Source organism: Cynocephalus volans, chromosome 8 (genome assembly GCF_027409185.1).
Source record: "Cynocephalus volans isolate mCynVol1 chromosome 8, mCynVol1.pri, whole genome shotgun sequence".
Classification (NCBI taxonomy): Eukaryota; Metazoa; Chordata; class Mammalia; order Dermoptera; family Cynocephalidae; genus Cynocephalus; species Cynocephalus volans.
In genome coordinates this window covers 99,785,383-99,857,471 of record NC_084467.1, presented here as the reverse complement: position 1 = coordinate 99,857,471, position 72,089 = coordinate 99,785,383, and the positions used below count along the sequence as shown (strand labels likewise).

Below are 72,089 nucleotides of genomic sequence, written 5' to 3'. Positions count from 1 at the left end.
AAGTGGTAAACCTTGGCAGCATCCTTGTGATGCCAACTCTGCTGGTGTGCAGAGTGCAAGAGCTGTGTAAGTATTGCTACTTTCACCTAGATTTCAAAGGCTGCCTCGGAGACCGTTGGGGCCCAGGCAGAGAACTGCCACAGGGGCAGGGCTGCCACAGAGCATCCCCACTAGGGCAATGAAGAGCCACCAGCAAGCAGTGCCAGCCTAGGAGAACCACAGGTACATAACTCCAATCCCTGAGAGCTGCAGCATGGACTGTGCCCAGTGAAGCCATAGGGATGGAGCTTCCCAGGGCCTTGGAGGCCCAATCCCCACCCCAGTGAGTCTGGAAGGCAGGACATGGAGTCAAAGAAGATCATTCTCAAGTTTCAAGATTTAATGTTGTTTGCCTTGTTGGGTTTTGGACTTACTTGGGACCTGTTACCACTTTCTTCTTGCCTATTGCTCCCATTTGGGACAGAAATGTCTACCCTATGTCTGTCCACCACTGTATTTTGGAAGCACATAACTTGTTTGATTTTACAGGCTCACAGCTGGAGAGGAATTTGCCTCAGGATAAATTGTACCCTGAGTCTCACGCATATCTAATTTAGATGAGACTTTGGCTTAGACTTTAAAGTCAGTGCTAGAATAAGTTAAGCCTTTTAGGGCTACTGGGATGGGATGAATATATTGTATATGTGAGAAGGACGTAAATCTGGAAGACCAGGGGTGGAATGCTATGGTTTTAATGTTCGTGTCTGCTCCAAAATGCATGTTGAAAGTAATCTCCAATGCAACAGTATTAAGAGGTAGGGCCTTCAGGAGGTGGTTAGGCCATGAGGACTCCACCCTCATGAATGGACTAATGCCTCACAAGAGGGTGTTATGGGGCAAGTTTGCCCCTTTTGTCCCTTCCTCCATGTGAGGACACAGTGTTCATCACCTCCACAGGATGCAGCATCAAGTTGCTGTCTTGGAAGCAGAGAATAGCCCTCACCAGACACAGAACCTACTAGCACCTTGATCCTGGACTTCCCAACCTCCAGAACTGTGAGAAATAAATTTCTACTATTTGTATATTATTCAGTCTCAGTTATTTTGTTACAGCAGCACAAATAGACTAAGAGGCTCAGTGACCAGGATGACTCAGAGTACATCATGTAGCTGGACCATGTATAACATGTAACCTTTGGGGTTGCTGTGACAGGGTAAAAGAGGGTTAGAGGGAGCACTCTGTTTCTGTTGCTTATAACAAAATACATCTCATTTTTATAAGAAAATCAAATTTATTGCTTATAGTTTTGGAGGCTAGGAAATCCAAAGTCCAGGGAACACACCTGGTGAAGGTCTCAGTGGTGGTGACAGTGACCCAGGGGTCTCACATGGCAAAAAATGGTGGAGCAGAGAGAGGGAGAATTCCTCATGCACTCTCCTTTTAAAGCTTTCAGAACGTGCCCCTGACCACCATTATTAGTCCATTCACTATAGCATGGTCCTATAATCTAATCACCTCTTCAAGGCCCCACCTTTCAATTACCATAATAGAATTTCCCACCCTCAACAGTTATAGTGAGAATTAAGCTTCTAATATATGAACTTTGGGGCCACAATTCAATCAATCCACAGCAAGCATATTAGCTTATACCTTCCTCAGTTTCAAAATTATACATGTCACTTCCTTCATAGGCCATTAGTCATCTGTAGCCACATGATGCCAATCTAACTGCAAGTGAGGTGAGAAAAGCAGGAGAGCAGCAGAATATTTGATGAGTAGTCTATGTCACAGTAGTCCTATATTTATTTCCTTGAGGGCAAGAATCTGTTTTATTTAGTGATAGTCCCAAACATTTAGAAGAGTGCCTGACATATAGTGCTCACTAATAATTGTTGAATCAATCAATCAATGAATTAACACATGGCATCTGAAGCTGGTTTTCCTCCTTTCAAGTATGAATCTACTCTGAAAAGTTTGTAGATAGAGTTAGATACTCAAATTCAGGTTAATATTTCAGAAACAACTAGATTTAACAAGAAGGTATTTTGCTAAGGATTTATTTGACATTGGCAAACTCATTCACAACTGTAATTACAGATTACATAAAATCTTTTCTATGGAGCTTAATGATTCTTTTTATTGACTAAAATAAGAGAAAATACAATACTCAACTTGAGCTTTTATTTTATTTCTAAAAAATTTTTTTGTGGCTGGTGGGTACAGGGATCCAAACCCGTGACCTGGGTGTTATAAGGCTGCACTCTAATGAACTGACTTAGAGTTAGCAAAGTTAGCTTGGATTTATTTATTTTTAATACTCAACTTTAAAAGGCAGCCTGGATTTTGGGTTTTATTTGAAAATGAACAGACTGCAGTCTTCTTAGAAATGGTTGGTTAGGGAGTTGGGAACATTTGGCCATGAGGAGAAGAATTTAGACTGTAGTGATATGAAAAGGCAAGGAGTAGTGAGGCATGGGGGACAATTCAATAAGTAGCAGTTCTTCTGTCTCTAATTCAACACCTGTTCTCAGTTTGACCTGCATGATTAGGAAGGTACAAAGAGTTCAAAACTGGGTTTTCATAAAGGAATCATAGTGATCGTAAAACGTAATTCATTATTCATTCATTCTTTCACCAAATGTTTAGTACACACAAAATACTTGTGAAGCACAATGGTTGGTGCTGGAGATTCAAGGTACAGAAGACAGATAAGATTTCTACCTTAATGGAACTTATACTCTAATAAGGAAGACAGACACTTGACAACTATTAGAATAATAAGCGCAACATGGGTTGCAAAAAGGGAAGTACTAGGTGCTATGGAGTGACAAACTGGGGGACTACTCCTGGTTTTAAGCAGTAGGAAAGTAGGGTCAGAAAAGATCTCCTCTAAAAATAAAAGTTTCAACTGAACCTAAAGGATAAGGAAGATTTTGCACTGGAAAAGTGAAGGGAAGAGAATTGCAGATGGAGGGAATAGTTTTGTCCTTACAACCCACTATGAAGTCACACAGGATTGCATGCTTGATCGTACAGCTGGAGAAGTTGTAGAAGAAAGTGACTTGTTCAAGGGACATTGTTTAACAAGGAGCTTAATTAGTACCATAAGCCATGTTCCTAACCTTTCCTGACACAGTGTCTGAGCCAGTCACTCCTGTAGCTCATCAGGCACATCAACCGACCACGAACTGGAAGACGTAACAGATATCAATTTTCAGCCTGTTTCACAGGGTGCAGGATGAGAACTAAAGAGCCCTAAATGGCTCTCATGCAGGAAGAGGGTGGTGTGTAGTGGCAGAGGGGGAAGCTTTCTCTGTGAAAGCCAAGCGCTAAAAGCAGCTGCTTGTGACATTTCCATCAGCAGTCCTCCCTCCCTCATTGTGTATGAGGCACACATCAGATGTTCTGGTTTATGATTTCAGCTTCAGAGTACATATCCTTTGAGATCCAAGCTCACTTATCTCTACCAGAGGTGTGGTGCCTGCTCATTAATTGGGCTCTAAAGCCCATCTGAGAGTGATAACTAACCAAATGCTGAGAATATTGGTACCCCTATCTCTTACCCTCAAGGAGATCTGGAAACTTGTTGATTGGTTTAGTCTCAGGCCCTAAGTTTCTAGTGTCTGTACTTTCTAGAAAGTGACAAAGTACAGGCCACCAAAAAGATTCTGCAGAGATGCCAGAACCATGTCAGAACACAAGGTCACACATGGCTACTGTCTTCTGTTTATATCAGCCTAGAAGACAATCTATTCTCTTGACATGTAGAGGCTAACACTTGGAGGTCCCAAGTAAGCATCACTTTATCCTTTAGGTAGATCAGACCTAGGGATGGCCAAGTCTTTGCCTTTTCTTATTGTGTTTAACTCCTCAGGTACATTAAAGTAGAAAAATCTGTTATTTACAGGGCAGATAACAGAGGAAAGCCCTTATAGGCTTTTATTTCTGTGATTCAAGAGCACATATCTTGATTTGACTGAGATGTCAGCAAGTGAAAAGATATGGTTGCATACTGACTAATCCCCAAAACTTTAAAAGTTCCTGATATTCTGGTCATTAAAAAATATATCACTTTAGAGATTACTGTTAAGCATTGCCGTTGAAGTCTGTTAACCTTCTTCCAAAAATGCTAGGTCATCATACGCTGGTTTCTCTTCAGATCGCATAAATCTTTCGCCTTTTACAAAAATGTTAGGTCATATAATCTCTCAGACTACTCCCCCAAATCATTTCATGGTTATGAAAACCACTGAAAAATAAATGTAAAATGGTTTTCTCTTTAAATAATAAAATTACAATAACAATAACAATAATTTGCTCTAATTTAAATGACAGCAGTGTTTGAGCACCAAAGCTGCTTGCTTTATCATTAGGAGGCCACATTCGAATGAGTTTCCTGTCAGGAATCTTTTTATAGCCAGATATTAGACCCAATTTTGGACGATTTGAATGATGGGTTAGCTTTGGAAGGAGCATACTAAAGTTAAGAGTGAAGTTGTATCAGGACTCCGTAGTCTACATTATTTCTCAACTTCCATGAGTATATGTCTGGGGTAATAAAACTACTTCTCTGCTTATGACAAAGTAAACTCTGGTAAAATTCATTCATTTAGTCTACAAATATTCAAAGAAAATCTGCTATATTCATTGTACCAATGAGTAATACATGATTCCTGTCTTATAATACATAATTTAGTAGGGACTATTATACAATAGACTGAGCTCTAAGGTCAGAGATTGGGTCTGTTTTGGTTGCCATTTTATTTTATTTATTTATTTTTGTGGCTGGCTAGTACAAGAATAGAACCCCGGACCTTGGTGTTATCAGCACTACTCTCTAACCAACTGTCAATTGCCATTTTATAACCAGGGATAACACAGAGTCAATGTCAGGGTGGGAGATCAGTAAATATTGGTTGAATGTCTAAATGTATGAACAAAAACATAAATGATGTTACCTTTCTAATACAAGGAGGCATCAGATTTTTTAACAACCACATTTTATTTGTTGATCAAAATTACATCAAACATTTCTAACATCAGCCATCAATAACTCAGATTCTAGTCAGGTCTGTGGGAAGTTAATTTTAATTTTTTACTTCTTGTAATAAGTCTGTGGCCTTCAGGTAGTTAACAGCACTGGCTGCAGAAGAAAAAAAAAGAGGATGTTAAAAAGTGAGGGATATTTAAATCAGCATCATGAAGTTGTATTTAGAGGTTTTATTTCAAATGGGCTATTCTGAAGATAACTACAAAGTGTGTGTGTGGCTTGTTTTTTTTTTTTCCTTTTTGGCAAATGCCAATTCAAAAATAGGAAGAAAAGCTATTTACCATGTTATTTAAGACACAGTTTTTCTATCCTAAAATTTTTCCATCCTTTTTTCAGAGTTTAAAGAACATGGTTGACAGCTACTGCATTATACATAAGTAGAAAGGAAGAAAGAGAAGTTCTAAAGATTCTAGAAACTAGAAAATCCAATTATTGTTTGGATTTTAAACACTACCTATGTGGCCTTGGATAAATTTGAACTTTTTCATTTGTAAAGTAAAGGGAATTGGATTAAATTATTTTTCTTCTTTTTTTTTTTTTTGGCAGCTGACCAGTACAGGGACCTGAACCCTGGTGTTATAAGGCCATGCTCTAACCAGCTGAGTATTAGATTATTTCTAACCCATTGATGGAGTTTGGATGTGTTGTCCCCTCCAAAACACATGTGGAAATTTGATCTCCAATGTGGCAGTGTTGGAAACTGATTGAGTCATGGGGGTGGATCCCTTATGAATAGATTAATGCTCTCCCTGGACGCAGAGGGAGGGAGTAATGAGTGAGTTCTCCCTCTATTAGTTCCTGCGAGAGCTTGTTGTTTAAAGGACCCTGGCACCTCCTCTCTCTCTCTCTTGCTTCCTCTCTCTTGCTTCCTGTCATAACGTTATCTGCTTGTACCCACTGGCAGCCTGTCACTTTCTGCCATGAGTAGAAGCTGCCTGAGGCCCATGCCAGATGCAACTGTCCCAGAATCGTAAGCCAAATAAATCTCTCTTCTTATAAATTACCCAGTCTCAGGTATTTCTGTTATAGCAACACAAAACAGACTAAAACAGAAAATTGGGACCGAGAGTGGGGTGTTGCTAAACAGATACCTGAAAATGTGGATGCATCTTTGGAGCTGGGTAATGGGCAAAGGTTGGAGGAGTTTGGAGGACTTAGAACAAGAGAAAAAGATGAGGGAAAATTTGGAATGTCTTAGAGACTTATGTGGTGGTGAGCAGAATGCTGATAGAAATATGGACAGTAAAGGCCATGTGGATGATGAGGTCTCAGACAGAAGTGAGGAACTTATTGGGAATTGGACAAAAGATAAGCCTTGCTACACCATAGCAAGAAACCTGGCTGCACTGTGTCCATGCCCTTGGAACTTTGTGGAAGTTGGAACTTAATAGTTGTGAACCAGAGCATTTGGCAAAAGAAATTCCAAAGCAGCAAAGCATTAAGAACACTGCATGGCTACTTCTAACAGCCTACTTTGAGTTATGGCAGCAAAGGCATAACGTAAAGCCAGAATTTAAAATGGAAGCAGAGCATAAAGTTTTGGAAAATGTGCAGCCTGCCCATGCAGTAGAGAAGGGCAGAGCAGGAGAAAATGCAAGGGTGAAGCTGATAAACTGTTTGCTAAAGACGTTATCTTGGTGGTGAGGCAGCCAGATGCTAAGAACCAGGACAAATGGAAAAAATGCCCTAAAGGCATTTGAGAAGTCTGGAAGGGTGCCCCACCCATCACAGGCCCTGAGGCCTAGGACTGAGTTATCCTGGAGGACAGACCTGGGGTGCAACTGCCCTCGGGATCCTGCTCCCTGCATCCCAGCTGCTCCGGCTGGAGCAGCCCCAAGTGTGGCTTGTGCAGCAGCCCTGTAGAGTAGAGGCCTGAAACCTCAGTGGCGTCCACGTTGTGTTGTTTGCAGTCCAGCAGGACATGTGAGCAGTCGAGGTATGGCAGCCTCCACCCAGATTCCAAAAGGGTGTGTGGAAAAGCCTGGGGGCCCAGGTAGAGACCTGCCGAGGCCATCTACTAGACCAATGCCAAGCAGGAAAGTGGGGTCAGAGCCCCCACAGAGACCTCCCACCAGGGAAATGTTTAGTAGAGCCAAGGCAACAGGGCTACCACCAGGACCCCAGAACTTTGGGGCTACTGGTAACGTGCAACACCAGCCTGGAAAAGCTGCAGGCACTAGCGCTGCCCACTGGGCTGTGCCTGGCAGAGCTGTGGAATCGAGGTTGCCCAAGGCTTTGGGGGCCCAGATGCCCAATTGTGCCCAGGATGCAGGACTTGGAGTCAAAGAACATTATTTTGGAGCTTTAAGACATAATGTCTGCCCTGCTGGGTTTCGGACTTGTTTGGGGCCTGTTTTTCCTTTCTTCTGGCCTATTCCTCCTTTTTGGAATGGGAATGTATACCCAATGCCTGTTCCACCATTGTATCTTGGCAGTAGATAAATTTGGTTTTGACTTTTACAGGTTCACAGCTGGAAGGACTTTTGCTTTTGGTCTTAGAGGAGACTTTGGACTTTGGACTTTTAAGTTGGTGCTGGAACAAGCTAAGACTTTTGGGATTGTTGGGATACATGTTTTGCATGTAAGAGGAACATGAGTTTGGGGGGCCAGGGGCAGAATGATGGAGTTTGGATGTGTTGTCCCTTCAAAAACTCATGTGGAAATTTGATCCCCAATGTGGCACTATTAGAAACTGATTGAGTCATGGGGGCAAATCCCTTATGAATGGATTAATGCTCTCCCTGGGTGGGGGGAGAGAGTAATGAGTGAGTTCTCACTCTATTAGTTCCTGCCAGAGCTTGTTGTTTAAAGGACGCTGGCACCACCTGTCTCTCTCTCTCTTGCTTCCGCTCTCTTGCTTCCTGTCGCCATGTGATCTGCTTGTACCCATTGGCTGCCTGCCACTTTCCGCCATGAATAGAAGCAGCCTGAGGCCCATGCCAGATGCAACTGTCCCAGAATCGTAAGCCAAATAAACCTCTTTTCTTTATAAATTACCCAGTCTCAGGTATTTCTGTTATAGCAACACAAAATGGACTAAAATACCCATCCTCCAGTTTGAAAATTCTATAATTTCATCTGACAAGCAAACTCTCCCTGTTTTCATCCTTGTTGTTATGTGCAGAATGCTCAATCATTTCCAGTTTTTGGTTTTTTTTAAAAGATGACCTGTAAGGGGATCTTAATCCTTGACTTGGTGTTGTCAACACCACACTCTCCCAAGTGAGCTAACCGACCATACCCATATAGGGATCCGAACCCATGGCCTTGGTGTTATCAGCACCACACTCTCCCAAGTGAGCCACAGGCCGGCCCCCATTTCCAGTTTTTAAAAAAATCACTTATGGAGCTGAACCCGTGGCTCACTCGGGAAAGTGCGGTGCTGGGAGTGCCGAGGCCGCAGGTTCGGATCCTATATAGGGATGGCCCGTGAGCTCACTGGCTGAGTGCAGTGCTGGTGACACCAAGCCAAGGGTTCCAATCCCCTTACCAGTCACAAAAAAAAAAAAAAAATCACAACAGATGCTTAAAATAAAAGTTACCTCTCTATAGAATGTCTGCCTTTCTTTTTTCAGGTAGTCATGGTGCCAATTAAAAATTATTTTAAATAATCCAGGTAAAGATATAAAGAAGAAAATAAATACCACCTTATAATCCTACCACTGAAAGCTAGACATCCTTAACATTTTGAGTTATAATTTTCTATTACTTTTGTGCTCATATTTTCATGCATAATTCCTTAAAAAATAAAATTATGATCACTTAGTACTTAGTGTTTTGAAACCTGCATTCTTTATTTAACAATACATCATAAACATTTCCCCATATTCTCGTAAAGCATGACATTTTTCATGGCTGCATTTGTAATTCATCACTTGGAAATACTACATATTAATTCATCTATTATTGTTTGCCATGTAGGTTATTTATAGTCTCTCTTTATTATAAATAACACTGCAGTGAACAAACTTGTGCAAGAATATCTGATTATTTCCTAAGGATAATTTCCCATAGCTAGAATTACTCCTACTAGCAATATATGAGAGTACTGGTTTCCAGATACCCTTGAGGCACTGGGTTTTATAATTTAAGGAAATTGTTGCCAATATACCACGTGAAAAACCTTTGAGGTACTAGGCTTTATAACTTAGAGAAACTACTGTTGATATGCATGTCTAATTATCATTGAACATTTTTCTGTATTTTGTTTTGGTCATTTGCAATTCTGTCTTTTGTTGTTGTTAAACGTCTATTCCTTTCCTTTGCCTATTTTTCCATTTGTTCAACTCTTTTCTTTTGGAGACACCTCAAATGCCTCATTATTTTTGATGGGATATATTTTACAAGGTGCCCTGCAGATTCAGTGAGATTCAAAGTTATTTTTGAAGATAAAAATTGCCATAATTATGGACCCAGACTAAAACTTCAATTAATGTCTTTTTTTTTTTTTTTTTACAGTTTTCCTCTGGCCTATCCATGAATCATTTTATGATTTTGTTTTGTTTTTCAAATCTAAAACTTACCAGTAAATCATTTTAGGGCTCCATTTTGGAGTACCTTTTCCATAGATATTTTAGTAATAAAATATTTTGAATAAAATATTAATACTTGGTTAATTCTATGCATTGAAACATTTGTAGATCTTAAACACTGGTGGGCCAATACTGGATAAATCGGAAGAACATTAGCACATTGCAGGTATTCAATTTTTAAATGTAAAACCTACTTGAATAGGTATATCAAAATTATAATGACAGAACAAATTTACAAACACTATGTTCCTACAATTTGACTCATCAGATTTCTGTGGGTGGACTAACTAGGTAAGAAAAAGGTACACACTTTGGAAGTGGCTACTTTCATTAGAACTTTTGAAAAACAAAACAAAACAAAAAGTGTTCAGTCATCCTGACAAAGGGAGTGCTCTTCAGAGTCTTTAGGAAGAAAATTAAGCCAGAAAAACTGGAAACCCACAGGACTCCCTTACTTTACTTACTCCCTTCCTGCCCTGACTATTGACTTACTATTGTTGATAGTTGATCATTTAAAAGAACAACTTGTAACATACTGGCTATTTATGAAATAACAATGCACATCTTCATATAATTTATTGCCCCTTTACCTTTTCCTGATCCTTTCACTGCTAAATAGAGAAATTTCATAATTGTATGAGGCTAAATGTCTTTTTTAAGAGCAGAAATAAGGTCTGAATTGGGAAAAAAAACTACTGCCACTTTGTTAGATTTCTAAGTTGAACCAATCCATTAATCTTTATTATATCATAAGGGATAAGGAAGTATATTTATATATGCCTACATCTGCTGAGGAAGCTGGCTCTGATCAGTACTTTTCTGAAAGACGGGCTGGCAGGTTAGCACAGTTGGTTAGAGTGCAGCTTTGTAAGATCAAGGTTAAGGTTTCAGTTCCCTGTACCAACTATATGCCAAAAAAAAAAATTTTTTTTTTTTTCTGAAAGATGATGAAGGGTAAAGCACTTAAAATCAATATTTTTATTGCATCTCTTACTTCAGTGAAGCTAAAATTAAGGGCTTACTTACCTTAGGTTTTATTTACTGCTTTATGTTCTAGGAGAAGCAAAGCAGCTACCTGTTGTGTATTCAGGTCAAGTCCTGGGACCAGCACGGATCCAAAAACATGACACTTTCTTGGAATCAAAATAATAAAGAAAAAACACTGGAATTCTAGTTATTCTTGTTGGGGAAGTGAAGACTGAATTGTGGAATTTACTGCAGCATAGATTCTTAAGACTTGCCAGAAAAATAAAGACAACCGGATAAAAGTGGCTTTACACTGGGCAACTCTATGTAAACTGCTTACAACAGTGCCTGGCACAGAGGACATGCTTTAAGTGTTAGCTGCTATTTATCATCATCATTGTTATACTGACACCCACACTTTGAAATAATCAACAAATATTTATTAGCCATAGAGTTGCATCTATACATCAATCTGTATGATACTAAGAGAAGAAACAGCTCTGTTTGTAAGAAATTTAAAGAGATACATTTTGAAGGAGAAAAGATAGGAAGTTATATGGTCAAAGAAAAAAATACTCAGTTTCTTTGAGTCAATGTGCTTTGCCAGCTGGATCCCTCAATCAAAGGTTGAGAAAAGTTCATAGCCTATTATTTTTCAAGGGAGTTAAAAACAGAAATCACTAATATTTAAGTTAACAAACAGAAATAAATTACACAGTAACAATTTATTGCTTTTCAACAATTCTGGTGTCACAAAATTTAACCGAGCCAAACTCCACATATATTGAATGCGAAAATCAAACTTCCCAGGGAAGTCAGGCATTGGAGTGTAGGCCTAGAGAGTAAACTTCTTAATTTTTTTCCTGGTGAGGGTGGAATGCCAAGAGGGAGAAGCCCAGGGAAAGACTGACTAATCAGCTGCCTAGAGACTTGGCTTCATGAGAATGCCCATACCTTTCCTTCATCCATGTATTTCTCCATCTCGGAACACCTTTATTTTTGGATTCCTCCCAGTCTACAAAAACAAAGATGGGATAAAAGGAACTGTACTACAGTTGTACTGGACAGTCAAAAGGTGGAAAATGTTCTTTAGTGAGTTATAATTGTCTTGTAAGCTCTTTGAAGAGGAGTAAGCAAAAATCTTCTTGAAAAGAAAGTCTCAATTCCTAGTAGAGATTATCTTAGAGAGATCAATTTTCCAAATTGGCAGGAAGTCATACTAAACATGAGCACAAAATTAAAATTTGCTTCCATTATACAGATAGAAAATCTAGGGACATTAGGCCTCTCTTATCTACCTTTTAATATACCATTTTCCTCCCTCTCCCAGCTTTCTCTCCTATGAAGAGAAAAGGAGAAATTTGCTTTGCTAACCTGAGGAAAAGTTTTCTGCATGGGGAATGTATAAATTGGATAAAAAAATGTTTATATGGCTATCCAAAACTCAATGTAATTTCTGAATTCTATGGTTTTTGCATCCTTAATAGCAGATAACACATGAGGAGTTTGGAATGCCTGAATTTTAAAATACAAAGACTGTATATGATTTTGCCTGAGGTCCTTAATACTTCAGCAAATTCACTAATAGCCTAGAGGAACCCTTCCCATGGATTGGTATGCTTATGAGTACATAATGTTAAAAAATAAAAATAAAAATAAAAAAAGAGACGAAGGACTTCCAGAGGATGTAGGGCAAGATAAGGAATTTAATTTGCAAGCTAATGATTTCCCAAAATAATCATGCACCCCTGGGAAGGAAATAGGAAATGAAACATATGTAATTGGGATTTGGAGGTGGCCTTCCAAAACAATTTATTAGAGGGCAAATAATAATTATGTACAAAGAACCTGGTCTGTAAACATGATAATTATGAAACTTAATTAATTCACATTAATTAGCAGGAAAGCTAGACTGAATTAAGAAGTTTGAATTATATAATAGGATTACTAAAACTGCTCCCTTGTTAGTCTGCTTGCCTCCCTTCCACCTCTATGTTATTCTGTACACAGCTCACTAGGCAGCAGGCAGAAGTGCTTTCTATGAAGAAGAAACAGCATGTACAAAGGCTAAAGGCTAAAGGTTGGGACTGTGAAACAGCTCTGCATTTTCCTGTGTCTTATCACCCTCCTCATCCCAATCCTTCCCTATGATCTCAGGATTTTGAACAAAACAAATGAATGAAAATAGCCTAACACTTAAGAACACAGGCTATGAGTTAAGTAGATCTAGATTTAAATATGTTTTATTTTATGGTATTTATAAGCTAAAAATTACCCAATTTATGACTAAGCATAAGAGTAATACAACTGTAATGCAACTGCAAGTTTGGAGGGTGGAATAGGATTGCCCTAGGCTCTTGGTGGAAGGACGTTGTTTACAAGCATGATTGCAGTGACTACAAGTTCCCCCAGTAAATCCTGGAGTCTACACCTCTCTCATTCAACTGGGTTCTGTAAGTTGCTTGGTAGCCATCATAGCCTGAATTATGCATTCCCATGTTATGGTTAAAGTGTATTTGGGCTGTGTCTCATACATGATGCTGTCTCACCAGGGTTGATCAAATGAGTAGCTAGTGAAACAGAGGGGATACACATGATGGAGTTAGAAGGATCCCAGATTGACTAATCTTTTAATTGGAAACAGGAGCAAAAACCCATTATCTAGCTTGTTTGGGCCTAATGGAGCATGAAATGAAGGCCATACCTAATCCTCTACTTGGATGGCCACACTGATGTGTGTTGCCTGTTTGCGATTTGTGGTTTTCTGCCTCCCATTGGCATCTCGTGTGGCATATAACTTCTCCAGATTCTAGTTCCTGCTGGGGCTATGGCAAGCATTCCCAAGACAACCTTCATGAGGTGTGTGTGTGCGTGGGGGGGAAGGGGGAGGATGAGGAGTGGTGAAAACAATGGCTGCTGTAGAATGGTGTATTCTGAGTTTGGTGAGTTACTACACTTTTGGCTTTGTGGTAAATGAGTAGACCAGCTGTCCTGGGGGTAAGCAGCATAGAACAAAGAGTATTCCTCCACTACAAGATTTTCCAGTTTTTTTTCTTGCTACCAAATTACAGGTGGTAGACAGTCAGAGGGATACGTACATTTGTAAGACTAAAGAAGGCTCCCAATTAATGCCCTTAGTCTAAGACCACAAGTTCTAACACACTAGAGAGAAAGGAATTTGTCCATTTGGCTGTAGAGTCTGGGGCTGAAGGCTGTGTAGTACAAAGAATGAAGCGGGCCATTTCAGTCACAGTGACCATGGTGACCAAAATGAAACAATAGGTCTAGGATAGGGGAAACTTGTGGATGAGTTGTAAGGAGCTCCACCAGGCCTCTTATAGTTGAATTTTGATCTGCCAAATGTGATAATGGAAACAGAGTCTCCACATAGGGAAGGGACTGCCAAATCTTGTTATTATAACCATTGTTCCAAGATTAAACTTTTTTTTTTCTGGCAGCCGGCATGCAAGGAGATCCAAAACCTTGACCTTGGTATCATAATACTGGGCTCTAACCAACTGAGCTAACTAGCCAGCCCCTGAGATTAAATTTTTCCTAGGGCACCTGGCTGGTTAGGTGAATCAGTTAGAGTGCAGCCTTTATAACACCAAAGTAATGGGTTTGGATCCCCATACCAGCCAGCTGCCAAAAAAATAAATAAATAAACAAATTTTTCCTAGGGAATCTTTCAGAAATCACCACTGGTGCCATGAGGAGAACTCAGGTGGTGGGGGGAAGCACTCCCCTTTTTGCCTACTTCTTAAATACTGCACCAGAGACCACACTGGCACAGACCAGCCTGCTGCAAGGTTTTGTTTGCCCCACTTCTCCATCTGCCTGCTTATTCCACACTTTCTAACCCTCTCACAATTTTCCGTCATTGTTGGGTTCCCCTTTATACTGATTAAAAATAAAGTGTTGAGAGTTTTAAGAATTCTATGTTCTTTTCAATTTTTGGATAATGTATCTCATAGAAATGTCAAGCAAACATGGACTATAGTTAGTGCTATATGGGTAAATTCTTCACACAGTTCATTATTTATTATTTATTCATTCATTCATTCATTCATTTTTCAAAAAAGCTGACCAGTACGGGGATCTTAACCCTTGACTTGGTGTTGTCAGCACCATGCTCTCCCAAGTGAGCTAACCAGCCATCCCTATCTAGGGATCCGAACCCGTGGCCTTGGTGTTATCAGCACCACACTCTCCCAAGTGAGCCACAGGCCGGCCCTCATACAGTACATTTTAAACATCTGAATTTGGATGCCTAGAAGGGTATGGACTCTTTTTCTACACTGCTTACCATTCATTTTCTTATAATGGGCTGATTAAATTTTTCCTACTCCTTGAAGGCTTTTCAGTTTGAATTCTTGATTTAGATTAAACTTGACTGAAGTTCAGAAGTAAGTAGAGTGATTCACCAATAAACAAACTTGCAAAATATGAAGGTTTACCTTCATTTTTGGCTCTCCAGGAACAGGCAGCTCTGTGGCAGAGGCTATTTCCCCCTATCAATGAGGCAGGCCCCCAACAGTTCTGAACTCCTCTAAGTCCAGACCCTTAAAAGATCACCTTCCATCTGTTTCTGTTCCAAGTTTTTCTCGTGAGGATTCTCTTGAAAGATTGATGATGAAAAAATCTACATTAGTTAGGGCAACCTTTACACAAGGGTACAGCCTTATTCTGTGACAGCAAAAAGATAATCATATCAGGGTATAATAACAGGCATAACATCTGAACTCATGATTTGTGCAAAAGGTAAGATGGAGGAGGGTTCACTATTAATATGTAGCTCAGAAGTAGATTGGTAGCCCATGGATCTTATTTGGGCACAGATGTTATAGGTACTGTGTGGTACAGAGGATCAGGGCAGATTTGGCATTCTCAGAGGTCACCGCAAATTGAGTTTTGTGCTTTATTTAAGCCTCATCTTGTTCACCAGGTAAAATACCCATGCCTGGCTCCCAAGGAAGCTGGACACATAAAGCTAGTCATTATGACCTAAAGAGGTCTCCTTGGCTGCATGTACCCCTCTCCTGGGTCACAAAAGGCTTGATGTGCAGCTGTTCAGAAATTCCAACTGTCTGCAACTGCTGTTGGGCGAGGGCCATATGGTTCAAGTTCTCACACCAAAAGATCTCACAGCATGGAGTATGGGAGCCAGGACACCCAGAACTTCCTGCAATACAGGTGATCTTAAAATTAAGCTGTTGAAAACACATGTGCCAACATCTCTGCCCCCCAGTTTAGCTTCCTAGAGATTCAAAACTATCCCAAATTCAGGTAAGCAAGGGGTAGTTCCCTGCAGTGCACCTTCTGGTTTCAAAGACAGCTTTCATGGCCAACAGCTTTCATATGGTTGTTTAGCTCTACAAGGGTAAAAGGAAACTAGAATGGGGCCTTTCAAAGTCAAGATTGCCTCAAATTCTATGAATTAGTCTCTTATGGTATCAATATTTACAAATGACAAATTCTACTTATGCATTTTTGGTGAGAACTAAATGATTACTTCCTGATGACTCCAGACAAAACTGATTATGTGACCTTGGGCAAGTTACTTAACCTCTCTATATCTGTATCTGTCTATAAAATGGGGATTATAATAGCTCCTAGTTTATAACATTTTTGTGAGGAGTTAATGAGTTAATACATGTAAAGTGCTTAGAGCAGCACTTGGTGTGTAGTTAAGTATTCCATAAATCTTAGCTGTCATCAATTTATTATTGTTATTATTGATCCCCCTACCTCTATCCTATCTTCCTAAAATACTTTACTAAAGACAGGAAGGAAGGAAGGGAGAGAGGGAGGAAAGAAGGAAGTAAAGAAGAAAGAAGGAAGAGAAGATGCTCAGGGTTAGGACTTGAGTAGCCAGAGTCAAGGAAGAAAACAGGTCTCACAAACAGGTAGGACAACGTTGAGAAGGAACCCTTGCTAGGGAAGATCCTAAACAGTAATGATGTAGGTTACAAAGAGCATGGGCCAAAACTGTCCCTGTGTTGCCAGAGACAAGGAACAGGAGACGAGCCATATCAGACCACAGAATGGGGGTTGGCTGGTTAGCTCGCTTAGGAGTGTGGTGCTGGTAATACCAAGGTCACGGGTTTGGATCTCCATATAAACCAGCTGCCACCAAAAAAAAAAAAGGAGTTATAGACCACAGAATGGACTGAGGGTATGGGAACTGGACTACCATAGATAAAGAGCCTGAGGTGATGTGGTTCAAAACAAACTGAGCTAGGGAATAAATAGGTCAAAAAGGAATATTCTTAGCTACTGTTTTCCATATAGATTGTTTTGCAACCTTTAAAGTCATTAAGCATTACTGATAGTTTATCGTAATTTTTTAAGGTTTTTTCTAACTTTTGTGCTTTTTAATTTAATTTTTATTTCTCTCTCTTTTTTTTTTTTGGCAGCGGGCTGGTACTTGGATTGAACCCTGGACCTTGGTTCAGTCAGCACCAAGCTCTAACAAGCTGAGCTAACTGGCCAGCCCCTTAAATTAATTTTTAGACAGTTATTAAGAAACAATGTAAATGTCCCATACTATCAAGCCATTCCAAATATTTAAAAATGTAGTAAACAGTATGTACAATATGATTCCTTGAAAAACATAAACATATATGTATCTGCACCAAAAAAATTCTCAAAGACCCAAAGAAGCAGTAAATCAAATCCTTGGCCACCAAAATTACCAAATACAGAAAGAACCAGTGACTGAAAATAGTAATTTTTGACTTATTTGTTATGCTGAAGGAATTTTTATTGCAAGTAATTTGTTTTCTACCAAACTGCTCTGACCAAATCATCTCGTGCCAGCAGAGAGCCAGAGAAGCAACTGATTAGAATGGTGAACTGGTGCAGGCAGGGGAGATAAGCAAAGGGTCAAAACAGGAAGAGCGGAGGAGAGATGAGGCAAGGTTAGGGAGGGGCTTGGTGTGCACCGCACCAACATGGAGTTAGCCTTTCTTCAAAGAATGACAGGTACATCGTAGATGCAGACTCAGGCCTTGGGAAGCAGCAGGACTACATTTGACACAACGTGAAATTAGATGAAGAAGATGCTGTGAATGAGAGGGATTTCAACTTTAAAGAAAGGATGTTTTTAGGATTGGTATTATCTCCTTTACTCTAGGTATTTGCTTAGCAAATCCTTTTTCATACATGGTTCAAAAGCTAATTTTAGGGGGCTGGCCGGTTAGCTCAGGTGGTTAGAACGCAGCCTTGTAACACCAAGGTCAAGATTAGGATCCCCATAACAGCCAGCTGCTGGAAATTTTTTTAAAAAGCAAATTTTATTTTCCTTTTTCCCTATTAAATTATTATGAATTACGAGTAGGGGGAATGTCCTGGGGGGGGGGTTGTTGTTGTTATGAGGCTGTGTTCTAACCAACTGAGTTAACTGGCCAGCCCTGGGAGAATATTCTTAATTGATTAAATATTCTATTTTAAAAAAATGTTTTCTTGTATTGTTTATTGTTAGTAAAATGGGTATAAACAGCACCTTCTTTCCTACATCGCAAAAATGGACAACTGAGGGAATGTAAGTGAAGTAGGTAAATTTCAGAGAAAACACAATGTAATTTTACTTTTCTCCTTTTCCAGAAAAAGCAACTGAGCAACTTACTCAGCTTGAAGAGTACCTATATTGCTATAATTTACAAATACTGCATTTGCATCTTCCATCCCATCATTAATTTCTGAGTTAGAATTCTTACCTTGAAACCTTCAGAAATTTTGCTCACTTAAGCTTGCAAACAACAGTACAGCATTTCCCTGAGGCAGATTACCATAACATCATCCAACCCATCAACCTTTAAAACAGAAATGTGAGTCCTGGGAACTATGATAAAGCTAAAAGCCAAAGAAATCACCACACCTTCTCTAGTTTTGATGTAATAGTTTTGAAAGAACCCATGATGAAATGCTTTTATCTTAAAGATTGTACCTGGTACAAAAAGGAGAACCTGGAGCTTGGAGATATGGTTCTTCCGATCATGCCATTCTGGGCAGCTTTAGAAAAGTCTTTTGGCTTCTTTGCGCCTGAATTTCCTTTTCTGTAAAGTGTGTGTGTGTGTTGGGGAGGGGGGAGTTAGATGATCTCCAACTTCCTCTAAGCTCTAAATTTCTGATCCCACACTTCCTGTGACATTTATTTCTTCAATGTCTTATGGCTTAAATCAGGAGGAAAATCTAGCACAAGAGCAAGAATTTTACCTGTTTTATTTTTGCTATTATCATTTTTGCTAGCTTACTCACCCTGTTTCTTTTCCAGCTAAGAACTCTGGAGTTGCTTTTCATCTTACCCTCTTACGCACTTGATAGGCAAATTATAATAATATGAATTCATAAACACTCGTAGAAAACTTTCCAAGATTTACCAATCACTTTTGCAAATACAATCTCATTTGATTATCACAACTCAGGCTTGCAGGTATTATTTTTAATTTACCTGGTGAGGAAACTGAAGCCCAGAAGAGACCAGTGAATTAACTGCCAGAGTAACACAGATAGTAGTTATGGGATCAGGTCTTCTGAATCCAAAGTCCATACTTTTTTCATAACAATAAAGTCCCTAGCAGGGGGCAGATCCAGGTTTTGTAGGGCCTGAAGTGTATATAATTTTGGTCACTATCTTCAAGAAAAGGAAAACAAAATTATAATACAACATTAAGTATGATCCTGTGAATACATTGTTAGGACCTCTCTCACAGCCTTGGAAGGGGTCTATTCAAGTGAGGGGCCATTAGGGTTAATCTTTAGGATTAAGTTTCATGGAAAATCTGGTTTTCCATGGTTATACATTTAGTGCTTACTATATGCTAGGCACTGAAATAAATTCTAGTTTTATTATCATAACACAGTAACCCTATGAGGTAGGTATTATTCTTGTTTTACAGGGTGGCAAAAGAAGCTTGGAGAGGTAAAATGATTTGCCTAAGGGAACAGGCTAGTAAGTGAAAGAATCAAAGCTGGAACTCAGGAGACCTGGCTCCCAGGTCCATATCATGAATCTACTACACTAAGCTGCTCTATAGCCTTCTTTTGAAGTTTCCTGGGAATCATCTTATTTTACCACTTCCTACTACATTCCATAGTGCAGGCCCTTATAAATTCATACCTGACTTTCCCAACCATCTACATAAATGCTGCTGCCACCCTAACAATCCTAGGGCACTGGTGTTCTAAGTCCTGGCCACTCCAATAACGTGAAGTGCCTTCCCCTTCCCTACATTTATCAAATGTAAAAAGCAATTATTGGTCATGGATTCCATAGTGTCTTCTACTAACATGTTGAACTGTTACTGAAAACTTTTTGTTGTGTAAAAAAGAGGAAGACTGGGTGAGAGGAAAGTGCATTAAACCTCCCAGGATCTGATCCCCATCCCTACTCCTCCTCAGTCTCAGGTTCTTTATTTGCCAAAGAGAAACTATAAGGCCTACCTCACAGCTGTGAGAATTAAGGGAGAGAGGGACAGGGAAGGAGGAAAACATGGAAGGGAGGAAGGCATGAGGTGAAAGACAGGATCCTGGCATGCAGCAAGTGCTCAACAAATGTTGGTTGATTTGTGTCAGACCCATCTCCCCCCAAAACTTGTACCCTCTTTAAAAACAGGGGCTTTGACTCATACTTTTTTTGTTATTTCTCAATAGTCCAAGACATGAAAGACATTCCATGATTATTTAATTTGATCACTTCAAAAGACACACTGTGGTACCTGGACTTGGCCAAGTACCTACAATGGCTCTTATGAGAAAATTAGGCTTTAGAATGTGACTTCAAATGCTGGTCACTTACCAGCACTGTGATATCTGTAAAATTACTTAACCTCTCTGACCCTCAGATCCCTTATTTACAAAAATGTTCACAGTAGTAATTACTTCATAGGGTTATGAGGATTATACAAGATAATTCAGGAGAAGTGCCCAGCATATAACCAGCTCCCCCAACACCGTTAGTTATAATTTTATCCTGTCCCAAACAGTGTCCATTAAAATTTGGTTTCTCTGCATTCTCATTTCTCCATGTTTCCTATATACACACCTTACCCTATCGGGCCACTCTTCCCACCCTGTTGCCTGCTCTTCTTTCCCGACTTGTCTTTAATACCCACCATTCATCAAATACCACAGGCCAGGCTCTGTGGTAAGAAAGTTCCATAAATTCTCTCATCAAACCTCCTAATGAGCCTATGAAGTCGATTCTATTACTGTTGCCATTTTAGACACGAGGAACAGGCCCAGAGGGGCTGAGTAACTTCTCCGAGTCACTGAACAGGCCCGGATTGGAATCCAAACACGTCCGAGTGCACAGCCCCAGGAGCCGACCCCTCCCTCGGGCGTCTTCCCGGGTCCGCACTGCAGCCGCGTCCATTCAAATGCTGCCCCGTCCCTCCTCTCCCAGTCTCTTCCCGGCCACTCCGCTCGCCCATCGCACCCCGACACCTGAGTCAGGCCCCTTGGAGGCTTTCCCTTTTCTCCGCCAGAAACTGAGGGGTGAGACCACGTTTGTGCCCCGGACGCGTGTAGGTGGCCGCGAGTTCCTCGGATGGGGCGGAAAAGAGAGTCGGGCGTAAGAGCATTGCGGCTCTGCCTGCGCCGCACAGCGAGGGCGCCGTGCGCGGGTCTTGCCCGGCCGCCGGTCACGTGGCGAAGAGGGGGCGCCGGCGCGCGCGGACGAGAGAGCGGGTACGCGCAGCTGAGAGCGAGTGGGGACGCGAGTTGCAGTTCGGGTGTATGTATGGCGGGGAGGGGGCGGCGGCCGGGAGGGCAGACTCCTCCCCCTGTGCGCATGCTCCGGCCCCGGCGGCTTATAAGGCAGCAGCGCCGGTCAGGCCAGACAAAGTGGCGAACTGCGACGTGACTAGGGCACCGCGTGGGTGCTCGAACGAGCAAACGAGGCAGCGGGCGAAGGACGCCAGCCGGACCGTGGGCCTTGCGGACCTCCAGCTCGCGCGGCCGCGTCAGGCACACGCTCGGCGCTGCGAGCCACGCACATAACGGTTAGTTGGGTAACTGCCGGAGGCGCTTGGCGCGGAACCCGCGGTGCTTTCGCTGCCCTGGTGGGGTCCGAGGGACCCTCGGGGGAGAGGAGACCTCATCTCCGGGGGGAGGGGAGGCTGCCCGACTGAGGGCATCGTGGCCGCGGCAGCCGCGTGGCCCCGGAGCGCAGCGTTGGTGAAGGGGACCTTGAGGCGCTGCGGAAAGCGCCTCTCCCAGCCGAGCCGCGGGCCTCGTGGTCAGGTGCCGGCCACTGGCCTGGACGAGGAGTTGGGTCGTGGTGCCTAGTGACCTTGGGGAAGTCGCTTCCCCTCTAGTCTTCAGTAGGCTCCTAGAGAGATGCTTTGATCTGGAAAAAGGACGACAGGGGCTGATTCATCTGGTGCCTCCAGACTCTTCTGGCCGCCTTTTGCCGCGAGGGAAGGGACTCGGGGAGGGCATCATTTTGGACTCGTGGCATGCCCGCCCGCCCCAACCTTCTCGGCCCGCCGGTCTGTGTCCCACCTGGTGACTTGCGAGAGTGGTGTGGGGAGCCGCATTCCCCAAGCCAAGGCGTGACTGCGGGGTTCCAGTCGACTTTGCGGAGGGGACGGGGCAGCCCGCAGATTCCCGGGACTGGTGCTGACGGGGGCTCTTTGTCATTCAACCCGAGGCTGCGGAACGTCCGCTGCTGCGCCCTCTTGCTCACCGACTTAGGGCAGCCCTGTTGAGAGGAGTCTGAAGGATAGCGTTACGCTTGGTCAGATTCTCCCTTTTTGTTACAAGTGCATCCTTTTTTTCTTTCGTGCATTTTAACATTTCATGTCTTTGTCGTGACATTTGATGCAGCAAGCAGTTGCCAAAACTATTTTGTTATTAATCTACACCAGGAAACAAACGTGTTACTACTTTAGTCTTTCCCCGAGTTTCCAGTGGCTGATTATAAACTGGGCGTCTGCTGATAACAGTAAAATGTTTACAAGCTACTTATTTAGCATAACTAGTTTTGAATTTTTAAAAAAACTTTATTCTGGTTTCGAAATAAAATGTGTACACATCAGCTCCCTGATACAAACAAGTGTGGAATTAGTAACTACTGGAATTAATGATAGGTGAACTCTGAATTGTATGAGAGTTTGGAAGGGTATGAGACAAGTTAAGCCATCTTAGCTACCAGCTAAGTGAAGTGAAGCAGAGATTATGTATGGTCAATTTTTTAGTTAGGTGTTAAATAATGCCCATAAGTCCAGGTCTTACATCTTGGGGTACAACTTTGCCTTCGGATTGCCATAGAAATGATCAAGAATGCAAGACATCTAGCCCTTAAAACAGATGGTAGGTAAGGTTTTTATTTAAACAAAAATTGAATATAGTTCAGTAATTCATTCTGGGTTTAGATAGGTGTTGTTTCATCAGATTGTGATGATCCTTGTTAAATATGCAAGTTAATGGTCTGAGGAGCATTTTATGAGATTTTTATAGCTGAACAGGTTTAAGGGTTTAGTTGTAAGTTCAACATGATAGACTGTAACATCTCTAAACAGATTAAAAAGGAAAAAAAAAATACTACCATAGGATGAAACCAATTGATTAGAGTTTCAACAGTTTACATATCTTTTGTCCTTTTAAATATTAAGACATATAATATTAACTCAAGAAAGGATCTTAATGACCAGCTAGTCAGATTCCCTGATTTTATAGAAAACTGAGGCTGGAAAGGTTAAGTGACCTAACATCTTGGGTCCGAAAACTTGTTAATGGTTCGGTGGGAACTATGTGTGTCATTTGACTCTCATTTTGTCAGATTGGCATTCCTGAATTTTCTCTAAAATTATAGGTGTGAATACAAATTATCTCAGACTGAAAATAGATTTTTAGAGTAATAACTTTTCCCAGCTTATATCCTTCGTTCCCATTGTGCTTTCAATTCTCTTCGTAATACACATTCCTATGCAGGATTCAGATCCCTGTATAAATTGCCTACATGGCTGTCTGTTTTTGTTGCAGATGAGGACTAGGAAGATGGAACTTGAGTATAAAGAAAACAGTCTAGAAAGTTGTGAATTTTACATACTCAGCAATTTGTTATTGGCTACCAGGCATTATGAGAGATTCAGGATTCAGCAACGGACAGATTCCAGCACTTGACCTCCTGTAGTTTATTGTCTAGCTGGAAAACAGATAAATACATGTTTACCAAAGCAAGTACTCTTTACGAACAAGTACTGAGTGTTGTGATGGGGAAGTACAGGTTCCTGTTGGAACAAATACTGTATTGTGTAGGTGTGAGAAGGCACCTAATTTAATATTAAAACAATCTGGATAGGTCTCTCTGAGGAAATGCTATTTAACCTGAGCCTTGAAAGATGAATAGGATTTAGCTTTAGCTAGGCAAGGGGGTGGTGATGGGTGGAAAGAGCATGTCAGGTGTGAGTATTGAAGCTTCAGTTAGAGTACTGGTTGCAATGCAAGAACCGGAAGAATTTCACCAAAGCTGAAGCATAAAAGAGGGGTCAGAGAATGGGAAAAAATGGAAATTGAAGAGATAGAAAGTATCATATAATGGAGGGCCTTATGCAAGGGTACTTCAGAAAGTTCATGGAAAAATAGAATTAAAAGATAATACAAATATTTCCGTGAACTTTTTGAAGACCCCTTCTATAAGTCATTTTAAGGAATTAGGGAGGGGACTAGGTAAAAAAATTTAAAGGAGCATCTCTCGTCTTGAAGCTGATTGAAAGCAGTTTAAGGATTTCAAGTGGGGCTGGGGATAGCCAATCAGATTTTGCATTTTAGGAACATCATTCTGGATACTGTGTGGAGACCAAACAGATTGAAGGGAGGCTGTTGGAGTGGTGTGAGATTCAGTGACAGATAAGATGTACAGTAGTGGGACGGTGGAAGAGAAAGGGTAACAGGATTTGGGATGTGGGAGACTGAGAAGCCAGAGGAGTTAAGGATATTTCTCAGGTTTCTAGGTTGAGCAAATAATGAATTTATTATGTGGTATTTATCTCCATTTAATCAAGGCGGGCACTAAGTGCTGTTCAGCTTATAAGGCTTGGAGACAAAATTCATACCCATTCCTTTCCCCTGTTTTTGTTGAGAGTGGTGTTTTTCTTATTGTTTCCCTTCTAAACAACTTATTATGGAAAATTTTAAAACACAGTTGAACCACTAATATTTCATCTCTACCCCTATCTACTTTCTCCAGCCACTACTGGATTGGATTATTGTAAAGCAAATCCTGGGTATAATTATTTTATCTGTAAATATTTCAGTATATATTTCTGAAAGATACAACTTTTAAGAAAATCATAACCATAGTACCATTATCTCACCTTTAAAAATTAACATCACCAAATATCCAACCAGTATTCAAATTTTCCTCGGGGTAAAATAATTGGTTGGTCTGATTTTGGATCCAAAGTCACACATTACATTTGGTTGGTATGTCTCTTAAATCTTAATCTATAGTTTCCCCCATCTCTCTTATTTTCCTCGTAATTTATTTGTCGAAGGAACCAGGCCACTTTTCCTCCAGTTTCCCTTAATTTGGTTTCGGTGATTTTTTTCCTTCTGGTATAGTTTTAACATGTCCTAATTTAATGTGTTTGTCTATCCCTGTATTTCCTGTAAATTGGTAGCTAGATTGAAAACTTTTGAGCAAACTAAGATCAGTTCAGGTCTGATTTCTGAGTAGGGAGTGTGAGGTTTGATTTCTGTTGGGAGGGCAAGTATAATTCATAGGTAGTGATGTGTTCTTCCATCAGGAGGCATATGATGTTTGGTTGTCCCTCATTATGCTCTATTAACAGCCTGATTACGTTATATCACTAGTGATTTGCAAATGACAGTCATTTAACTGTGCCTTCAATTCTATCATTCCTTCTTAGTTTATTAACTAGAATACCTCTATAAAGAGAAGTACAGCTTGAATAGGAGGGGCAAGTTAAAGTTTGTGTGTTTTAATACAATATGGTATATGATTGAGACACTATCTTTTTCTAAACACACATTTAAATGTATCAAGGTATGTCCTCTTTAAAAGCCATTATTTTAAGTTATTAAAATTTTTTTAGCTAATGTTTCAAATGGCTTTAGAATTTGGAATATTTAAAAATTTTGTTCTTAAATTGATAGGGTTTCTTTTGGTCTTCTCTTTCTTGGAGAGCTTATCTGTTTCCATAGCTTTTGGGGAGTACTGGTAGAATCACTATCAAATCTAAATCTCTAGCTGTAACTAGATTCCAGATTTTAAGTTCCTTGAAGACAGGGGTTGACTACTGTTATGATGATCTGCTTTTCCAGTTACCTCCTGGGCATTTCAAACTCAATATGTCACTGAAAGCTCATTATCTCTGTCTGTTCTCAACTCCCCTTCATCCTCCAAACCTAGTCTTGTCTTCTGACTCTGTCATTCTTCCAGGTAGCCAGGCTTAAAACCTCTGAGTCATCTTAACTAGAGGGCCCTCTCCCCAATGCAGTTAGGTGCTGATCACTTGTCCCCTTTGTTATCTCTTAGGGTGTGAAGGGGGGCCCTTTTAAAAATTTTGTATTACTGCTATCTAGTTTAGGCTTCTGCCGTGGTTAATTCCATGTCCTTTTACCTTCTATCATGGTCACTCCTCCAGTCTGTCCTATAATGTTCTGCCAGTTCCTTATCATATCATTTCTCTAATCAAAAATGTTTCATGGCTTTCTCTTGCCTTCCAAATTAAGTACTAGTCTGGATAGAACTAAGTCTTCTACAATATATGGCTCTAAGTTACATTTTTAAGTTTTGTATGTTACTCTTCCTGGCAAACTGACACTTTCCTCTGTGCCTTCTTTCCTGTAATTTTTTTTTTTTTTCTTTTTTGGGGGGAAGGAGGTTCATAGGAAATTTTACAGTGGATCTACATGGCAGAAAGACTAGTATAGGTGACATGTTTGAGCTCCAGTGTTATGCAGAGAAGGGATTAAAACAACAATAACAATCTTACGGAAATGGTGGTTGGTCTTCTGGGGTCATAGTACACACAATAATAGAATAAATTCACATCCACCACAAAAGTGAGAGCAACTATAAAGCCTAAGCCATTGAAGGGTGCCACTGACCATTTATGCAGCAGCAGAATCTGGCTCTGTTGGTTGTCCATACTACCCTATTCTACTGATAATCACAACTCATAATATTGTTGAATCTGATTTGATGACAGTGACTTAGCCTTTGTGTAAAGGAGAAATTCTTGAAAATGTACTGGTATTATAAGTTGCATATTTGATTATTGGTTGGAAAATAGGTCTTCCCTGTGATTTTGCTCATCCTATACAAATCCTCTGAAGATTATTGAATGAATGAAATACTAATGACACTGCTCTGGTGTGTTAGATTATTTTGGAGAGGGCTGGCCCTTGGCTCACTCGGGAGAGTGTGGTGCTGATAACACCAAGGCCACGGTTCGGATCCCTAGATAGAGATGGCCGATTATCTCACTTGGGAGAGCGTGGTGCTGACAACACCAAGTCAAGGGTTAAGATCCCCTTACCGGTCATCTTTTTTTAAAAAAAGATTATTTTGGAGAATAACAGGGCCCTTTATAAGTTGCCTTACTAAGTTTTGAGAACCAAAGTTATGTTTTTACTTTATTAACTTTCTCTTCTGCTTCCCTATCAGGGATTAAATTTTTTTGTTTGTTTTAACATTTACTTGTACATATTTATGGGATACAGTGTTTTGTTTTAATACATACATATACTGTACAATGATTCACTTCGTGTAAATAGCATAGTGTTATACCCATTAGTCCACCACTTCTATCAGGGATTTTTAACCTGGAGTCTGCAGACTGATTCCCCAAGATGTATAGAATTCAAGGGATCTGTGAACTTGTTTGGGGAAAAAATTACATCTTTTCTTTTCTTTTTTTTTTTTTTTTTTGACCAGTAAGGGGATCTTAACCCTTGATTTGGTGTTGTCAGCCCCACGCTCTCCCAAGTGAGCTAACCGGCCATTCCTATATAGGGATCTGAACCTGTGGCGTTGGTGTTATCAGCACTACACTCTCCCGAGTGAGCCACGGGCTGGCCCTAAAATTACATCTTTTTATTAAACCTCTAACTAAAATTTGGAACTTCAACTATGAATGTAGGCAACAAACCATAGTTATATTAGCAGTATCTGTGACTTTATTACCAATATAAATCACATGTGTTACATCATAATACAGTTGTAGCTATCTCAAAGTTGTTTAAGCTCATCACTACTTCAAAATTACTGTGGTTATTAGACCCACTGCTAGATTTTATTTAATTTGTTATTTTTAGAAGGCACGTTATTATATCAAATTTGAAATATTTTGACAGTTCTACCTTTGCATTTTATTTTATGCATTTGAAAATATTATTCTGACAAGGGTTCCATAGGTTTACCAAACTGCTGACAGAATCTGTGGCACCAAAGAGGCTAAGGACCCCTGCTCCTAACTCCTTTACTTCTGTTCCTATGTGAAAGTGAAGTTAGCCAGAACCTATGATGCAACACAGCACACAGACCATGATGTCACAGGATTACATAATCGTGATAACACAGGTTAAGTAAATTCATTGGCTGTTGACTTACTTTTGTTTATTAATCACCGTAAATTTTGACCACGCAAATGAGAGGGATCTAAATACTTTGTGTATATGCTAAAGGAGAGTAAAATGATTTTCACAAATTCAGGCAGAATAATTTTTCTTTGTATTCAGGAAGTATATGTTTATGTTTCCAAAGGAGTTCTATTTTAAGTGCCATAAGTTAAATGGACAGTGGGTGTCTTCATTGACTTGGGATTTTCTTGCCCTATTTTGGGTGTATTCACATCAGCAAATGTACTTAGACTTGGTTAAACCTTATATTCAACAGCTCACTATATTAGTGGAAGCCTTTATTTGGTCAACTGGAAGAGCCCCTGAAGAGGTCAGTGAGCCTCAGGTTTGAAATACCTGCTCTACAAACTAGAAATGCACATCCCTACTTTGGTCTGTTGTGGTTGGGTAATGCCATTGTATTTACTTTATCACCTAGAAAACTCTATGGAGTAATAAAAATAAAACACTCATTTGAATATTGTATATTTCGAATAAAAGAACCAATAATTATCTTAATGACAACATAGTCTAAAATTTATATTGTTAGCAAATAAAAAGGCTATTTAGCTATAGTATATTTCAAGGTAATAATGCTGACTTCTTTTTGATACATTTTTAGTGTCTATGAATATCTTCTTAAAAAGCTTTGCAAATAAACATTTGAGAATGGTGAATAATGCTTTAATGCCAGACAAACAGTACTCAATTTTAATATTTTTTTGTGGTTTGTCTGGCACTAGTGCAACCAACAAGAAAACAACTTAGTTCTTTATTGGAGATAATGAGGGTCAAAGATGGCATCATCATGAAAATCAGACTCATCCAAGGGATTTTTATTAAACAATTACTGCGTGTATAAGAAATTATTAGAAAGGGATGAAAATGTGAAGTGGGTCTACATTTGGAAACTTTTGGCCAAGGAAGGAATAAATTAACATGTGAAAGTGACACAAGACTTTCAACATAGGCATAGTCGGTTTTTCAGTCTGTGAGAAGGCAAAAATGAAGCATCAGAGATGACAAAATTCACTGGCGTAGTCATAGTTCAGAAAGAGAGACTGATCAGACAAGTTCCATGTGCCAAAAGTTGTATTCAGTAATTTTTTTTCTTTATTTAAAAAAAAAAAAAAGTATAAAAAACCTTTTTGCCTCTTTGACTGTAGAGGGCACTAGGCCCAGAAAGCATAACATCAGTGAAGGGTTTTCTTTTCTGGTTTCATATTTTTCTCTACTTCTTAAAAACTGGGAAAATCAGATTCCTTGAAGTTCATCTACAGCCAGCATTTTGGTCATTGGGGAGGGGTTAATTTTTAAAAAGTAGAAAAATAACCTCTGTTCTTAATTCATGAGATAAAAGTACACAGCTAATAACTAGGAAAAAATTGCTTAAAAAGAAAGAAAAAGACATACAACTTATTCTTTAGAGTTTTGAAAGTGCAACCCAAGAAGCACTGCGGGGGCTGGCCAGTTCATTTGGTTTAGAGTGCGATGTTATAACATCAAGGTCAAGGATTGGGGTCTCCACACTTGCCAGGTGCCAAAAAAAAAGAAATGGAGGGAATTAACTCCATGTGGTAAGGTGTATTCAGAAAAAACAGTAAGGATATTATCTTATTGTTAGATAAAGTTAGAATTAGGGCAGTCGTTAGTTAATGAAAAGTCATTTCATTTTTGCAAATTTCTGAATGCTTCTCTTGTATCACATTAATTTGTGAAAAGTCCCGTACCTTATTCTCCTCTACTTCCAACTTTTTATACAGTAAGCCTTATCAGAGTATCTCCTTTTTCCCTTTTCCTTTGGTTTATGTGACCCCCCCACAAAAAGCCTCAATCTTTGCTAATAAGTATGACAAGCACTAATGATACAATATCAAGGAAAAGGAAACTTGTAAGTATACATTTTAATTGTGAATGATGTAATAAAGAATTTGTTCTAACTTCTCTTAAAGCTTTGAAATATCCATAGAAGTTATTTTCTAATCTTTGGACCTCCTCTTCTGCCCCCTTATCCCCCTTTAGCTCCAATATATTAAAGAGAACAAAACAAACTTGATTTTATGATCTTTGTTTTAGTTAATTATGTTGTTGTTTTCTATAATATATTGCAGACATACAGTATTTTAGCTTCTCTCTTGCATGACTTTAAGAATTAGCCTAGGTACCTAATTGAGATGGGAAAATGCCCTGGATGTGAGGGATTTGCAGTGACAAGTGAAAATGAGTTTTCCACTACTTTTGACCAGATAGCCACCTTTTACACAAGAATTTTACTATTCAGCCACAAATTTCCCAGTCCTACAGTATTGGAGAGTAAGCCACTTTTTATTCATCCATTATTAAATACTTAGTGACCTTTTATTTATCTATTTATTTTGGGAGCTGGCCAGTGAAGGGATTTGAACCCTTGACCTTGGAGTTATAACAATATATTCTAACCAACTGAGCTATCTGACCAACCCCCTCAGTGAACACTTAATGTAGAAAAAATATAGATGTTGGTTATTGTTCATCTTAAAGTAAATCTTACCATTTCAACATATACCAAGAATATTTTCACTTTATTTTCTTAATATTGGTGTCATTCATAGTTGAAAATGCTTTTGCCACAAAATGCTGTGAAAGAGTGAAAAAATAGACTTTTTGTTATACTGCAGTAGGGAGTAGAAATTGGTATAGTCTTAAGGCCAAGTTAGCAATATGAACCAAAAACCTTAGAATTTTGCAGAAATTCTAAAAATGTATCTTAAATTTCTAGTTCACCACAGTAGTGTTTATAGAAGGAAAAAAAAGCAGCAACCTAAGCGTGCAACAAACAGTAGGTAATTTTTTCAAGTATGGTACATCTATAGAGTAGAATATTGTTATCCAAAAATAATATTGTAGAAGTAGACACATGGAAAAATGTTTCTGACACATATATTTTATATATATACTAATAAGCCAAGAGTTTTATTGACGCAGCACACACCTTACAATGAACCCAAGAGAGTCTGCCTACACTGGGAAGACAGGATGTCTGTACAAACTCTCAGGTTTTTTTCCACTTCAAAAAAACAAGCTCTCCCTTTTACCACAGCTCTTGGATCTTCACCTGCCCCAGTCATCCCTCCTCCATTTTAAACAGGCAGTGCACACAGGTACATACCCCTGGCAAACACTGGCCAGACACTCTGGTAGACAGTCAAAATGTCAGTTCTGCATTACTCATACACAAAGGCATAGACTATCAGATCCTGTAAAGGATTTAGGAAACTAAGATGATTTCTCCCTCCACCTTGAAAATAAAATATGTGTCAGCAGATTCATATCCTGAAATAGTTTAATTGGGACTTTCTAGGAAGATGGTCCATTGTCAATCCCTTCACCACCAGCCTGGGCATCCAAAATTCTTCTCAAGGTAAAATGAGTCTTTTTTTTTTTTTTTTTTTTAACAGTCTTTCTTGCTGTAAGAACTCTTATAATGGGGCCTAGTCCTCCTACTGCTAAGGCCTTTTCATGCCACTGGAGTAACACTGCACTGCTATTTTCTGTGGGCTTCTCACACCCTTTATAAATGTACTTCATTAACAAATCAGTGCCGTTTCTGTCTAGTGACTGACTGCACAGCCTGCTCAATTTCGTTGCTCTTAAAGTTTGTGAGCACCATGCTCTGGGCTCGTTCCTTCACAGCTTGATTCTTGATGTTGACGGGAGAGTTCCTCAAGGCTGCATGAAACGCCCAGAGCATGTCTACTTGCCACAGGAGCCCGTCGGATCCAGGCCTGGCTCTGCCACCACCACCGTCTCCTCCTCCTGCTGCTCGTCCATGAATTTATTCTCGTAAAACTCCTTGATGTCCACCCGGCGGAAGCGCGAGGACAGCGTGTTCCAGGCTGTGGCGGGAGCGCCGCGCCGGGGGCTCTGGTTCGGGCCAGACCTCGGCTCCCTGTTTCTGATACTAAATGGAAAAAAAGCACCATATAGTATAATCCCATATTTTATATATATATGCTTATGACTATCTTAGGAGAAAGTCTAAGAGAATTTACATCAAAATGTGAATACTTAGGGCCAACCCTGTGGCTGCGGCACTGGGAGCGCAGTGGCGCTCCCGCTGCAGGTTGGGATCCTATACAGGGATGGCCCATGCGCTCACTGGCTGAGCGCAGTGCGGACGACACCAAGCCAAGAGTTGCGATCCCCTTACCAGTCACAAAAAAGAAAAAAAAATGTGAATACTTACTTGAGGATGGTTGAATGACAGGTAAATTTTATTTTCTATTCACACATGTATATCTTCTCTTTTGTCTCTAATGTATATGTATAACTTGCCGTCTTTTAAAACTTTGCTACTTTATGTTTTCTTTGTTTTAAAGTAATACAAGTTCATTGGAACAAGTCAAACAACAGGCATATGGAAAGAGATTATCTCTCCCTTTCATCAGTCAGCAATATAACATTTTATGTATACTTATCAGAACATATTTATTTAGTTTACTTAACTTGTTTACCTCTTTATTATCTTTCTTCCCCAGAATCTAAGCTACATTAAGACATGGACCACGTTTTGGTGTATATCCTGATATACTTTTTTAAAAATGATCATACAGTTCTATGATGTGTAATTTTTAAAATCTTTTTTTTTTTTTTTTTTAAAGACCAGTAAGGGGATCTTAACCCTTGACTTGGTGTTGTCAGCACCACGCTCTCCCAAGTGAGCTAACCAGCCATCCCTATATAGGGATCCAAACCCGTGGCCTCGGTGTTATCAGCACCACACTCTCCCAAGTGAGCCACAGGCTGGCCCCAAATTTTTAAAATCTTAATTGCAAAAACAATCAAATGAAATTCGATATTTAGGACATTTACAGTTGATCACCTTTGAAGCTGTCATGATCCTAAAATTCTGCCTTTGTATGAATCTTTTGTTGTTTGCTAACAAAGTATACCTCATTCTTTTTTCTCTCTCTCTCTCTCTTTTTTTTTTGGCAGCTGGCGGGTACCAGGATCTGAACCCGTGACCTTGGTGTTATATGGCTGCGTTCTAACCAGCTGAGCTAACCTGCCCACCCATCCTCGTTCTTTAGTGCATTAATAAAACTAACCCTTATTCTTTGGGATGGTAGGGCTCATAAAGTAAGTTATAACATAGTTTGTGCTCGGATAGTATAAAGGAAACGTAAAATGGCCAAAGGAATACAGTGTGGCAGTTAGAAAGTTGTTATGGACAAGAACAGAGAATTAATCTGCTATTATGAGACTATTACTTTCCACCTTGTGTGGTGTATTAAATTGCTAGTGGACTTTAGTTTTTTCTTTTTGAAGAAAAAAATAATTCACTAGAAGCGATGTGAAACTGTTTCATGCTATGTCCCTTTAAAAGAAGTTTACTTATTCCCAGAATTGGAGCCATACCCTACTAATAAAAGACTAATAAAATTCCAATTTTTTTAATTGGAATTTGTTTGTGCTTGTAATTTGCAAGTCAGACTTAAAAAGTAAGTACTGTAGAAATTTTTTCCTTATTTTGAAAATTCTTGTTCTCAGTTTAGAATGCATATTATTTAATGTATGCCGATATTCTCTATTCTGTAAGTCTACAAATGTATCACTTACTTTTTAAAGAAATTGCTCTGATAGGGGTTAAGTAAAATATTAAAATTAACCCTCAGCAGGGGAACCAGAACCCATTATTGACAGTTTCTACGTGTTCCTGAGACTACACTTACTCTCCGCACACTTCTTGAATAAGATCATGCTTATTTGAATGAACAGATGCCATTAAGTCATTGTTTTAACAAGGAGAATTAGCAGTTTGCTGCAGATTCAGATTATTGAACACAACATTGGCTGAGATTGACAAAGAGGATTAAATAAGTAAATATCCACATACACGTATGTGTATATATGTATACTCATTACTTTTAAGTTTGTGTGTTAGTTTGCCCATTTGCAAATATAGTCACATTTGTTGGTTCTCTATATTACTTTAATCCTCCTCATTTCTAAAACAACCACAAGAAAATTGCAATTGACATTTTGTAAAATTGGGAAAATTAGGGTCACAATAGTAGCATCATGGGGCTATCATAGAGTACTAAACAAAGTTGAGGTGAATTAATTGGAATTATACATCAACATAGGCCTAGTAAAGCAGAAATATAGCGAAAATTGATTTTTACTTGGGCATATTGTATTTTCTTAATGAAATTTAACTGAAGTTGCAAATAGAAAGCCAACGTTTTCCATTTATTTATCATTCTTTGAAATAGCTTGCCTGGTTTTGTTCAAGGTATAGCCAAAGTAGCTCTAAATGCCAATTAGGTGAAATATTGATTGCTAGGAAGCCCTCTAGCAAAACTTAAATTAAACCTTTTTCACTAAACAAGCCAGCAGTATTTATAATGCATGTCATGTAGTGGTGGCATTAAATTCCGTCCTCTGGGAATCTTTCTCAAGGCTGGGTCTTTATGTTCACATTCCTCCATGTTGCAATTTTGTGTTTCTGCCTTTTCAAAAAATTTCAGCCTTAAGACGTTGACCAGCTGAGCAAATCTAGATGAACTAATATTAAACAAAGATCCTTCACAGAAAGTCATTCACAAGGTAGAAAAGTGTCATACTTGAACAATTAATATATAGGACTGCAGTGGACAGAGGGAGTGTCAGAAAGTCTGGAAATTAAGGGATATTAATTGTTTATGCTGGAGCAAACCTCCCCCTCAACCTCTAAAATCTCTTTCTGTCCTCAACCTCTGAAATCTCATTCTGTCTTATTTTAGGTGTTGAAAGGGCCCTGAGACCAAATACCCTCCATTTAATCACATATCCTTTAGCACATGATATATTTACTTGAAACAGATTTTCTGGATCACAGTAGAAATGAGGAGTTAACAAATGTTAGGTTTCATCTGTTTCGTGGTGCTCTGGGCTCCTGACAAGTATGCACTGTGAGCTTTGTTGTTGGTAAAAAACTTGGAATAAATTCCTGTTTTGGAGTAGAGAATGTCTCCAAGAATACATATGGTATTTAGGACTGCAAGAAAATTTGAGGAGGTCTATAGGGAATAAACCTGATAAGCCAAAGAACTATTAAAGGAAATGATCGTTTTGTTCTATAATGGAGGGGGGGTTTTTTTGTTTGTTTGATTGGTTGGGTTTTTTTTGGAGGCTGGCTGGTAATGGGAATTGAACCTGTGACGTTGGTGTTATAAGGCCGCACTCTAACCATCTGAGCTAACCAGCCAGCCCTATAGTGGAATTATTGCATGTTCTTCTTAACTGACTAAAAATAGCAAATTTGACATCCTTGATCAAATTCTTTTAATAAGTGACGGGATAAATATATACACACAATTTTTATCAACGTGTAAAATGTATATAGTTTAAATAGACCTTAAATGACTTACAATGAAAAATAGTAGTTCATTCTGCACCATCTCCTACCACCCTTTCTCATATACATATACATGAGCCTTTTTCTATAATGCATCCCTCTTATACCTCAGAATTTATTGTAGCACTTAAAAAAAAATTGACTGTAAGTATCAATTTGTCACTTTTGTGAGCAAATAGTTAATGATTTAAAATAGTCATTCTCAGTGTATTTGTGGACCCTTCAAGAGTCTCTCAGGGTTGGGGTCCTTAGATTCCACCTTGTAAACTAATTAAGAAACTATTGCTTGTCAGGTTTTGGTGTAGTATCAAAAAAGAGGACTGTTAATGAGTATCTGAAAAGGCTGCTAAAATGCTCCTTTTTCCAACTATATATCTGCTTAAGGTTGCCTTAGACCAAAAACTTTGAGATTTGCTGTCTTTTGGGGGGGTGGCAGAATGAGGGGAGTATGAAAGTGAGTTTTTATTTAGAACAATAAAAAATAATCATGCATTTTTAAAAGCTGACAAATATAATGAACAACATAGAAACCCATAAAAATATAATAATTTTGACACATTTCTGATATTTTTCTCTCAAAATCTTTGGCTGAATACTCATTGCCTTTTTTCTTTTTTTAAACTGCTTTATTGAGATATTAACATACAAAAAGCTGTAGATATTTAATGTGCACAACTTGATTTGTTTGGATATAAGTATACACCTGTGAAACCATCATCACTATCAATGCCGGAAACTTATCACCTCCAAAAGTTTCCTCCCACCCCCTTTGTTCTTGTTAGTGATTTGTTTTGTTTTCTTTTTTCCTTTAGTGTTGAGAGGACTTAACATAGGTTTACACTCTTAGCAGATTTTTTGGGGGGGGGGGGTTTGTGACTGGTAAGGGGATCGGAACCCTTGGCTTGGTGTCACGCACACCGCGCTCAGCCAGTGAGCGCACCCGCCATCCCTATATAGGATCTGAACCTGCAGCAGGGGCACCACTGCGCTCCCAGCACCGCACTCTCCCGAGTGAGCCATGGGGCTGGCCCCTCTTAGCAGATTTTAAATATTCTGTACAATGTCATAAATCATAGGCCCTATGTTGTACAGTATATCTCCAGACTTATTTATTTTGCATTTCCAAAACTGTGTACCCTTTCACCAACACCTACCCATTTCTGCCTACCCTCAGCCCCTGGCAATCACCATTCTACTCTCTGCTTCCATGACTGTTTTAAATTCCACGTATAAGTAAAATCATACAGTACTTGTCTTTCTGGGTCTGGTTTATTTCGTTTTGCAAATGTCCTTCAGGTCCATCCATGTCGTCTCAAATGGCAGGTTTTCCTTTTCCTTAAGGTTGAATAACATTCCATTGTATATGTATACCACATTCTATTTATCCATTTATCTGTAGATAGACCTTTAGGTTGCTTCCATGTCTTTTTTTTTTTCCAAAAGATGACCGGTAAGGGGATCTCAACCCTTGGCTTGGTGGTGTCAGCACCACGCTCAGCCAGTGAGCTAACCGGCAATCCCTATATAGGATCCAAACCCGTGGCCTTGGTGTTATCAGCACCGCCGGCCCTTCCATGTCTTGACTATTGTGAATAATGCTGCAGAGAACATGGGAGTGCATATAATCTGGGAGACTCAGATTTCAGTTCCTTTGGATATATACCCAGAAGTGTGATTGCTGGATCAAATGTTAATTGTCTTCTTAATTTTGTCAGAATTTCCACATTGTTTTTCATAGTGGCTGTACCAACGTATATTTTCACCAACGGTGTATGGGAGTTCCCTTTTCTCCAACATGCTCATCAACACTTGTCCTTTGGAGATCTGCTGTCTTTCTTTCTTTTCTTTTTTTTTTTTTTTTTTTTGCCTTTTTCGTGACCGGTACTCAGCCAGTGAGTGCACCGGCCATTCCTATATAGGATCCGAACCCGCGGCGGGAGCGTCGCTGCGCTCCCAGCCCCACACTCTCCCGAGTGCACCACGGGCTCGGCCCGAGATCTGCTGTCTTAAAAAAGAAATACACTTTCTATTTATTGGTGGTGTGGTCTGACCATGTAAATAATAAAAAAGTGGAAATTGTTAACTAAAATATTGATATTATTACAGATTTTAAATATGAGTTAAAAGCAACATCTAGAATCAATTTTCATAAATTCTGAAATATAGACTTAAAATCATTCTTTAAGTATTCTAGTTAGCAAGCTAATTTCTCTTAAAAGGCAATATGTTTAACTTGTAATGTGGGTAGGATTTTTTTCCTGAATGATAGAGGTCTGGTACACAGACAGTTGGAAGTTTGAAGAGACAAATTTGCATATTTTTTTTTAGGTTCCTTATATGCAGTTTGATCAAAATTATGCATTTCATAATTGCTGAGTGTTTGGCTAGTTGGGTCCAGTAGTTATATTTCTACTTTTACTGGTGCTTTCTGTTTTTTGTTTTGTTTTGTTTTGTTTTGTTTTGTTGTTTTAGTTTCTTCACTGTATTCAGTTTCAGAGTGGAAAAGGCAAAAGAAGGTAAGGTTTCCCAGACCTTGAATCTTGGAAGTTAACTTGGGGCAGGTGGTAAACCATGAAGCTGGATTAGGGCCAGTTATAAAGAGCAAGAGGTTAGCTATGTAGCAGCAGTAGCTTCAGTATATAAGCCTTTCTGGATTTGAATGTTTTCGTGTGAATTTGAAACCTAAAACTAGTTTACACTTAGTGATAAATTCTTTTAAGATTATTGATTTTAGATACTTGCTGCCTCTTTTAAAATCACATCTGGCCATTGTCGTTTTAGGAAGTGACAGCGGCTTTGTTTTAAATGTTGATGGGGAACATGTAGAGAACATAATGGATACATTTTCCAAGGGCTTTTTGTAGCTTTTCTCTTCTGGTGTGGGGCCAGGGCATGGGGGGTATGAAGCATAACTTTGGCTTTCCAGATTTGTTTACTAGCACAGTTTCTGAGAGTTATAAGAAAAGGAGAGAAACCAGAAAATCTAGGTGATTTTTGTCACTATCTTCATTCCCAAGAAAAGTTAGGGTTGTGGTTTCCTATCATCCTTTAAGAGGAGAACTGATGAAGAATTTTTCTCATTACCCTATACCTTTTTTTTTTTTTTAAATCCCCCCATCACTTTTAGGCAATAATAGCTAAGCTGATAGAAAGGCCATTCTGCACATTGTAAGGATTAAAATCTTAAACTTTAGTCCCTTTTAGCCTCTGGACTTTAGCGTACAAGGAATGGGTGTGTTCCCTTTTCTCAAGAGAGCTCTGAATACTGTGCAAGGAGGGCTGCTCTCATAATTTACTTTTTGAATGAGTCCTTCTGTTTATAGCTAAGATTTTCCAGTTAAAATGGAAATAGTATACTTAGATAATGCTATTACTACCTGTTTTTGTATACTGTACCATTAGAATTTTTAAGTTAACAGAGACGGCCTTTTGTCAGATGGTGGCAGAATTATGTTGAGCCTGTGTCTGGTTTTTTGAAGTGTTCTTTTGCAAAAGTATTTTGTACACTCTAATTTCTTATACTTTTTATTTTCTTTTGAATCTGTTTAAAGCTTTTGAAGTTTTAAATCTAATTTTGACTCTATGGAATAGGTATTATTAACTAACTTGAGGCAAGTCTTAGTGACTAAAAATTATAAATGCTTTAATTGGGACAAATCATAGCTGGCAGCTATCTCAAAGTTTAATCATGTCCAGCACGTATTAGCTGTTCTAGTCAGAGCTTGATGTGTTAAACAGTTCTCCTGTCCATGTGTGGGTGTCATTCTGTGTGTAAATATTCAGAGATGAATTAATCTTTTTTGTGGTTCTTTGATTGAAAAATTTCAAGTGTTCTCTTTTTTAAGACTTAGATGAACAGAAAAACTCATAAAATTAATGCCAGGGCAGTTCTGTTTAACATAGTTTTAGAGTCCAGGCTGTTTCTGTTAGCAGAACTGAGCCGTTAAATAGCTTTTTATTACATTCATTCCAGTAAAAATTTTAGGAACCTTACCTTGTAAATATTTTTGTCCTGCGTGAATCATAGGCAAGTGAAATGCCCTAGGACAAAGATCTTTAATCTTTAAACTGGGTTATATTTTTGAGGAAATTATTCTTCAGATCCTCAGTTCAGGTATAACCATAACTAAAAATCATCTCTCTTGAGAATGGATGGCTGAGTTCTTCTACTTTCCTTTTTCCAACTTGCCTTCAAAAGCCCTTCTCTTCACTACAAAAGAAAGGTATGTCTCTCATTCATCCCATTTCTTACTGTGGTTCACTGCCCTCGGCAATAAAAATTTCAGGGTCCCCCAAAGAAGGAAAAATTCCAGGATGAATAGTCCTAGAGAGTCCCATGATAGAAATCCAAAGAGGGGTTGGGTCAAAATATTGGAGGGGGCATGACCTTATTCCATCTGGACAGTAAACTCCACCTTCTCCGTTTTCTGAGTTAGAATTCTTGCTAGAAAAATGAGGGCTCACAGCAATGTGTATCAACATTTTTTTTCAATTATAATGAAGTGTGATTTTGTTTGACAGAAATCTGTTTTACTTGATTATTTTCAAATAAGGACTGGCCAATTAGGTTATATGGTGGGTATTTTCCATAAATTAAATTGGCCAAACCCTTAGTGCCAAACACAGCTAAAGAGAGAATCAGAAGAAACCATCCAGAATGAAGTACAGAGAAACAAAAGGATGGGAAATATAAAAGAGAAAGTAAGAGAGTAGATACCATGGGAAGGTCCAACCCACATCCAATTAGAGTCTCAGAGTAGTGGAAAGAGAGAATGGGGAAGAAGTAAAATTTGAAGATTTAGAAGCTGAGAATATTTCAAAATTGATGAGAAGTCTGTTTTGTCAGCGTGATTATGTTAGTTGTGTAATCTGTATTTTCTAAGTAGTTGCTTTTTAGACTTTTCTTTTTATCTTGTTTCCTCAAACTGAGGATTTATATTGTTCATCAAATCTGTAATCTTTTACCATTAACCCTTGAAAATTGACTTTTCTCCACTTTCTATTCTCTTCTTTCGAAGTCCTATTGGATAAATGTCAGATCCTCCCGTTCTAAAACCTTTCTCTCATAGCTTCAAGATGAAGCTGTTCCCTGAATTTTTTTCCCCCAAAACAAAAGGTTTCACATGTTTATTATGGAATCAATCTACTTGTGTAGAGCATAGAAAGAAAGAATTTTCCCAATAAAACATGTCCAACTGTCGAGATTTTCAGCTTGATACAGGTGATAGTAACATTGATACAGTGTAAATATGTGTGCCATCTCATAGATCCAGCTTGGGTCTTCTCCAGTGTTCTTCTCTTTGGATCTGTACCTGATTTTTATTGGTTCTTATCTTTGGATTTGTACCTGATTTTTATTGCCAGTTTTCATCCAAATTGACTGGGGAATGGGCTGATTTTGCTTTTGTTTCTTGGCCAGGAATCGCTTGATTTTGAGTCTTGTGAGAAGACATGGTAAGGAACTGAGTCAACGGCACACCACCACCATGGTGGAGAAAGGGTCTCTCCCCTGAATTCTAACTTCTTCAAACTTATCCTTCAGGTTTACTGATTCTCTATCCAGCTGTGTCAGTCTGCGGTTAACCTGTTGTTAATGTTATTGACTATAATTTCTAGAAGTTCTGTTTAAAATTGGCTAGCCTTTTTGACAGTATCTTGAATTTTTTCCCTAATGTTTTTAATGCCTTATTTTATGCCTTTAATCATTTAAATATTCATATAACAATATCTGTAATTCTTGAGTGTCTAATCTGACTGTGTTGGATTGGCTGTACTATTACTCATGGTTAATTGATTCTTGATGTGTTTATAATTGTAGGCTTATGTTTGGCAGGCCTTCGTGGGAAATCTTTGCTAGCAAAATCAAACATAATTTATCTCTGGAAGAACAACAAAGGTTTCCCACAGACAGTGTCCTGCCAAGGATAAGCCCACAACAGGCCTGTAGTTGTGAATTCTCAGAAGAGAGTCTTCCGTCCTTTTGTCTCCTCTTCTTTGTCCTCTTCCTCTTCCTCCTCTTTTTCCTCTTTCTTTTAACCATCCAGATAGTCAAGGCAGAGAAATTTGCCTGCCATCTCCTTTTGCTTCTGTGTTGTCTCCCTGTGATGGAACAGATTTTATCCCACTTGTCACTGTCCTTACATTTTTTGTTTTTGATTAACTTTATTGAGGTATAATTTACATACAATGAAATTCACAATTTTAAATGTATAGTTTGATGAGTAGCTACTGCCACAATCATGATAATACAGCATTTCCATCACTCCAGAAAGTTCTTTCATGCCCCTTTGCAATCAACCTCCTCTCCCCAACCCCTGGTGGCTGATGATCTGTCTTCTATTACTAGAATTTTACCTTTTCTAGAACTTAATATCAATGTAACCATATAGAATACAGTCTTGTGTCTAGCTTTTTTCACTTAATATAATGCTTTTGTGATTCATTGGTGGTGTTGCACGCATCAGTACTTTGTTCCTTTTTATTGCTAGGTAGAATTCCATTATATGGCTATACCACTATTTGTTCATCCATTCACTTGCTGATGGGCATTTAGGTTGTTTTCAGTTTGAGGCTATTATGAAGCAAATTGATAGAGGATTTTCATATGTCTTCATGAAGATGTATGTTTTCATTTCTTTTATTTATTTTTAAAGTTTTTAAAAATTTTATCAATATACAGTGTAGTTGATTTTCATGTCTAATATATGTATAACTTTAAAAGGAACTGCCAAAATGTTTTCCAATGAGCTATTTTGCTGTACCATTTTGCTGTACCACAAGCAATATGAGAGTTCCGTTTGCTTTATATCCTCACCAAGTCTTGGTATTACTGATCTTAATTTTAGTAGGTATGTATTAGTATCTCATTGTAATTTCAGTTTGCATCTTGTAAATGACTAATGATGTGTAGCCTCTTTTCATGTACTTAATTGTCATCCATTTATCTTCTTTGGTGAAATATCTGTTCGTTCAGATCTTTTGCCCATTTTTTTTTTTTTTTTTAGGGTGACCGGTAAGGGGATCTTAACCCTTGAGCTAACCTGCCATCCCTATATGGAATACAAACCCGTTGCCTTGGTGTTATCAGCACCGCACTCTCCATAATGAGCCATGGGCCGGCCCCTTTTGCCCATTTTTAGATTGAGTTGTTTTATCTTTTTGCTATTGAGTTGAAAAGTTCTTTTTATGTTCTGGGTATATCTTTTGTTGGATATATGTTTTGCATGTACAAGGGTATTTCAAAAGTTTCAAGGAAAGAGTTGTATTATCCATGAACTTTAGAAATACCCTTGTAATTTGAAGTTCAGTTTATGAAATTTTTATAGTTGGAGCTTTATGTGCCTTCAGAAATGTTTGCATAATCCAAATATTTAATCTTTCAATCCTTGAGGATAGGTTATATATTTAGAATTTGGGGGGGGCAGGGGGAGCTGGCCGGTATGGTAATCCAAACCCTTAACCTTGGTGTTATAACACCATCCTCTAACCAACTGAGCTAACATGCCAGCCCCTACTTAGATTTTTAATTTCTCAGTATTATTTTGTAGTTTTCAGTGTATACATCATATACATCTTTTGTCAGATTTATCCCTACTTTGTTTACCATTTACAATAGAATTATTTAAATTTTGAAATTCTTATTGTTCATTGCTAGTATATAGAAATACAGTTGATTTCTGTTTATTCATCTTATATGCTGAGATCTAGTTAAAGTCACTTATTAGTTTGAGTACCTTTTTTGTATAAACAACTTTACTTCCTCCTTTCCAGTCCTTACGCTTTTTATTTCTTCTTCTTACCTGTATACACTGGCTTGAACCCATAGTACAAATGGTAAGTATATCCTTGCTTTTAGGGAAACTTGCCATATGGGTATATTTTCTTCCTAATCCTGGAAGTATTTAGGAGTTGAGTACTATAGGATTTGTGTTTTAGACTAAAGAGCATGGTAGTCAGAACTTTTTCATTATTATTATATCTGTTATGGTGATCTGTGATCAGTGATCTTTAATGTTACAGTTGTAATTGTTTTGGGACTCCACAGAATCATGCCCACATAAGACGGCAAACTTTATTGACAAATGTTGTTTGTGTTCTGACTGCTCCACCAACTGGCCATTCCCCTGTCTCTTTCCTCTCCTCAGGCCTCCCTATTCCCTGAGACACAAGAATATTGAAATCAGGCCAGTGAAAACCCTTACAATGGTCTCTAATTGTTCAAGTGAAAGGAAGAGTTGCACATTTCTCATTCTTAAATAAAAAGCTAGAAATGATTAAGCTTACTGAGGAAGGCATTTCAAAAACAGATAGACCCAATGCCTCTTGGACCAAACAATTAGCCAAGTTGTGAATGCAAAGGAAAAATTTGTGAAGGAAATTAAATGTGCTACTCTAGTGAACACACGAATAATAAGAAAGCGAAGTAGCCTTATTGCTGATATGGAGAAAATTTTAGTGGTCTGGGTGGGAAGATCAAACCAGACACAACATTCCCTTAAGCCAAAGCTTAATCCAGAGCATGACCCTAACTTCCTTCAATTCTATGGAGGCTGAGAGAAATAAGGAAGCTGTAGAAGAAAAGTTTGAAGCTAGCAGAAGTTGGTTCATGAGGTTTAAGGAACAAAGCCATCTCTATAACATAAAAGTATAAGGTGAAGCAGTGAGTGCTGATATAGAAGGTGCAGTAAGTTTCCAGAAGATCCAGCTAAGATCATAGATGGAGGTGGCTACACCAGACAACAAAGTTTCAATGTAGTTGAAATAGCCTTCTATTGGAAGAAGATGCCATCTAGGACTTTCCTTGCTAGAGAGGAGAAGTCAGTGCCTGGCTTCAAAGGACAGGCTGACTCTTGTTAAGGGTTAATGCAGCTGGTGAATTTGAATTGAAGCCAGTGCTTTTCCCATTTTGAAATTCCTAGGGCCCTTAAGAATTATGCTAAATCTACTCTGCCTGTGCTCTGTAAATGGAACAACAAAGCCTGGATGACAGCACATCTGTTTACAACAAGATTTATTGAATATTTTATTTTTTATTTATTTATTTTTTTTTAAAGATGACCAGTAAGGGGATCTTAACCCTTGACTTGGTGTTGTCAGCACCACGCTCTCCCAAGTGAGCTAACCAGCCATCCCTATATAGGGATCCGACCCCATGGCCTTGGTATTATCAGCACCACACTCTCCCAAGTGAACCACAGGCCGGCCCTGGTTTATTGAATATTTTAAACCCACTATTGATACCTATTGCTCAGAAGAAAAGATACCTTTCAAAATATTACTGCTCATTGATGAGTAGCAATATTTGCACCTGGTTACCGTCACCCAAGACTTCTTATGGAGATGTACAAGGAGATTAATGTTGTTTTTGTGCCTGCTAACACAACATCCATTCTGCAGCCCATGGATCAAGGAGTAATTTTGACTTTCAAGTCTTATTATTTAAGAAATACATCTTATAAGTCTGTAGCTGCTATACATAGTGATTCCTCTGATAGATCTGGGCAAAGTAAACGGAAAACTTTCTAGAAAGGATTCACCATTTTAGATGCCATTAAGAACATTCGTATTCTTGGGAGGTCAAAATATCAACATTGATAGGAGTTTGGAAGAAATTGATTCCAACCCTCATGGATGACTTTGAGGGGTTCAAAACTTCAGTGGAGGAAGTAATTGCAGATGGAGTGGAAATAGTAAAGGAACTAGAATTAGAAATGGAGCCTGAAGATGTGACTGAATTGTGCAATCTCATGATAAAACGTTAACAGATGAGGAGTTGCTTCTTATGAATGAGCAAAGCAAGTGGTTTCTTGAGGTGGAATCTACTCTGGTGAAATGCTATTGTGAACATTGTTGAAATGACAACAGTATTTAGAATATTACATAAACTCAGTTAATAAAGCGGTGGCAGGGTTTGAGGAGACTGACTCCAATTTTGAAAGAAGTTCTGCAGTGAGTAAAATGCTATCAAATAGCATTGCATGCTACAGGGAACTCTTTCATGAAAGGAAGTCAATCAGTGTGACAAACTTCATTGTTGTCTTATTTTTGAGAAATTGCCACAGCCATCCCAGCCTTCAGCAACCACTACCCTGATCAGTCAACAGACATCAACATCAAGGCAAGACCCTCCACCAGCAAAAAGATAATTCCCCAAAGACTCAGATGATTGTGAGCATTTTTAAAGCGATAAAGTACATTGTTTCTTAGACCTAATGCTGTTGCCCGCTTAAGAGACTACAGGACAGTATAAACATAACTTTTTATATGCATTGGGAAACAAAAAATTCATGTGACTCAGTTTATTGCAATGAGCTGGAACCAAACCCACGATATCTCCAAGGTTTGCCTATACCATCTTTTGACATCATAATTTAATTTGTGAATTTAGTTGTACTGACTAGCTGTTTAAAAGTTTGTCTTTCTTGTCATATAATGGGGAAAAATTACCTTGAATTGAAGCAATTAGATAATAGGAAACTTTTCTGAGATAGTTTTCCAGCCCATTAAATGAAAATCTTGTGTGTTCAGAGTGATCTGTTTTGTAAATTGCTATGTATCAAGTGAGTTCAGGTACTCACTTCCAAATATGTTAAATCTGCCATAAATAAGAGAAAGTAAAGAAGTAAGTATTGAATACTTTTTGGTAATGGGACAAAACTTATAAAGGCTATATTGTACTATAACACCACAGTCAAAGGTTTGGATCCCCGTACTGGCCAGACACCAAAACAAACAAACAAAAGTCAATATTAAAACCTGAAACATTTTTAGGGTATGTGTGATGTGAATTTTGCAAGCAGGTGAGTCAAATGAAGCATTTAGTCATCTAGAGTAATTTCAGGAATTGTTCTATTAACTGCTAAAACAAGTATGTTTATTTGAAGTACAAAGTCTACATTTGTTGAAAGGATTTATTTCAGTTATGGTTTCTTAAGTGATGAGACGCTATTTTCCTTTAAGCTACAAAAAATTATGAGCAATGCCATGACTCTAAGACTTTTTCTGATAATGTCTTTAGAAGATAATGTCTATTGGACAAGTAACATTGAAAAACAATTCATTTACTCAAGAGCTAGGTATAAAGGTCCAAAGGGAGAAAACACTTTTTCTTTTACACAGTCAACACTCAACACGTCACAGAACACTTCTGTGATCAGATGTGTAGGTTTCTTCCCCCACACACCAAGCAGTTCTCCAGCAGATACCAACTGGATGTCCAATAACTCAATTCAATTCTAACCTTATCTACCTGGAGTTAGAGTCAGATCCCATATGTCCCACAAGATTGCCCCCCACTTCAGATGCCAATTGCAAGTAGTAGGTTGTCACCTATACTTCTGACTGACCAGCTATAAATGAGGATTCCCACTGCTCTCTCTTTGCATTAGATAAATTTGCAAGGATAGCTCACAAAACTCAGGGAAATGCTTGCTTATGTTTACCAGTTTATTATAAAAGATACAGATGGACAGCCAAATGACGAGGTACATAGGGTGAGGTCTAGAAGAACCTAGTTCATTACCTTCTGTCCCTGTGCACTTGGGGTGCACCACCCTCCTGGCACGTGGATATCTTGTTCAAGAGTTTTTATAGAGCTTAATCTCTAGCCACCCCCATCCAATTCCATTTTTCCACAAACTTGTTGAAGTACCCTCATATTAGGAAAAAGATACACCTATTATCCTTATCTCTCAGGAAATTACAAAGGGTGTAGGAGCTCTGCCAAGAACCAGGAAAAAAGAACAAGAAATATATACAGCAAACCCTTGAACAACATGGAAAATTTTTGGTTATACACCTAACTGTAGGCTATTAATAGTTAAGTAATTAAGAACTTAAAAGCACACAAGACACTTTAGTAGTTAAGTTTTGGGGGAGTCAAAAGTTATATTCAGATTTTCGACTGCGAGGTGGGTTAGCATCCCTAACCTCCACATTGTTCAAGTGTATTTCTTATTACACAGAAGGATTTCGTGGGAGTGCTTTTTTGTTGATATACTGTTTTAATTTTGTATTCTTCAGATATTTGGATTTGAACTGCATTTTGGAATTCATCTACACTTAAAATGCCACCCGTAGTTGGAGGTCCAGTTGGATACACCCCCCCAGATGGAGGCTGGGGGTGGGCAGTGGTAGTTGGAGCTTTCATTTCCATTGGCTTCTCTTATGCATTTCCCAAATCTATTACTGTCTTCTTCAAAGAAATTGAAGGTATATTCAATGCCACCACCAGTGAAGTGTCATGGATATCCTCCATCATGTTGGCTGTCATGTACGGTGGAGGTAAGTACCCGTTAAGGCCTGCTCTGTTAATTTTCATTAAGCAGCCAGTCTCTGTATTGGGTGACTTATTTTTTTAAATAACTTATTTGGTGAGATGTTTTGAAATGTTAGTTCTTGAAGTTTGTGTTTAGAGTAACATTTTTCATTCCTGATAACAATGGCAACTCTTGTTCTGTTTGTTCCAAAACAGAAATGAGAAATTGTAAGGAGCCCTGATTTGCTTCAACTTGAGGATCATTGTGCTTTAAAAAACTCTTGTAAAAATGTGTGCACAACTGGTTTTTCTTGTTGCTCTCTGCTAGACTGTTTAAATGTAAACATAAATACAGATTTTTAAAAATTGATTGATGGAAGAATTAAAATAAGTCAGGCTAATCTGAAAAGCATAGTTCAAGTCTCAGGTAAAAATCTTTTCATGGTGTTAAAGAACTGAAGAAAACCTCCCCCTTATTCCCTGTGACGTTGTGAGTCCTAAAAGCATTTCAACTGCCTTCTAAATTTATCTTATTTCCTCCCCTTCTGTTTTCTTTGGCATGTTGTGAAGAAAATGTAGATACTAAGTTGTTCACCTAACATCATTTAAAATACTGTGTGTTTCACCTTGAAACATCAAACCACAATTAAACATGTAAAAGTCAAACCTATCATAATACTGAAAATTTATAGTTGCTTAGTTAGCAAGGATTCTAAAGCCAAGTGTATTTATTTACTGGGATTGACAGTGTCTCATGTTGCTGGTTTTGCTAAGCTTTCACTTCTGTTCATCTTGTTTGTAAGGCTGGCCAGTTACGTCAGTTGGTTAGAGCATATAACATCAAGGTCAAGGGTTCGGGTCCCCATGCTAGCCAGCCACCAAAAAAACCAAACAAACTTGTTTTTAGTAGCAATTTTGTACCTCAGATTATTCTCACATGTAGCTTCTTAATATATAATATATATGTATAGATTCTATATTTTAACTGTAAATAACTTAGTCTTAGGTTGCTAAACTGGTGATACATTCAACCAATGTTTATCGAACCCCATGAATATATTGAGCACTGGGCTAGTGTTATGAGTGATGGAGAACACTGATCCTGGTCCTTTCCTTTGAGAAGTTTATAATCCTCTTGAGACAATAATATAAGCTCATGAAACAGGGATATGAAGTTGAAATCATAATTTAATTAAACATAATTAAATTGCACAGAAGAAATGGGTAACTGGTTGCCTTAGAGAGAAACTGGGTGGCTGGGAACAGGAAGACTCTTTTTTTCCACTGTACATCTTTTTGTGTCTTTTACATTTTGAACATAGACCTATTTTGTATTCTAAATTAAATACATTTTTAAAGAGCCCTAAGTGCTAAAATTATAGTACTTATTTTTTTGTAAGTTCAGAGAAATCAAAAGGGACTTTGGACATTGTCTAGCTTCTGAGAGCCAGTAATTCACAGGCTTTGAATTCCAATCTGCCAGGATTTCTAATCAGGTTTTGACTATGATAGCTTGAAGAAATCAGTATAAATATTATCCAGAGGTAGTCCAGGTGTTCAGTAATTCCTTAAGCTGACTACAAACCAAAGGTTCACATGTTGCAATTCTGAGCTGCCAAAGAGTTTAAGAGCCACTTGCATTTTGCATCAAAAGTGAGTGATGTCAGTTGTGCTAATTGCACATGACACTTTCCTTTGGGGAAACAGTTCTTTCTTTGTCCTCACCCAGTTAGTGAGATAACTAGCACATTTCTCTGAGTTTGTATTATAATAGGCCTATAAACTGTACCCCTTTCTATTTTTAATGATAGCTAATTAGGGCCATCCTTCCTGAAATAACTCTTAAAGACAAATTGCCTGTCATGAGCCTTATGACAGAATTCTTATTAAGTCAGTTATTTTGTTTTGACTGGTTTCTAAGTAGAATGTCCCTTAAGAATTTTCATTACTTTTTTAACTGTCATAATCCCTGAACTTGTGCACTTGGACCACACTTTGAACATGAATATATTTTGAGTTGTGATTGGTTTCATTTTCTTTTTTAGTGCTTTGGGTCACATATACATAGTGATAGTTATTAGAGTGTAAGTATATTTTTTGGGAAGGATAACTTAGTTGCCTACTTTTGGTTTGTTAATTTGTTTTTCCTTTTTTAAAAAATTAACATGAAAGTAGAAATTTTCGTATGAGGGTACTTCAAAAAGTTTGTGGAAAAACAGAATTGAAAGATAATATGAATCATTCCATGAATTTTTTTTTTTGGCAGCTGGCTGGTACGGGGACCGGAACCCATAACCTTGGTGTCATAAGGCTATACTTTCCATGAATTTTTTGAAGTGCCCTTGTATTTTCTGTTCCACAATGGTCGTCTGTTTTTTGTTTTTTTTTTTTTTTAAATAAAGATGACCGATAAGGAGAGATCAACCCTTGACTTGGTGTTGTCAGCACCACGCTCAGCCAGTGAGCCAACCGACCATCCCTATGTAGGATCCGAACCCGTGGCCTTGGTGTTATTAGTACCGCACTCTCCCGAGTGAGCCACGGGCCGGCCCTCACAGTGGTCATCTTAACACTCCTGGTTTGGAATTTCAAATACTGGATGATTTAACGCATTAACTTGTACCTCACAGAGTCAATAGTGCAGCACTATTGATCTTTGTAATTCTGACCATACAAAATCTCATGACTAATTTATATTGAGATTCTTTATAAATATTCTTTGAGTATTCAATTCTTTTGTTTTACACAAACTGTAAATTCAAATTATTTTCAAGTCATCCTTGACCTAATATTTTCATGAAGTGGCTGTCTTAGTCCATCCAGGCTGTTGTAACAAAATACCTTGTGAACAATAAAAATTTATTGTTCACGGTGAAGGCTGGAAAGTCCAAGATCAAGACCCCAGCAGATTCAGTGTCTGGTGAGGGCCCATTCCTTATAGATAGTGCCTTTCTAGCTACATTCTCACGTGGCAAAAGCTCCCTCAAATGTCTTTTATAAGGGCACTGATCCCATTCATGATCCATTCACTAATCATCTTCTAAAGGATGTATGCATCTATTTAGCTGAGGAAATTTAATCTGGTTTTCTTGGATAATATTCCATTTTCTATCCTCTTGAGTTATTAGACCCAAGGTTAATGTTAACTGACTTAATCTTCTCTTGCAAGCATTTTTTTCACAGTATGGATACCGTGAAACATAGTAACAATAGGCATAGAACCAAGTAATTTCTGAAACATATATTTGATTCAATACCTGAAGCATCTAATTGTAACTAGGAACAGTTGCTTTTTGTTTTTTGTTTTTTGAGATGACCTAATTGCAACACTGCTTAAACTTGGAAAAAATGATTATGCACTTTTGCTTTTTCTTTCTTTTTAATAATACAACACAAATCACATTTATGATAATGTATAAATAATGCTCTAAAACCTATTCAGATGTGTTCATGTATCTCATCATGTGTGCCTGTATTTATAATTATAAAGAACAAACGTACTAAATATATGTTTATCGTATCCTAGATATGTCAGGAACCCTGTGAACATCCATTACCAAGGTCTTTTGAGCCTATTTTGCCTTGAAAGAGAAAGGTTAAGGATAGACTCGGGTTTTATATTTTAGTAAAATTCCATGATATTTCTAGATACAGAACATGCACAATTAATGATTTCTAGCATCTTTATCTTCCAGTACACATACATATAACTCAGAAATTATTATAGAAAGCAATATCCTATCATTGCCTTTTGTTTATTTTGGAGGACTTGTCATTTATTGTCATTCATGCCTTGTATAGATGTGAAGGAGTAGGTTCCTTATACTACTAAATTTTTGGTTATTTCTTAGGTCCTATCAGCAGTATCCTGGTGAATAAATATGGCAGTCGTCCAGTCATGATTGTTGGTGGCTGCTTGTCAGGCTGTGGCTTGATTGCGGCTTCTTTCTGTAACACTGTACAGGAGCTTTACTTGTGCATTGGAGTCATTGGAGGTGAGTTGCTAGTGATTCATTTTCAAACAATTTATTGCTGGCTATTTGGTATTCACCTGCATTCATCTTTTATATTCCTTGAGTGAAATTAATTCTTTCCTTATAGAAATGATTTATCATTATGAAGAACCGTAGATAAATTAATTTACTAGAAAAGCAAACTTTTAAAGAATTTGCTGTCATATAATAGGTGTTTATTGTTTGTGGAATGGATTAATGAATGAATTGAAAGAGCTGATTGCATTCCTTGTCCTAAGAATAGACAGTGGTGGTAAGTAAAATGTGTGTGGCAACTTGTTGCAAGGGTGGTTGTTGGTTATTTTCTCTCCTTACCTTTCTCCCGAGGGGAATAGGCTTCTATTGGAGCAGGAGAGAGCATTAAACAAAAAGCAGGAATTATTTGATAGAATGTCCAAAAAACATTTCTGAGGGATAGACAATATATTTGATAATCCCTGAACCCTTTTTTTGTTCACCAAGTTAAGGTAATGAACTGCTCATGAGTATAATGAATAAAGATTACTCAAAACTTCACAATCCGAAGACTATCACTATTAACATTTTGATGTTTATCCTTTCACCTTTCACACTTTTTTGTATGTACAAATATAACCTTTTTTTGTAACAAAAAAGGGTTAGATTATGTGTAATATTTTGTAACCGCTTTTTTTCGCTTATATCATGAATATCTTTTCATGTCATTAAATATTCAGATACATTACAATTTGAATCTCTATTATTCCATTGAATAGATATAATTTTTTTTGGACCAATATCTTAGTTAACTGTTAAATGTTTAGGCGCTTTTGTTTTAATTTTTTTTTCTGTTAATAAACAATATTAGGTTGAAAGTTCTTTGTGAATGTGAATATTTTCATAGGATAAATTTGTAGAAGGTGAACTACTGTGTGTATTTTTTAATACATATATGCTAAATTGCCCTCCAGAAAGATTATACTCATTTATAGCCCCACCACAATATTTGAAAGAGAATATCCTTGCCGATAATGGGATATTGTCTTTTTCTTTCTTTCTAAATCAATGCCAATTTAACAGTATCTCCTGGTTTTAAATTGCTCCCCTTTAAGTTTTAGGAGTAAATGTTTTTTCATGTTTGTGGCTAAGTGTTAGCCAGTGCTTATGGACTACTTTTGTATATCCATTTTCTTGTTGATATAAGTGTAATATATAATAAATTTGCTCATTAGTTTATTATTCCTTTGCATAAGATGCAGTTTTTTTCCAAATTAATTTTTAAAATTTTTAATTGTGGTAAAATACACGTAACATAAAATTTACCATTCTAACCATTTTTAAGTTCTGCGGCATTAAGTACATTCATGTTGTGCAGCCGTTATCACCGTCCATCTCTAGAACTCTTTTCATCTTGTAAAACTGAAACTCTGCACTCATCAAACAGTAGCTCCTCATGCTTCCCTTCCTCCCGCCCTCTACCCCGACAACCCTTAGCAACTACCATTCTGCTTTCTGTCTATGAATTTGACTATTCTAGGCATCTCATATAGATGAAATTACATGGTAATTGTATTTATGTGATTGGCTTATTTCACTTAGCATAATGTCTTCAAGGTTCATCTGAGTTGTAGCATGTATCAGAATTCTGTTCCTTTTTAAGGCTGAATAATATTCTGTTGTATGTATATACCACATTTTGTTTATCTGTTCTTCTGCTGATGGACACTTGGGTTACTTTCACCTTTTGGGCATTATGAATAATGCTGCTGTGAACCTCAGTGTACAAATATCTCTTCCTGATTAACTTTTGGCTATTGAATTTTGTTTGAAAATGTTTTTCAAATTCAGTCTTATTTTTCTCCTCATTGAACTTCTAAAATTTTCATTTATTAAAAACCGTCAGTCTTTTATGGATTCTGTCTTGTATATCATTCTTTTTTATTTTTTGGACTAGTAAGGGGATCGCAACCCTCGGTGGGGTGTTGTCTGCACCGCGCTCAGCCAGTGAGTGCACCGGCCATCCCTATATAGGATCCAAACCCATGGCCTCAGCGCTACCAGCGCTGCACTCTCCTAAGTGAGCCACGGGGCCGGCCCTTGTATATCATTCTTGAAAGTTGTTCCCCATTCCAAGGTTATGCAAATATTTGTCCACTTTTTTTTAGTCCACTTCATTTTTTTACATTTAAAAATTCTGAATAGATAAAAACACTCGACATAAAATGAGAAAAAGTATAACTCTGTTTCCACATGATTAATCAGTTGCTTCATTTGCTTTTTTATTAGTTTATTTATGGAATATTTATTGAGCAACAACTGTATGTATGTCAGGAACCATTTTAGGAACTGTAGCGAGAGAGCAGCAAGCCAGGCAAAGTCGTCATGCTCTGTAATGGGAGGAGTCGGACAATACAACTCACAAATATATGAATACAAAAGAAAAATATTTAGGCAGTGCAGTACAAAGCCTTAAGTGTTGTGACAGGGAAGGACTGGGCAGGCAGTGAAAGAAGGTAAAGGCTCATTAAAGAGATGACTTCAAGTAAAGAACTGAATAACAACAAGGAATCAGCTTTGTGAAAATCTAGGGAAACATAGTCTAGGCAGCAGCATGCTTATAAGCACAGGTGAGAGTGGCCTGGTGTGGTATCAGAGAGGGAAGTAAGGGCCAGGGTAAAGGTTGTAGATAGGAAGCCATTCTAGGTTTGATGTATGGGAGTGACTTGCTCTGGATTATTGGTTTAAGCCTCTGGGAATGGCTTAACATAGATGATGGTAAGGGAGAGTATCTGAGAAGTTCTGTGAATATTTACTTCTACTAGCACTATTTATTGAATAACTTATTCTTTCTTCATTAATTTTTTTTTTTAAAGATGACCAGTAAGGGGATCTTAACCCTTGACTTGGTGTTGTCAGCATCACGCTCACCCATTGAGCTAACCGGCCATCCCTATAAGGGATCTGAACCTGGGGCCTTGGTGTTATCAGCACCACACTCTCCCGAGTGAGCCACAGGCCGGCCCTTTCTCCATTAATTTAAAATGCTACTTTATCTTAACTTAAATGTTTACATATATTTCAGCTCTGTTTCTGGACTTCCTGTCCACTTTCATTGATCAATGTTTACCTATTTCTGAGACTGGGCCACATTGTTCTAATAATTGTAGCTTGTTTGGTCGTTGGCCAATATGGGGATCTAAATCCTTGACCTTGGTGTTATGACACCATGCTCTAACCAATTGAGTTAACCAGCCAGCCCATAAGATTGTAGCCTTTATAGTGCCATTTCAATATCTGTTGTGGTTGGTCCCACTCCTCCTTCAACCACCAAAAATTCCCTGATACCTTGCATATATTTGTTTTCCAAGTATGTTTTAGAGTAATTTTACCTCATCTCAAAATAAAATCCACTGACATTCGCATTGGAATTGCATTAAATTAGTGCATTCATATGGGATTTATTTTCCCAAAACTCGGTGGGTTTTGGGGGTTTGTTTTTTGTTTTTTTTAATTTTCTGATGTCTCAGGAAAGTATTACAATTTGAGCTCTGTAAGTTGCATTTTTTAGTTTTTGGTGTTATAGTGAAAATTTTATATTGCATTTTCTATTGTAAATCTGTTTTATCTCTGTTTGATAACTGTCTACTTAATGATCTTGTATGGCTATAATATTCCTTTAGGTGATTTTGTTAGATTTGACAAAATAGACAATTATTCACCTTCAAAAAAAATAATAAAAATAACAAACATTTATTGAGTGCTTACTGCATGCTGGGCACTGTTCTAAATGCCTTACAAATCTTTTCTTCATCACAATAGTGCCTTGCCCCATGCATGTTTCACATATTAGGGAACAGTTACAGGAGGGTCTCCATGTCAGTGGTGATGCTGAGATTTGAACACATATGGTCTGTTTTATAACCCATACTTTAAACCAATGTACAACATGTCTTCTAATAATTTGGATTTTTTTGTCTCCTTTTTGTTATTTATATCTCTTGTTTTAGTTTCTCTGTCTGTAATTTCAAAGATATTTCTGATATTTATCATAGTATATGATTTTTCTTCCCCCTTTTACCCAGGTCTTGGGCTTGCCTTCAACTTGAATCCAGCTTTGACCATGATTGGAAAGTATTTCTACAAGAGACGACCATTGGCAAATGGACTGGCCATGGCAGGCAGCCCTGTGTTCCTGTCTACCCTGGCCCCCCTTAACCAGGCTTTCTTTGACATCTTTGGCTGGAGAGGAAGCTTCCTAATTCTTGGGGGCTTATTGCTAAACTGCTGTGTAGCTGGAGCCCTGATGCGACCAATAGGGCCCAAACCAACCAATGAAGGGAAAGTTAGGTCTAAAGATTCTCTTCAGGAAGCTGGAAAATCTGATGCAAAAAAAGATGCAGGTGAAGCAAATACAGATCTTATTGGAGGACACCCCAAAGAGGAGAAACAATCAGTCTTCCAAACAATTAATAAATTCCTGGACTTATCCCTGTTCACTCACAGAGGCTTTTTGCTGTATCTCTCTGGAAATGTCGTCATGTTTTTTGGTCTGTTTACACCGTTGGTTTTTCTCAGTAATTATGGCAAGAGTCAGCATTATTCTAGTGAGAAGTCTGCCTTCCTTCTTTCCATTCTGGCTTTTGTTGACATGGTAGCCAGACCTTCTATGGGACTTGTAGCCAACACAAAGTGGATAAGACCTAGAGTTCAGTATTTCTTTGCTGCTTCTATTATTGCAAATGGAGTGTGTCATTTACTAGCACCTTTATCCACCAGCTATGTTGGGTTCTGTGTCTATGCGGGATTCTTTGGATTTGCCTTTGGGTGGCTCAGCTCAGTATTGTTTGAAACACTGATGGACCTCGTCGGACCCCAGAGGTTCTCCAGCGCTGTGGGATTGGTGACCATTGTGGAATGCTGTCCTGTCCTCCTGGGACCACCACTTTTAGGTATAGTATGTTTCCCTACCTCTTTGGCTCTGTTGTAATAAAACAAGCATAAAGATTGAAAAGGTGACAGAAAGCAAAGACTAGTGAGCTATTTGATGGCCAAGAGCAAGTGTTTCTCATTTCTGTATCTTCGGTATTGGCACAGTGTTTGGTACAGCATAATTGCCCAAGTACTTGCAGAATCAAATTAAATTGAACCCTCAAGCTGAAGGGGGATCAAATATGGTTACAAACATCAGTGTTTTTGAGGTGTTGTTTCTGATATTATTGCAGAAAAATACGTAAAACAACTCTGCCTTTAAAGCACTGGTGTTGATTTCATTTTAATAATGGAGTTTATTTCAGTAGTAATAGGATAATAATAGCTACCATGTAAGGTCACAGTGTACTAGGGACTATCCTAACCACTTAATATATCTTGTTATATGTATCTCACAAAGCCATGAGGTAGGACTGTCTTAGTGTCCATTTCATAAGTGAAGAAATAGAGTCTTCAAAAGGTAGAAATAATTTGGCTAATATCACACAGCTAGTAAGTCAATATATAATTTGGGAACTATTTCCTAAGGTAAAGGATGAAGTATTTATCTTTTAAATTAATACCTCTATAGATAACACATAGTGGAAAAAATAATTTGATCCTCCTTTTGGATGTGACTCACAGTTTGGGAATTTTGATTTGGAGAGTGAATGAGAATACATAACAGAGAAGATCTGTAGCACTCTCGATATTGCTTTCTTCCTTCACCTCATACCCAATTAGTTGCCAGGTCCTGTCAGTTTTATCTCCTAAGTCTTTTTCTAATCTGCCCATCTTTCTCCATGACAACTACCACCCTATGTGCATTCAAAGCTCCTCTCCTACCTGGCTGCTCCTAACAGGAGCCTCCTAACTGGTCTACTTGTGCCCACTCTAGCTGTTATTCAATCTCTTAGAACTGCCTTAAAACTCTCCAGTTGCTTCCCATTGCTTTTAGGGGGGAGATCAAATTCCTTAAATGTGACTTGCAAAGCACTGCATGGCCTGGCCTCACCTATCTCCCCAGTCTCGTGTCCTACCACTGTGCCTTTGCCTTGCTGTCCTGTGCGGGTCCTTTTCTCATCCCCTTTCTCAAAGATAATTTCTGTTTTCTTGTAAGTCTCAGCTTAGAGGACACTTTATGGGAAGCCTTCCTGTCCCCATTTACCAGTCTCAACCTCCCATTTTCTGCTTTTAGTATCCTCTTTGTAACACGGTCACAGCTTGTGTAATTATGTGATTAACATCTTTCTTCTCCCTTGAACTGTGGATGTTCCTGCTCACCCTTATCTTCGGGGCCCAGGAGAGCCCAGTGCCTGGTTTAAGATAAAGACTCAGTAAATACTGCTGAATAAATGACACCCTGACTTAGAAAGCCATATGGTATATTTGAATTGATTATATTAAGTCCTGTGTAAGTGTAGAGTAGGGTTTTCCAGAGTTTATTCCTGGAAATACTAGTTGGATGAGATGCTAATAAATTTTTCTGTTATAGTTTCATGGCCAAAAAATAGTTTGGAAACACCGACTTGTTGGAATTTTTTTTTTTTTAATTGGCCGCTAGCCTGGATTTAGTGTTATCAGCACCACACTCTAAACTGAGCTAATTGGCTAACCCTGGAAACACCAACTCAAGTAGGGTTTTTTTGCTACCAGGCTTCACAAAGCCTTTAATAGGAAAGACTATGAAGTACCATTTCCCAAATTCATTTGGCTTTTGATACATTAGAGCGTTATCCTGTAGCACAGTGGTTAAGGGTACAGACTTCAGAATCAGGCTTTTTCTGTTTTTAAAGCAAGTCATTTCACTTACTAGCTTTAATGTCTTTGTGCTTCAGTTCTTACATCTGTATAGTGGGGATGAGGATAGAATCTGCCCGTTGTGAAGATTAAGTGCTTAAAATGGTTGTAAGGCATCAGTGTTAGTTCATTTTGTAGCATAGGACCAGTGTTCACAGGAACACTGTTTGGGAAATGCTTATAGAGAAAGACCATTGGCCTGGGTAACTGGAACAGCTCTTTGGCCTTAGACAAGACTCCTAAACCTCTTTTGAGCAACAGTTTTTTTCCGTTGTGAATTGAGAGAATTGATTCTAGGTGATCTCTAGGTCTTTCCTAATTCAGTTTTGCCAGAAGTTAATTATTTTCAAGTTGCTAAAAATAACAATAGGCAAGGCCATTCAAAATCAGTGAGACATTAAAAACAAAAGATCAAATAACTTTTAGCAATTCCTTTTTATACTAATCTGTCATTTGGGGCTCTTTGAAGGTTGGATTGACATCTTTGAGTGGATGCTTAAGCTTAGTTTGGGAAAGGGTACCCTTGTTTACTTTTACCTACATGATTTTTTCTTTTCTTTTTTTTACATCTTTAGGTCGTCTCAATGACATGTATGGAGACTACAAATACACATACTGGGCATGTGGTGTAATCCTAATTATTGCAGGTATCTATCTCTTCATTGGCATGGGCATCAATTATCGACTTGTGGCAAAAGAACAGAAAGCAGAGGAGAAGCAGAAAAAGGAAAGTAAAGAATTGGAGACTGGTGTAGATTTTGCCGAGAAGCCAAAAGAAGTTACAAAAACAGCAGAATCTCCGGAGCAGAAAGGCACAGAAGGAGGCCCCAAAGAGGAGGAGAGTCCAGTCTGAACCCCTGGGGCTGAAGGGTAAATGGAGCAGTTCATGACCCAGGATACCTGAAAATCTTCTACTGGCCTGTTATCTACCAGTGGTGCTCAATGCAGATAGTGGACATTTGTGTGAAAATCATACCAGGTGTTCATTGATGGAATTTTTGTTTTACTCCTTACCAATAGCCTGAATTTAAAATACCGTATGTTTTGGGGAAGGAGTGGTTGGCAAAGGTTGAGGGAAGGAAGTAGGTTTTGTTTTGTTTTGTTTTGTTTTTATCTTAGCTTTTAACAGTGTCATGAAGATTATAATATGTGCCTTAAGTTTTAGTCTTTAGAACCCTTTAGAGAGCCTTAACTTTTTAAACCATTCTGCTGAATTCATCTATTTTAAGTATCATGTTAAAAGGAAGAATAACACCTAACTTGTTTGAGGCAAATCAAAAATTTAAAATTAATCTTGCTTCATTGTTATTTGTAATGTGCTGTCAGGCATTGTCACTGGAAGATTTATGAATAGAAATATTGGTTGAAAGTTGGAGGTTTTATAAAATGCTGACATTTTCTTAGCATCAATAGTTGCCTGATATATGTGCCTACTAGCTATATATTTAGGGAATTTAAAGTATAAAACTTTGGAAACCTCTTGGCTGTTCTAACCACATGTATTTGTCAGCACCTCTTGGGTAACTTTTCTTGGAATGCTATTTAGAAGCCAAGTGCTTGAGGGTTTTCATTAAATTACTATTTTTTGCACCCCTGTTCAAAGATAAATTTTGAGTGGTTGTAGATCATTGCCCCTTTTGAAATCACGTAGTAATATTAAATATACAGAGCTATATATTTGTGCCTTCTTGGTAAATATAAGACATTTAATTAAATGTAGAGAGATATTTCAAACAGCTGAATTCAGCTTAAGTTTTTCCAAGATCTCAGTTAAACTGTGAGACTATTGAAATCTTTTTTTTTTCCTAGAATTTTTCCCCTTTGATTCCTAGTGATTCCATTTATATCTGCTTCTAGCTTACAGGTGTGTGTGTGATTTTCAGTGTGTATGTATTTGGTGTTTGTTTTTTTCCCAATGTTTGCAAATAAATGAGGGCCAGAAAAATTTGGCCTCAGGCAAACCAATGAAGATAAGTTTGGGAGGGAAGTTGCTAAATGTGCTTAGTTCAATAAGCATTTTCTTTTTTTTTTTTTTTCCTTAGAAGGGCTTAAAGAAAATTATGTTATGCTTGGAATTATTGGACACATTCTTATTCTCCCCACAAACCTACAGATTTTGTGACCCTTTTCACTTACGTGAAGATTAGAGAAGTTCAGTATAAAGATGGAGGTGGACCAGAATGAAAACTGTAAATATTTTTTAACCTGATATCTTTTAAATTGATGCAAAAAAATATGGATAGACATTCAATGAATTATGTTCAGTGCATTGGAAATAACCATTGTAATTGACAAGAGTGAAAGTATAGATACAAAACCTTGCGTAAGAGGCTGATTTTTCTAAATAAACTTTTTTTTTAAGAAAATGTTTCTTCCTCTAAATATTTATTTTCTTGAGCAAAATACTGCTGTGTTAAGTTTCAATTTGGCCCTTGCTGATATTAAATCATCCAACTCATGTACCTTGAAATTTGTGTGTATGCTTTATTTATCTTATTTTGATTTTCTTCTTTCCTCTCCTTTATGACAAGCAGGAAGGAAATTTTGAAACTTTTTCATGAACTGAGAGTATCCAGAGCAGTTAACCCCAAGGACACAATGAAAAACTCCCTTAACTCCCTGTATACCTAAGTGTCATGGCAGATAGAGGAAGAATTCTAGGGGAGAAGTACTGGCCAGCTGCCGAAGGAAAAAAAGAAAAAAGAATTTTAGGGAAGGAGCCTGCTGAGAAGCAGGCATGGCCCCTGTTTGGAGCCTGCCATTTTCCATGGACTCAAGTCTATAGCCTCTGTGTACCTCTTTTCTATTAAAATGAGTATTACCATTGATGAGGAAATGTTAAAGAAAAAAAATAGTAAAGCAATTAGAAAGGATTACTTTTTTCCTATCCCAAATGTTGTAGCTACGTGCACACAGCAGACCCTACTTAATCTTTGTTCAGTAGTTGAATCTTGTTAGTGGTGTGAGGGTTTCATAATTCAGATTCACCACCACTCATTAGAAGGAAGGGTTCTAAAGTTGCTATATTTAGAAGCAAAAGTTAGTAACTGGCACAAAGCTGGAACTAAAACTTTTTATCACCCGCCAACCCTGACTTTTTTACAGGATTAAGGGATTCGTTCAAGACCAATTTTGGTACCACTAAAACTCAACAAAGACCTACTCTGTGTCATGCCTTCCTTGTTAACAACCAATTTGTTATCTCTGTGTTGCAAGGAGCAACTGGGCTTTCTGATCCAGTCTGTCATCCCTTACTCCATTTGAAGACTTAACTCCTTTGAAGTTTCATTTCAGTTCACAGGGTTTCAATGGCTGCTTTAGGAAAAGAGATGTATACATAGATCATCTGCCTAACTTTTCCTTTTCTCTGCCTCTCACCTCTGGAAGTTACAGAGAGAACATACACAGCTCTTAAGTAGTTGCAGTGCCCAAAAAGGCATGAGGCTGTTCAAGAGTACACCCTGAAACAGGCTCCCAAATTATTAAGTGGGAAAATTACTTAGAAACTGATTGGTTGGATAATGGTAGAAGATCATGGTAACATAAACTGGACCATATTATCATGTTAGTACTCAAGTTTACTGAGAATTTAAATGATCTTAATTAGCCAAGATAAATAGTTTGTACAAAAAGTATTTAGGAAAGGATGATGATAAGTTGTAGAAAATTCAGAGGTATTTTATCCCTGATTTAGTCACATTAATAAATAATCCTCTTTGGATTCTTGGTTTGTCTGAATTTAGTAGTTTATGTCTGTATCACATATGTCGATATTAAAACTATCTTTAAAAGGAAAAAATTGTTAAAAGCCATTTAATATTTTTATATGAACGAGTGTTATCTTGAATTTAGACTGATAAATGGAGTATAGAAATGCCTGGGTTTTACTTTCCTTAGCAAATAACTCACAGTATAATAAACCTAATCATCAGTGCAGATATTCCTTCCCTCCATCACACACACACACTCTTGCTTGGAAAAATGAGGAAAGGTTAACAGTAAATTTCCACCTCTGCAATGCGGCTTTTTTTAATAATCAAGTCAGGCACTTGCCTAGAAGACATGAAGAGGTCAGTGGCAGACTCGTGTAACTGAACACTCCTGTAGTACCTGATGGGAAGTGACAGCCCAAGCTTAGCTGGCTTGCTGGAAAGTGAGCAATCAGGCCTGGTTTCTCCAGAGTTTAGAAGCATCTGGGTGGGGGATATTCAAGTGCATCACCCCTGAAATTGTGTTCTAACTTTAGGGTTTCAGATTCAGTCACTATTCCCTCCATTCATTCTGGACCAAAATGGCAAAGTCATTCAAATGTTAGCATTTGGGAACAGTAACACGTATGAATATGGAGTAAAGAACATCAGTTTACTTACTTTTTGCTAACTTTTACAGTGACTTGCCTAGAGAAGATAGTGATAGCTAGCAAAAGGAATCACAGCCTACTGCTTGTTTAACAAGGTAGGCTGCCTGGGTTCAAATTGAGGCTGTGTGACCTCAAGCAAGTTGGCCTTCAACTTGGTTTCTTATGTAAGGTGTTAATGATTAGTATCCAGCCCCAGGGTTGTCATGAAGGTTAATTGATATGTGACAGCTTGTGTTAAACAAGTGCTTAAGTGTAAGCACCTGACTATAAAATTTTAATGCGGGGGGGAAAAATTGGGCTGTTATAGTTCCCATAGCGGATCTTTCCTTACAGAGGATGATTTCTGAGTGACTCAAGAATAATTAGGAAAATGATCAAATCCTCCTTTTTGACTACCTTTTAGTCTTATGGTATTGGTTGTTTTGAGAATGAATGGATCAAACTAGCACCTCACTCACCATGTGACTGGCACATATATCCAGCTCTTTGCATAAGATTGATTTGAATCCCAAAGCCCTTACTCTTTCTACTCTAACCCAACAACACACTTTGAGAAGAAATGTAAAAGTGATCGTGGTTAAAGTTTATCTCTAGCAATGTGCTTAAATGCAAATTGAAAATTTAATGAGATTTTAATTTTTTCCTACTACATCAATGACATGGTTTAAATTATTATCAGTTGGTGGCTGAGTAAACTGGTATAACACCTGGGCCCCGGGCTAGGAAAGTAATTTTGTAATATGTATCAAGCACCATGGGCTCACATCTTATCCTTTTCCCTAAAAATTCCAGATTTGGGAATTTAAGAAAGTTTACGTCTGTCTGAAATTATCAGTTTCTTTGAAAAATCCTTAAGTGGGTATCCATAAGTATTTAATGGATGGTTATGAAGTCCTTGTATATAAACATGACACAATGTTAGGTGAAAAATCAACATGAAGTAGCATGCTGTATATACATATATATGCATAATATATATATAAATAAACATGCGCAGGGAAAAAATACATGAATACTTTAATTATAATTGTGAGTGTGGTAAAGTAAGAGGTGACTTTTTTCTGTATTTTTCCCATATTCTAAGTTTTCTTACTATGATTGATACTTTTGCTTTTGGCAGCTGGCCATTACAGGGATATGAATGTGATGAATACTTTTATACTAAAAGAAAACATTTGATGTAGCACATACTACTGCTTTACGGAGGGAAAAAACAGTGCATTTGATCCAGAAGGGTTCTGATACAAGACACTTGACTCCTAAAAAAATAAAGCTAATGATTATTTCAAGCAGGGTTTTTTTCTGCTTCACCAGAAGTTGCACTCTGGTGAAAGGGAGATGAGTGGAACATGGAACTCAAGAGCACCAGTGGCTTCAAGTCATGATTTTGCTGGTGCTGGACCAACACTGTGGAGTGTAGAGTCCACAGGCCACCTGTGCTGGCCACCAGTGCCGCCTTCCTGCAGACAGTGCTCGTGGAGACAGCATTCCTGCGGCTCCTGTCTGATCATCAGTCAGCTGCATGTGAATGTTTAACTCAGGAAGTCAGAGCCTTGAGCACTCACCCACGTCCCAGTGTCGTGGTGGTTCTCAAGCATTAGCTTACTGAGATCAGCATCATCAGAAAAAAATACACTGATACCACAAAAAGACAGGTGGAATTTGCTTGCCTGCACGGTTATTTTTTCATTCACCAACAGATCTTTATTGGACCCTTACTATGTCTTAGGCATTGTTCTAGGTTTTGAGAATATAGCAGTGAACAAAACACAATAAGACGTCTTCACAGACATCTTATGTTCTAGCAGGGGAGAATAGGCAATGAACAGTAAGTTATAAGGAAAACAGTAGTTTTCAGAATTGAGCATGGATGTAAGATTATTCATTCATTAATCTAAACCATTCATCTAAACTATTTTTTAGAGCCATCTTCCATGTGCCTGGTCCTATTGCTGGATAGATGGGACAGAGCAGTGGACAAAATATAGTTGCTAGGACCCATAGCTTCTAGTCTAGTGGGGAAGACTATGTACCAAGTGCTGTGTTGGTGTGACACACAGAGAAACCTCTAACTCAGGGCTGGCCCCGTAGCTCACTCGGGAGAGTGCAGCGCTGGTAGCGCAGAGGCTGTGGGTCCGGATCCTATATAGGGATGGGCGGTGCGCTCACTGGCTGAGCATGGTGCAGACAACACTGTGCCGAGGGTTGCGGTCCCCTTACCGGTCCAAAGAAAAGAAACCTCTAACTCAATTTTGAGAGAGCACAAAAAGATCAAAAAGTATATATTTGAGCAAGTTAATTTCTCCGAGCTTCTTTGATAAACATGATAAAATTGTCGTGAGGATTAAGTGTGAAAGTACACAGCATACTGTTGAGTGCATGGTAGTATTAATATATTGAGTTCATAGTAGTTTTAACAATCTGAATCTGCTTGAATATTCTGCAATTTAGTGTGGCAAGTGTCAATTAAGTCATCAACTAAAACAACAATGAATAAAGAACAGCTGATAATGGCATAGCTATCAGAGTTTACAAAGGCCTTTCAAATATGTTATCATCTGACCCATGCAAAATCCTAGGGAGGTGGGTGTAATTAAAAATAATGACCCTTTAGCTGGGCCTTCATCCTGGCAGCATCTATCCTGCAATCAGAAAGTGCAAATCAAGACTGCAGACAGCTCAGTTGCTAGAGCTGAAGGTTGTGCTGGATGGAACATTTGGAAACACAAGAATGGAAGAGGCCGAATCCTGAGTGATCCAGAAGGGTGCCTAGTGGCCAAACCAATCACACAGGTCCTGCACACAAATGATTAAAATGGTTCCTGTTCCCAACAAATTTACAATCTAATTTACAGTTCTTTCCTTTGGCTTTGAAATTCATAATGAGATTTTTTTCACTTGTGGATTTCCCTTCCTAATATGATTTACTGATTCCAGAATTAAAACTTTGTATTTTCTGAGCTTACACTGGCCAGATTCCAAGAGGAAGTGGCAAGAAGCCATTAAGAGAGCCAGGAGGGGAACTGGACGGGGATTAAAAGTCACCTGGTGTGCTGACAATCTGTATATGCATAATTATCAAGAGAAGGTTTGTAATGGCTGTAGTCTGTGGTTTATCTTTCTTTTCCTTTCTCCTCATTCCTTTTTTTTTTTTTTTTTGCTTCTTCTTACCACCTTGCTAAGAGAAAAGGGTCTGAGCGCTTTCGGTCAGGATTTATTTGTAGGGCCGGCCCGTGGCTCACTCGGGAGAGTGTGGTGCTGAGGATTTATTTGTATATGTTTTTCAGAATGGGAGCTATAGTTTGGTTTGCTTATATATTCGCTTGGGTTTTTTTTTTTTTTCTTCTTCTTAAGATGACCAGTAAGGGGATCTTAACCCTTGACTTGATGTTGTCAGCACCACGCTCTCCCAAGTGAGCTAACCAGCCATCCCTATATAGGGATCCGAACCTGTGGCCTTGGTGTTATCAGCACCACACTCTCCCAAGTGAGCCACGGGCCGGCCCCGATATTCGCTTGGTTTCTAACAACCTCTCTGACTGTTCTCACTCACCACTTCTAATCAAGCCTCATCACTGATGCCAAAATGATTTTTCTGAAAAAGTCAATCTCTCAGCATTGTTACTTTAAACACACACACACACACACACACACACACACACACACACACACACACACACACACACACACACGCGCGCCTATACCACGTTTACATCTTCAAACAAAAGTGATAAAGATAAAAACAATAAAACTCAAATCTAATCATGTCATTCCTCTGCTTAAAATCCTAGCCTGAGGATAAAGTTCAAACTCCTCAGCATGACCCGCAGGGCCCTCTTTAATCAACTCCAGTCTACCTCTTTAGTCTTATCTCTTGCTAGTCCTACACCCACACCCTGCTCTTCAGCCCAACTGAATTTCTTCTTAGCTCCTTAAGTGTAGGGCCTTGTTGCAGATCTCCCTGCCTTCCTACCTGCTGACCTGTGCCCAGAACCCCCTCCCTTCTTTCTCCTCTGCACCAACTCCTGTTCATCCTTTGAAATTTGGTTCATGTCCCTCTTACAGGAAGCCTTACCTGATCTCCCAGTTTTATTTTAACTGCTCTTATGTCTAAAGTGCATTTGAAGTATGAATCTTTCTGTCAAATCCCAGATCTCTCGGTACAAATTCCAGATAGGCCACTTACTAACTCTGAGTCTCTAGGCAAGTTACTTAACCTATAAGTCTCAGTTTCCACATCTGTAAAATGGGACTAATAATAGAACTTACTTTGCAGGGTTGCCCTGAGGATTAAATAAGGTAATAGTTATAAAATCCTTAGCATAGTGCCTTCCCCAGCATAAATGCTTAATGGGCCAGCCTGTGGCTCACCTGGGAAAGTGTGGTGCTGATAACACCAAGGCTGCGGGTTCGGATTCCTATATAGGGATGTCTGGCTAGCCCACTTAGGAGAGTGTGGTGCTGACAACACCAAGGCAAGGGTTAAGATCCCCTTGCTGGTCATCTTTAAAAAAAAAAAAGAATAAATGCTCAATAAGTATAATTATCACTACCTCTGTCATAGATACCACTGTTAAAAGAATAATTTTCAAAAATGGTAAAATCATGACTCCCATACAGATATAGAATGAATGAGTGTTTATGTAACAGATTAATTAAGGAGGGAACCAGTAAGATTTTACAACTGTTTCAAATGAGATTAGACTTTCAAAAATTTGTTCTCTACTGAAAAAAATTAATTTGCATTGCCATGAACAGAAACTATTTGCTTATTGCATCATACCATTTTTTTTTTTTTTTTTTTTTGGCAGCTGGCCGGTATGGAGATTTGCATCATACTTTAGACAGAAAACATCTGCACCATCATCAGCACGCCCAAAGTTAACTTTGGCTTCTTCAGAGTTGTAAAATAGCCCAGCACTTTTGCAGTGCAGATTCCTATAGAATCAGATAACCTGGAATCTTAGACAAACACACAGCATTCCATTGAAAGGACATCCAGTAATCCTTTGCCTTCTTAAAAGCTTTTCAAAATTTTTCCTAAAATCACAGTACATTGAACTCATTAGTTTCTAAAACGATACCTGTAGTGGATTGAATTATGTCCCCCCAAAACTCCCTGAAGCTTGAATTGTGTCCCCAAGTCTTATGTATTAGAAACTTAGCCCCCACTGTGATTGTTAAGAGCGTAAGAAATCCTATTATGGTAATTGAAAGGTGGGGGATTGTAGGACTGTGCAGTAGTGGATGGATTAAAAATGGTGGCCAGGCGTGTGGTTCTGAGGGCATTAAAAGAAGAGGAGAGTCTGTCTGTCTCTCTCTGCTCTCTCTGCTTCCACCATCTTGCAATGTGAGACCCCTCGGTCACTGTCACCACCACCAGATGGACTTTGGACTTCTCAGCCTCAGAAACTATAAGCAATAAATTTCATTTTTTTTTTTACAAATCACCCAGTTTCAAGTATTTTGTTATAAGCAACAGGAATGGACTAATACAATACCAGACTGTGAGCCTTTTAAGATGAAAGGAAACAGCATGCAGAGTGAGAGATAACTTTTAGGTATCTGGGGAAGCTCTGCAAGAGGTGGCATTTGAGCTAGGTAAAGAAAAGTAAGGCTGCATTTCTCCTGGAGAAAAGCATCCAGAGAGAGCTGTGTGGGAACCATGGTAGAACTGACTAGTAAGCATGGGAGAACAGACTATGTGCTGGGCCCCAGGCTAGGTAAAGAGGATAAAAAGCTGAATAAAGTTGTCTCTGTTTTCAAGAAGCTTCCAGTATTTTGGGGGCAATAAAAGGAAATTGGTGCTTATGACATAGTGTGATGAGGGCCCTGCAAGGTCACAGGCCAAACTTCAGACGCTCAAGTGAACCAAGGGCAGTATTTCCTAAGCCCAGGTCCAACGAAAGGCAGAATACAGATGAGATTCCAGTGGGCCTGTCAGGCTGCTGTATAGGAAAAACAAATTATTCTTCTCTATACTCACGTTCAACACAGAACACTTCTGGACCAAATATGGAAAGGAGGTTTTCCCATACCAAGCAGTTCTCCAATTCTCTACAGACACAAACTGGGAGTCCTACAATTGAACTCAATTTTGATACTATCTACCTGGATACAGCATCAGATCCCACAAATTAAGGGTTCAGTCCCAGAAGATTGCCCCCTACTTCAGGCCCTAATTGCAAATGGTAGGACCTCAGGTTGCCCACAACTTTTGTCCAATTTGAGTACAAATTAGAGGTTTTCATGACCCTCTTCTCCAGGTTCAATAATTTGCTAGAGCAGATCACAGAACTCAGGGAAACACTTTACTTATGTTTACCATATTATAAAGGTGTGAAATAAAACTTATGCGAGGCCATTGTCTTGGACTGAGCTTTTGCATTAGGCCCCAGTAGACCAAATGAAAATGCAATCACTCATGCCAAGTGCCATAACAATTAAACTGAAACTTGAAGCAGAAAAATCTCCACATATGCCAGTTTTTCCAAAAAATAGAAGATTCACAGCAACCAGTCAGAAGGGGCCCACCCAACCAGAACCAGCATGATAAGGAAGTCCCCACTGCTTTAACCCTTACAAAAAAAAAGTAACCTGAGTAACCTGATGTTAAGCAATCCCTTTGTTGTATTACTCTGCTTCCTGGTCCTTGCTCTAGCTACCTTAGATAAACCAACTGTTCTGCCATCCCAGCGGAGAACTTATCTATTCTTTAGATGAGATGCTGCCCAATATACGCATTGCTAATAAAAGCCAGTTAGATCTTTAAACTAAATTTGTAGAAATTTTGTTTTTCAACAGTTCTGGTGACCACAAAGAGACCTGGAGGAGATGCTGACAACTCCCAAGACCGTGGAAGAATGCAAGCGAGGCCCTCCTGTCTCCTTTAGAGTCCTTTGTCTTCCTCACAGTGCCCTGGAGGTCACAAGTAAGTTCTTCCCAGCTTCAGCTCTTCTCTCTTTAATTTTGAGCTCCTGAATTTTTTGGCTTTTGGGTGCCAAGGGTTGTGCTGTGGCAGGGCACTTGACCTTAGGAGTTCATGATCATTGATGAGTTAGCCACAGTTTTAAAGCTAACTGACACCAGCCCAGCAGTGACCACCAAGCCACCACAGGATGTGCCCTGGCCTCTCCTGAGCTGGGATGGCGGCAGGCTCGGGCCTTGGCCACACCCCGCTGACACCCACAGCCAGCCCAGCAACAACCACCAAGCCACAGCAAAAAGGGCCCTGGGTTCCCAAGATAGGATGGTGGGGGGTTAGGACTTTTGCCACACCCCCCGACTTCTGCACCCAGCCTGGCAATGACCAAGCCACTGCTGGAAGCCCCCTGGACCCCTGTGGGAATGAGGCGGGTGCCACAGGCCTCAATCCCACCCCTCCTTCGTCCTCCTTCTTCCATCTCATTTCCTTCCCCTTTCCCCTCTCCCCTGCCCTCCCAACTGCTCTGCAACAACATCCTAGAATGTAAAAAATAATCTTAATAAATTTATTAAATAAATAAATAAAAATAAATAAAGGTGACTGACAGCAGTTGCAGTAAGTGGCAGTTACTACAGGGAGAGTTAGATACTGTCTTTCAGAAAATCACGGGGATTTGGGTTCTCTCCTCCTCATTTACTTTTCCTGTGCACTCAGTTAGGGAAGATCATTGGCAAAGTTGGTTAAGGGAATCTCAAATTAAGCCACAACTTCACTGGTGGATATGAGAAGTTCACCTAAAAGCTGTTGCAGCATCCGCCCCCTAAAAATGAGGCTGCTGAAAGGGTAAGCTGGTCATGGAACAGGTTAGTTTGACACTAGGTCACCCACCAGCCTCATGAGAATTTCTATGCTTTAAGGAACACTATGAAAAGATCACATGACCCAACCCTGTGGCATTTTCTTCTTAAGCTTTTATCTCAGCTCCAAGAAAGCCAAGATTCTAAAGTACTGAGTATGCTACCTTCCAGTATGCCTGCTCTTTTTTATGCGTAAAAATTATGGTGGGGCAGGTAGGGTAGCTCAGTTGGTTAGAGCATGGTGTTGATAACACCAAGATCAAGGGTATGGATCCCCCTACCAGCCAGCCGCTAAAAAAAAAAAAAAATTATGGCCCTGGAAGCTGTAAATACTTACAAAAATGGTGAAATTTTACCAAAGATAATTTAAAATTTATAATGACCGTTGATCATTGGGGACCATTTCTACCTATTGGACAAGACTGTCTATGAGGTGCATTTGAAAATAAGAGCTCCCAAATTAGACAAACAGAATGGGATGCCTGTTTTTGAAATACAGGAGCTTCTAAAAAGGTTTCAGGATTCAAAAAAAAAATTGCTTTTCTATGAGACTCCTAACAAAAGATAAGCAAAAACCTTAAGCAAATGATTGATAAGGAAAATTGAATCTGTTAACCCTTTTGCTTAGTTACCATCCCACTCCAAAGATGAAAAGAAAGCTAAAGTGTTTATAAAAGTTAAGCCCTCAGGTCAACCAGGTTTTCTTCTTTAACCACCCTTTTGCCCTAGTCAAATTCTTGAGCTCAGAGCCATCCATACTGAGTCCAGGCATAGAAACTACTTTGTCTGCCCTGTTCATTAATGGGTTCCACACTGAACTCAGTAATCTGGTTAAAAAACAGAAGCTAAGTTGGAAATCTCCTAACCACATTAGTAAACTCAAAATTTCAAAATCTTTATTAGGAAGTTGGGTCTTTCCATCTAAAAAAGGTGGGAAACTATTTGGAAACTGGCAAATGAAAAATCTTAACGCTTTTTCACAAATATTAGTAAAAAAAGTTTTAGCCATGTGAGCAGGTAGCCTTAACTTGTTCCATTTTTGTCAGAATCACAATTTGGATAAAAATATAAATGGAGATAAACCAATGATTCTGTATTACTGGCTCATGACTAAATTTTTAAATGAAAGCTATAAGATCTTTATTTGTAACTATCTGTATGTTTATGTATGTATGTTTGTATGTTATGCATATATGATTTCTTTTCTTCCTTCACATGGTATTACTAAATTTAATAATAAAATCCCTTAAAGGAGTTCTATTTACCATTCACAGCATCATGGATGAGCTTGGAGAAAAAATATTTTTTTCTTGGCAGCTGGCCAGTAAGGGATCCAAACCCTTGACCTTGGTGTTATCAATCGCGCTCTAACCAACTGGTGAGCTCTAACCAACTGGTGAGCCCTTAAAAGCCATCCCCCTACTTGAAATCCCGTTTTGGTTTTTTTTGTGTGT

The 72,089-nt window shown here is 38.6% G+C and overlaps 1 protein-coding gene and 1 pseudogene across 1 annotated transcript; one reads left to right on the top strand and one right to left on the bottom strand.

The window, feature by feature from the left end:
• Positions 1-21,264: 21,264 nt before the first annotated feature.
• On the top strand, positions 21,265-60,963 carry SLC16A1 (solute carrier family 16 member 1). Its single transcript, XM_063105484.1, has 5 exons — positions 21,265-21,531; positions 47,520-47,780; positions 51,606-51,749; positions 55,808-56,674; positions 59,069-60,963. The coding sequence occupies exons 2-5, from the start codon at positions 47,564-47,566 to the stop codon at positions 59,344-59,346; spliced, it is 1,506 nt and encodes a 501-aa protein (XP_062961554.1). The 5' UTR covers positions 21,265-21,531; positions 47,520-47,563; the 3' UTR covers positions 59,347-60,963.
• Positions 31,457-36,804, bottom strand: LOC134384239 (actin-related protein 2/3 complex subunit 5-like protein; annotated as a pseudogene).
• Positions 60,964-72,089: the final 11,126 nt, after the last annotated feature.

What these genes read in the sequence shown, in the direction of transcription:
- SLC16A1 (XM_063105484.1), top strand. Translation starts at nt 47,564, where the DNA reads ATGCCACCCGTAGTTGGAGGTCCAGTTGGATACACCCCCCCAGATGGA. An exon ending in GGCTGTCATGTACGGTGGAG is followed by an intron (nt 47,781 to 51,605) that starts GTAAGTACCCGT and finishes GTTATTTCTTAG; the next exon opens with GTCCTATCAGCAGTATCCTG. An exon ending in GTGCATTGGAGTCATTGGAG is followed by an intron (nt 51,750 to 55,807) that starts GTGAGTTGCTAG and finishes CCTTTTACCCAG; the next exon opens with GTCTTGGGCTTGCCTTCAAC.